Genomic DNA, 72,089 nt, shown 5'->3' with positions numbered 1-72,089 from the left:
GGGCAGCCGGCATCACCACCATCAGCAGGGACCAGCACACAGGACCACGGCAGCAAGCACCACCACGATCAGCAGAGACCAACAATCAGGTCCACAGCAGCAGGCACTAACACCATCAGCAGAGACCTTCATACAGGACCACAGGACCACAGCAACAGGCATCACCACCATCAGCCGAGATGTGCGTGCAGGAACAGGGCAGCAGGCAGCACCCCCATCAGCAGGAACCTGATACACAGGACCAAGGCAGCAGGCACTACCACTGTCAGCAGAGACCTACACACAGGACCAGGGCAGCAGGCACCACCAGCACCAGCAGAGACTAGCACACAGGTCCACGGCAGCAGGCACCACCCCCATCAGCAGGGACCTGATATACAGGACCAAGGCGGCAGGCACTACCAAAATCAGCAGTGACCCACAGGACTACGGCAGTAGGCACCACCACGATCAGCAGAGACCTCGGAGATGACAAAGCACAAACAACTCCGGGGAAGAAGTTGAATTAATAACATGCATTGATGAGACATGAATGACAGAGTATCTCAGAGTATTAGGAAAGGTAATATTTCCCCTTGCAGACTAGGCTTATAGCAGCATCATTAAACTGAATGGACGCAGCTTTAAGAATAACAACAGCAACACAGCTGAGAGCTCGTAAGCCCTAGCTGTAAGCTTTATCAAAAAGGAAAGTTTTAAGTTTACTCTTAAATATGGGGACAGTGTCTGCCTCCCGAATAACACTTGGGAGTTGGTTCCACAAGAGAGGAGCTTGGTAGCTGAAGGCTCTGCCTCCCCTTCTACTTTTGGAGACTCTAGGAACGACAAGTAGCCCTGCATTTTCTGAGCGCAGTGATCGAGTTGGGTGATACGGTACTATGAGCTCTTTAAGATACGACGGGGCCAGACCAATAAGAGCCTTATAGGTAAGGAGAAGGATTTTAAAGTCTATTCTAGATTTTACAGGTAGCCAGTGCAGAGAAGCTAATACAGGAGAAATATGTTCTCTTTGATTTGTTTTAGTTAGTACACGAGCTGCAGCATTTTGGACCAACTGGAGACTCTTAACAGACTTATTGGAGCAGCCTGATAATAAGGAGTTGCAGTAGTCCAGCCTAGAAGTAACAAATGCATGGACTAGTTTTTCTGCATCTTTCTGAGACATAATGTTCCTAATTTTTGCAATATTACGCAGGTGAAAATATGCAGTCCTTGTTGTTACTTTTATGTGAGAATCGAAGGACATATCCTGATCAAAAATAACACCCAGATTCCTTACTGTGGTGCTGGAGGACAACACAACATCATCCAGAGTAACAATGTCTTTAGCTATTGAGTTTCGGAGGCCTTTGGGGCCAAGTACAATAACTTCAGTTTTATCTGAGTTTAACATCAGAAAATTGCAGGTCATCCAGCTTTTTATTTCCTTAATGCACATTTGAAGTTTATCTACCTGATGGGTTTCATCTGGTTTGATCGATAAATATAATTGTGTATCATCAGCATAACAATGAAAATGTATGGAGTGCTTCCTTATAATATTTCCTAAGGGAAGCATATATAAGGAGAATAGAATCGGTCCAAGGACAGAGCCCTGTGGGACTCCGTGATTAACTTTAGTGTGCATGGAGGATTTGTCGTTAACATGTACAAACTGAGATCTATCTGATAAATATGACTTAAACCAGCTCAGTGCGGTTCCTTTAATGCCGATCAGATGCTCTAGTCTGTGTAGCAGGATGTGATGGTCAATAGTGTCGAAGGCAGCACTAAGATCTAGTAAGACAAGCACAGAGACAAGTCCTTTGTCTGAAGCTATTAGAAGGTCGTTGGTAATTTTTATCAGTGCTGTCTCAGTGCTATGATTCGCTCTAAATCCTGACTGGAAGTCCTCAAGTAACTCATTATTATGTAGAAAGTCGCACAACTGATTGGCAACTAATTTCTCGAGGATCTTAGAGAGAAAAGGAAGGTTAGATATAGGTCTATACTTGGCTAGTACCTAAGGATCAAGACTGGGCTTTTTAAGAAGAGGTTTAATTACAGCTACTTTAAAAGACTGTGGTACATAACCTGCTGATAAAGACATGTTAATCATATCTAATACAGGAGTGTCAACTAAAGGTAACACTTCTTTGAGTAACCTAGTTGGAATAGAGTCTAGGAGACAAGTAGAAGGCTTTGATGCTGAAATAGTAGAGTTTAATTTGTTAAGGTCGACCGGAGAAAAGCAGTCCAAGAATATATCAGGTCGTACAGTTGTTTCTAAGGTTCCTGAGTTTGAAGAAAAATTGGTGCTGGTCGAGTTGATTTTGTCTCTAATAGTTATAATTTTGTCATTAAAGAAGGTCATGAAGTTGTTACTACTGAGGGTTATAGGAATACATGGCTCAATAGAGCTGTGGCTCTCTGTCAGCCTGGCTACAGTGCTGAAAAGAAATCTAGGATTGTTCTTATTCTCCTCTATTAAAGATGAGTAATAGGCTGCTCTGGCATTACGGAGGGCCTTCCTATATGTCTTTAGACTTTCATGCCAAGCTAAGTGAGATTCCTCCAATTTAGTAGAGCGCCATTTACTTTCTAATTTTCGCGATATTTGTTTTAGTTCACGGGTTTGTGAGTTATACCACGGAGCTAACTTCCTCTGTTTTATTTTCTTCTTTTTTAACGGAGCAACAGAGTCGAGTGTTTTTCTTAGTGAGCCTGCAACACTGTCAACAAAATGGTCAATTTCAGAGAAACTAACGTTAGTGCAGGAATCTTGAATATTAGGATAAGGCATTAAAGTAAATGCAGATGGAATCGCTTCCTTAAATTTAGTTACAGCACTATCAGATAAACATCTAGTGTAGAAACTTTTGCCCAGAGGTGAGTAGTCCTGTAATATGAATTCAAAAGTTATTAAATAATGGTCTGATAAAATAGGATTCTGTGAAAAGACTATTAAGTCATTGATTTCCACACCATAAGCCAAAACAAGGTCGAGGGTGTGATTAAAACAGTGAGTAGGTTTATGTACACACTGACTAAAACCAATCGAATCTAATAGAGAGATAAACGCGGTACTAAGGCTATCATTAACAACATCCACATGAATATTAAAATCTCCTACAATGATTACTTTGTCAGTTTTAAGGACTAAATTTGATAGAAACACTGAGAATTCAGACAGAAATTCAGAGTAGGGACCGGGAGCCCGGTACACTATAACGAGTATAATCGGCTGCACAGTTTTCCAGGTTGAATGTGAAAGACTAAGAACAAGACTTTCAAATGAATTATAATTTAGTTTAGGTTTAGGGTTTATTAATAGGCCTGAGTCATAAATAGCTGCATCATCATTTATGCATCATCATCATCCTGTATGCTAAACTCATATCCAATATGTTTTCATTTGGGTTTGTTTTGAATTGGTGTGTCTTCCCCCATCTTAGAATAAAGCTCATTTGCGTAAAAAAAATTTCATTGTCTGTGAAGCTCCACACGTTCTGTCTGATGACATCACAAGTCTGCGACTTCCTTCTGTGGTTCCTGGCTCTGACAGAGCAGCTCATTCACAAATATTGACTGAACTTTTCTAGGCCATGATAATAACATGTAGAAATTCTACTTTAGGTGGTGCTCCCCTTTAACTGGCTACACTACTTAAGTAAATGTACACCGTTACATACACCCCTGATCCCAAACTAACAGCACAGATGTGGACTTCAGTTTCTCAAGTCAATGTTTTGATGTTTTGCAAATGATCTTGACAGAAAATAAAATTTACTTGAATATAAAGTATCTTGTCGATGACTCTAATGAATGTCTGTGTCCATTTTATATTTTCAGTTTATAAAGATACAATTTTTCAAATGTTACATCAGATATCACTAATGAACGTAATCAGCAGACGTGAAAAAATGAATGAGCTTGGATGCTTTGTTTTTTTGTTTGCTTACAGTATAGTCTGACAGTAAGGATTTCACTGTTTAAAAGCCACAGCAAGGGGGTTACCATGTACTTTCAACTGAACAGAAACTAATAAATAAATGAATAAGCTATATGTTCTTTTGTTTGATTACAATAATGTCACTGAATATAAATAATCATAATATCAATTCAATGTATTCTCATACTTTTAGAAAGTAGCATTATCAGATGGGTCTTAATACCTTGTGGTTTCCCTTTATAAAGACTGGAGACTTACTGCCCTATGTTGTTGTGAAAAAAGGGACTTGACTTAACTGAGGACTTGACTTGCCTAAGAAAAAATGACTTGCTTGAGACTTCGACCAAGTGTCACATGTCTGTATAACAGGATCCTAATCTACTGAACAAATAATGTCACGTATGCCTTCGGCCAAAGGAAAAGGACTAATAAGAGCAGCTGTCATCACAGCACTCATCCTACAGACACAGATGACTGCACAAGACTTGATTAGTCGACCTATGATAACCACTGAGTGTGCTTTTGCTCACACGGAGCCGAGCTGGGCCACGACATAATGATATGAAACATGATAATCAGCAACTGTGCCACATCCACTCACTCATGTTGGGGCTGAGTTCTGCATGCTGGCTAATAATAGACAAACTTCAGAAAATAGAATAGAATAGAATTACTTTAATGATCCCAGACTGGGAAATTATTTTGTTACAGCATTAGTGGGTCAGCAATGTGTGTGTGAAGCCATATCTGAGGATCGTCATGTGTGAGTAGTTCTGTTCTGTCCTGCAGAAAAACACTGAAATAATTGTTTTTTGAGCCAAGGAAAAACGATCAAAAGTCAGCACCCAACTTCAAACAGTAATGCTAAAAACCATGAACCAAGCCAGAAACGTAGATGTAATCATGGACTCAGACCTGAACTTCAACAGCCGCAGAATAGAAAATAAATACTTTATTGATCCCAAGCTGGGAAATTGCAGACAAAATTGCAAACAATTCCGAAGTCAGCCTACTATCACCTAAAGAATATATCCAGGAACAAAGGACTCATGTGTGAGCAGGACTTAGAAAAACTTGTCCATGCATTTGTCTTCAGCAGGCTCGACTACTGGAACAGTGTCTTTACAGATCTCCCTAAAAAGTCCTTTAGACAGCTGCAGTTAATCCAGAACGCTGCTGCTCAAGTTCTCACTAAGACCACAAAAGTCCATCATATCACTCCAGTACTGTCTGTCAAAGGACTAAACATGGGACAGGTCTGCTCTGTGTCCCCAGAGTCAGAACTAAACATGGGACAGGCCTGCTCCGTGTCCCCAGAGTCAGAACTAAACATGGGACAGGCCCTCTCTGTGTCCCCAGAGTCAGAACTAAACATGGGACAGGTCTGCTCCGTGTCCCCAGAGTCAGGACTAAACATGGGACAGGCCTGCTCTGTGTCCCCAGAGTCAGGAATAAACATGGGACGGGTCTGATCTGTGTCCCCAGAGTCAGGACTAAACATGGGACAGGCCTGCTCTGTGTCCCCAGAGTCAGGACTAAACATGGGACAGGCCTGCTCTGTGTCCCCAGAGTCAGAACTAAACATGGGACAGGCCTGCTCTGTGTCCCCAGAGTCAGGACTAAACATGGGACAGGTCTGCTCCGTGTCCCCAGAGTCAGGACTGAACATGGGACAGGTCTGCTCTGTGTCCCCAGAGTCGGGACTAAACATGGGACAGGTCTGCTCTGTGTCCCCAGAGTCAGGACTAAACATGGGACAGGCCTGCTCTGTGTCCCCAGAGTCAGGACTAAACATGGGACAGGTCTGCTCTGTGTCCCAAGAGTCAGGACTAAACATGGGACAGGTCTGCTCCGTGTCCCCAGAGTCAGGTCTGAACATGGGACAGGTCTGCTCCGTGTCCCCAGAGTCAGGACTGAACATGGGACAGGTCTGCTCCGTGTCCCCAGAGTCAGGACTAAACATGGGACAGGCCTGCTCTGTGTCCCCAGAGTCAGGACTAAACATGGGACAGGCCTGCTCTGTGTCCCCAGAGTCAGGACTAAACATAGGACAGGTCTGCTCTGTGTCCCCAGAGTCAGGACTAAACATGGGACAGGTCTGCTCTGTGTCCCCAGAGTCAGGACTAAACATGGGACAGGCCTGCTCTGTGTCCCCAGTCAGGACTAATCAAAACTTCCAGAAAACGGCAACTCTCAGCTCTTTTAAATCAAGACTAAAGACTTTTAGCCGCTGCTTTTCAGTAAACTGCACTGTAACAATATTTTATGTTTTAAATTACCTTTATGTGTTTTAAATCTTTTATGTTTTAGATGTTTTATATGACCTTTTGTGTGTTTTAAATCTTTTATGTTTTAGATGTTTTACATGATCTTTTATATGTTTTCCCCGATGCTTTTAATATTTTATGTAGAGCACAATAAATGTCCGTGTTGTTGAATTGTGCTGTACAAATAAACTTGCCTTGCCTACTTCATACCTAAACGTATTCCCTGATATTTGTGTGGTATCAACACTGGGCGGCAGCGACTCAGAATCTCACTTTACGATATTTTTGTACATTTTGGTTTTGCTGAATGAATTAAGAGGTACAGTGCCATATGCAGTAAAATGTCTTCATTGTTTAAGTTTGATTAGGAATATTTATCCTTCAACATGAATTGAACATGACACACCCACGTCTAACTATGACTGGGTGTAAAGTTTACCATACCTCTATATCCATAATACACGTCCTATTTTTCCATTTATAAATCTAAATCCGACCCTAACAAATTGATAAGTGAAATTAGAACTAAAGCCAGCACATCATCACTGTACTACGTTGATTTGTTGGAATTGCCTATTAAGCAAAAGTGCAAGGCAGTAGGTATACACAAAGCACCATATGAACTTACAGTAATCGTTCTATATAATGTAGTAGGATATAAATTAGATTTGCCCCTCCACAGCCTGCAACAGGGTTTCCTTCGCATTTTCCACTCAAATTCAAGCACTTTTCCAATACAGCTGGGGTTAATTATGTTTGCATATAAAATAGTGATTATTGCACTTCACATTAAATTAGTTAACAGTTGATACAAGACTGCGTGACAATTTCTGAAATGTTGTGTCATTCCCCGGGCGTGTTGACACTGTTTTGCCCTCAAGTCAACAAGTGTTAAATGCAGGCGCTGCACAAAGGCTCGGGCCTGGAGATCACCCTGAGTGCAACGCATTTTTGAAAATCCAGTTAACCTTTGACGTTTGCAGCTAAATGTCCCTTATGTCACAATTCCTCTGTGATTTTGATTGGAGAAATTCAGTGAAAATGACTGTTGGGGTCTCTACCGATTACAACCATGGCTCACTAGTAATAGACTAGAGGGAGCATCACATTAGCCCGCTAACATGATTTGAGACCGTACCTCCTTAATAGAGCCATAGGGCGCTCAGTACAGTATGTGACATGTCAATGAGGTTTAGGACTCCTTACAGCGTGCTCACAGAAGCAAAGACATTTTACATCTGAACACGTAGACTACTTATATAGTTGGAGCATTACTTAAGCAGTTCACTGGCATAATAAAGTGGTGCCTTTGACAAACACTGCCCTACATCCTACTACAAAACTAGTCCACAGTTGTATAATATACAAAATTTTATTACAAAAATGCTTTTGTTCTACATGAAGGATTTCCACATTAAAAATGGCTTCAAACATTTTTAATTAAACTACAGATAACTCTTGGTAGTAAAATGACAGTGAAGAAAAAGCACCACTAAACAGAAACCATAAGCAGTGCTTGCAGAAACAATACATTTTTAAAACGGATTTGCTGCTGTCCACTGCTTGTACATGTTACAGTCCATTGTATTTTCACAGGAAAAAGGAATATCTAGCTGCCTGTTTAGATAGCAACGAGGATCTAAGATGTAACAAACTCGAGTTCAGCAGAAAAACTGTTTAAAAATTAAAAAAAAAAGTTTTATTAGGGGACTAAGTGACAAAATAAAAACTAAATCCCTGAATTTGAAAAAGGAATACAGGTCTGGTATCCTAGAGGCAGACCGACAGGGACAGCAGGCTATAATGTTGGAATCATCCACACAAAAAAAGTTAATCTGAACAATGAATTGCAAAATTCACATCCTTTAACATATAAACTGCTTAATCGTCATCGTCATCATCATCGTCATCTTCCTCATCATCGTCATCTTCCTCGTCGTCGTCATCGTCATCATCAACTGGTTCTGGTTTCTTGGCAGCGGGCCTGCCTGGGCCACTCTTCTTACCAGCATCACTCTTTACTGAGCCACTTTTGGCTTTGTAGGCAGCAACATCCTAAAAAGAGAAATGGACGTCACTTCCTGGAACAACTGTCAATACAGTCCGTCTTTCAGTGTACAAACATTGACTTCTTTAACATGAAGTCACTTTTCTGTGGTGGCACTACACAAAAATACTGGGTAACAGGTGAATACCTTCTCATATTTCTCCTTCAGTTTGCCAGCCTTGGCCTCATAGGGAGCTTTGTCTTTGGAAGTTTGTGTAGACCACAGCTCTCCAAGCTTCTTGGCGATGTCACCGATTGAGATACCAGGATTCTCCTCCTTGATCCTGGGACGGTGATCGGAGCAGAAGACGAAGAAAGCAGAACTGGAGAGAAAATGGAATAAATGAACACCAGAAAGCACCAGAGTTCATTCCTGCATTGAAGTAGTCTCTTAATTTAATTCTAAACCCCAGGGTGGTGGAGACTTACGGGGGCCTTTTAGGTGCATTAGGGTCCTTCTTCTTCTTGCCCTTGCCCATGGCACCTTTTGGGGGGATGTAAGTTTTCATCTCTCTGTCATACCGAACCTTGTCGTTCTTAGCCATGTCCTCAAACTTCACCTTTTCCTTGGCTGACATGGTCTACAGAAGGAAGCAAAGTTCAACAAATGCCCTTTAAAGAATTGTTACTTCCAGAAGTCTTCATGTACAGGGTCTCCACAGACAGCTACATCTTGGAAGATTACCAATTGTATTGCTTATTGCAATATGGTTAGGACGATCGAGTAAATCATTCTCATTGAAATTTTTTCTTAAATCATGGTGGTTTTTGAAGGACCTGTATCAAACAAGTCTGTAGAATAACATTTGTAGGCCATAACATGTCTCGAGCACAACATTTAATTTGGTATTTTGGTACATTGTACCTTTAACAATGCCTCCAATCCATATCAATCTTGATTAACTGTTGTGCTTCAGTCCTTATGTGGGGATATCCTCTCGTTTTACCGTAAGCAATGTTCCGTTTAAGATTAAGACTGCAGGGAATGAGTAGCAACACCAAAACAGTTCTATCTCCTTCTCCATTATCTATCCATTTGATTACATGTCTCTGGTTTGCTGAGGAGGGGGCTCACTTTACTTTTACAGCCCGAGAGCTTCCGTTGACATTTAATCCTACATTGTTGCATTTAACGCTGAATCAAAAATTAAGGGTTTTATGGAATTGGACTTTTTTTTTTAATTGTATGATATTGACGAAAGCTTACCTTCCATCTCTCAGAGCATTTCTTGGAAAACTCCGCAAATCCTACAGAGGTCCCTGGGTGTTTCTTTTTGTGCTCTTCACGGCAGGTCGCAACAAAGAAAGCATAGGAGGAGGTCTTTCCTCTTGGCTTATTTGGATCCTTTGCCATAGCTGCAACTGATCTAGTAACAAAGGCAAAAAACATCACATGACACAACGACGCCGTTAAGTGCTAAAGGGGAAAAGTACACTGTAAATGTTATAGGCCCAACAGTTACTCTAGTCCGTATCTGCACAATGGCCAAACTTCCGTGAACATACACGTGTTAACTTTAAGTTTGGTAACGCTAAGTTAACAGTCGTCGTTATTGTTGAAAGTAACGTTATATAAAACAGGGCTCGCCGACGCCCGCGGGTGTTTAAAGGCTTTAATCGGATTTCTACTTGTCTGGGACAAAAAGACGCGACTCCATTTTGCATCTTCCCGCCTAAACCAAACTGCGCCAAAAGCTTACTCAATAGAAGTAATATAAGATAATTGTTTCCATCTCAAGAGTGCTGTGTTTCCTTTCACTACAGAACGAATAACCACTACGGTGAGTCCGGCCGGTGGTGTGCGCAAACTTTGACTGTGGAAGCTACAGCCGTGCAACGCTAGCAGGCTAAGCTACCAAACCAAATGGCGTTTGAACTGCATGTTGCGCACACAGCAATAGCCTCGCGGTTACGTTTCACTACATGTTTCACAATGTCGGCAGAGGCAAAAACTTCGCCGTTTTGTAATTTTAAATTGACCACAATGAGACTCTCACCCTGAACATTACAGGCAACTGCATTATCTAACGTTAATGTTAACTTACGCCGACATTCAAACGACTTAATTCGGCAATAGTTTTTGGCTGGAAACGTTAAATATGCACAAATAGTTAATTCGTCGGATATATTACGCCAAGCTACCATCAAAACAACGAAGACTTTCAATAACGAAATTAGCTAATCACAATTACAAAACCGGCGCAGACTTACCTGTTCTCACCAAGACAAATTGTAAACGACTGAATGAGGACAAAAGCTCGACTGTTTTGTCACTAACTGCAAAGCCGCTCTAACTTGACTAGAAGTACTTCGGCGACTCCTCCCCCTCATCAGCCGATAGGCCAGATTTAAGCATTTTCATTTGAATGTAGGGCACAAGAAAGACGCGCCGCTGTGATTGGTTGCATTATGCGCGAGTATGTGCCATCATGTTTGTGTGCATTGTTTGTTCGCTGATTGGTTGGACTGGGCTTTTAAACGTACGGCGCCAAAAGTCCTTTGTTTGCTTCGAAGCCTTCGAGTCAATAATATATGTTTGTCTGCTTATGTGTGGTCTGGCCGGGCTCGGGTTTAACCGTTTGTTTTCTAGACCACACTGACACAGAAACACAAATCAGGATCCCTCCTATTTCTTCTCATTCAACAAGCTCCCTTACAAAGAGGCGATGTGAGGTCAGGGCAAAACACAGACTGCTCATATGTTTTTCACTGGCACGGATGATTCCAATAAAATGAAAATAGCACTTCCGGATTTAGCTTTCCCCTTCAAAATACAACTTCAATGGCTATTTGCACCTAATAGGGGAGGGAGAAATTCCATTAATACAAATAATGATAATTATTAACGACCACGATTTAGCATGTTGACTATACATTTATTATATTATATTGAGTACATACTAAAAAAACAATGAAATAATGTCTGCCATAAATTATACGGTAAGTGACACAAACAACAAATATCAAATGTAGGCATTTTCCTATTAAAGCCCTTTATCAAACACATCTATGGATCTTTGTTTATGATCCTGCGTTGTTTTTTCATCATCGGCTGACTTCTACTTAGTAGGCTCTTCTTTCTTTGCTCTGTATTATGAATCATTTCCTGACTTTTAAGATCTTTAGGGTTGATGGTTTTTGCATTGCGATGATCTCCTGAGTGGATGCTGGATAATGGAGGAGCTTTTACTTAACTGACCATATTCCTGGTACTAATTGTAATGTGTGTGTACCATCGACAGCTGGATTTTGAATGCACTAAAAGGTGCAAGAAAAGGATGTGTTTTAATAAAATGGCAGTTTATAGATAATCTCTACAATCATCAGTGAGTGAATGACTGTGGTTGTGCATTCAGGTAGGTGCTAGCAACACACACACACACACACACATTAAATATGAATGCAATCATTAAACTACAGAAAGGCCCTAGTAGAAAAATTACATACATAACACATATTAATATTTTTGAAGATAACTTTTCAACCAGCAGATACAGAACAACAACTTAAACAAAATCATGAAAATGTCTAAATGTAATTCAGAAAGCAGCTTTGGAAGCAATCGTGGGATTGGTCACAGGTACATCATGCACCCTTAGACAAGAGCGTGCATGGACAAGCTTCCATGAATGAAAAAAAGATGTTGATCCACTCAAGAGGGGGTTTTCTCCAGCCCGGAGAACCTCCTCCAAATCCTTGTACATATGGAAGATGTAACTCGGCGACATTTATTTATCCTAGGATATATTCTAATAGAAACAAAATAATAATGAATAGTTATATTACACCGACCCACACACACACACACACACACACACACACACACACACACACACACACACACACACACACACACACACACACACACACACACACACACACACAGTTCTTGAGCCTGGAGCATGGGTGCAGATTCAAAACATGAACCTCCCAACAAACACCCTAAATGATTCGAAATTGAAGAAATGTTTTTCAGACTTCCCATTCTTCCCATTTTAGATTCCCATCTAAACAGAATTGATTGAAATGGTGAAAGGAATAATGTTTGACAAACATATTTCTGACTCCACGTTCATCTCTGCTCTGCTCCTCTACCACACAAATGAACGGGGAGTTTCTTACACAGACGCTGATGATCAGCAGGCTTTAAAAAAAGGCTTCGTATACATATCAGTGAATCATGCAGAAAGTAGTCCCCTACACTGGGAGAGGAGGAAGATGGGGAGAAGAACTGGGGCTGAGGAGACTTTACATGAAGACCCTTAAAATGATGATTTACTAATATAACAGTTCAGTAAATGATGATTTACTAATATAACAGTTCAGTAAAATGATGATTTACTAATATAACAGTTCAGTAAAATGATGATTTACTAATATAACAGTTCAGTAAATGATGATTTACTAATATAACAGTTCAGTAAAATGATGATTTACTAATATAACAGTTCAGTAAAATGATGATTTACTAATATGACAGTTCAGTAAAATGATGATTTACTAATATAACAGTTCAGTAAAATGATGATTTACTAATATAAAAGTTCAGTAAAATGATGATTTACTAATATAAAAGTTCAGTAAATGATGATTTACTAATATAACAGTTCAGTAAATGATGATTTACTAATATAACAGTTAAAATGATGATTTACTAATATAACAGTTCAGTAAAATGATGATTTACTAATATAACCGTTCAGTAAATGATGATTTACTAATATAACAGTTCAGTAAAATGATGATTTACTAATATAACAGTTCAGTAAAATGATGATTTACTAATATAACAGTTCAGTAAATGATGATTTACTAATATAACAGTTCAGTAAATGATGATTTACTAATATAACAGTTAAAATGATGATTTACTAATATAACAGTTCAGTAAATGATGATTTACTAATATAACAGTTAAAATGATGATTTACTAATATAACAGTTCAGTAAAATGATGATTCACTAATATAACAGTTAAAATGATGATTTACTAATATAACAGTTCAGTAAATGATGATTTACTAATATAACAGTTATAATAGTCCATAGCCTGGAGGATGGCTCAGCGCATGTTCTTTTTCTGTCCATAAAAACATTTGTTGGAGTTGCTCAGGGGGGATTAGGTGCAGCAAAATTTTTAAAGCTATCGATAAAAAGAAAATTAACAAAATATATCTGTATTTATTTAACATTACTTCTTAGTGGAGTTTGGGTCTCTTTTAACCATTTCCTGGTCGTTTACTTTGTCATGGTTGATCATAGGGTGTTGGTCTCATACAGTGGGAATACATGCACTTACACCTGTATATATATAATAACTACTGTCAGTTTTCTACATCGGGCTGCTATTTAAATGAACCCAGTTGGAGTGGGTGGAGGGTGATCTATCTGAGCTGGGGGTCCGACCTCGAAACCATTGTGTGTTCTCATGCATACAGTAGATGGGTTCTCTTTCTGGAGTGGCTGCAGACGAGTGGAAAATACATGTCAAAGAAAAACATCAGCAACATCTTTCTCCTTTTGTTGTGGCAAATGGTTTGCTGCAAATCCACTCCCCACTAAATTAAGCACTCCAAGTCAACCGCAACCATTAAGGTCTTACAGCACCACAAGCTATGGACTAATATGAAGCTGAACATTCTCTTTCTAAAACATAATAACAATAAGCCATAGAAATGCAAGAATGATATCTTTTACGGGACACATTTCTCATAAGCTAGAGCATTGGTTCTACATGTAGCACTTGCTTCCTGAGAGTTCTATGAGAAGATCAAGACCACTACCACTATTTGTGCTGTAGGCTACAGAGCTGGGGTTAGCTTAGCTTAGCCACAAACTAAGCCTCAGGGGGGGAAAATGCATGTAGTTGAATTCAAGTTTCTTGGAAAAGTGTTGTGGGAAAACTAAACCTTTCAGCTTCGTTGAGCAGGAATATGTGGCAGAGCAGTTAATGGATTGCATTAAATGGTATAGGTGTACCTAATGAAGGAGTACTCATCCACAGTCAGTGTATTACTGTAACTAGGTGGCAGTTGGCCCCCTGCACACCCCCAGTTTTAAGAAGAGGGCAGAACGACGGGCACAGAAGGTGAGCAATGTATGAATGTGGACAGGGACAGAGTTTACACATTTAAAACATGCGATATCAGTTTAAGACTTTCCTAACCATCAGACAGCCCTGTTAAAGCTTTAATTAGTTTGTTCATTTTTTTAGGATAGATAGACATGTTGTTGTTGTTTGTTTATGATTGATAGACATGATGGTGTTGTTTGCTTATGATTGATAGACATGTTGTTGTTGTTGTTTTATGCATTGTTGCTGTATGTTGTCCTGTTGTGTGTATGTACTGTCGGCTCTGGTGAGTTACTGCCTGTATGTGATGCACATGGGCTATTCCTATTATGTGTACCTGTTTGATGCTGACTCTTGTTTGTCCTGCATGCTTTATAGAATAGAATTATAGAATAGAATAGAATTACTTTAATGATCCCAGATTGGAAAATTCTTTTGTAACAGCAGTAGTGGCTCAGTTTATGTATTTCATGCCGTGAACTATAGCATATCTACAGGATATGTGGTTATGATTAATGTTTTACCAGAACGTGTTGTTCTTATCTAAGTTAATGTGTTGTGTTTAAACCCTTCGTGTTATTTTGTTTTTTAGAGAGACTATTGTTACATCTGGACAGGGACTGCAGAAGGAAACTAGCCTTCTGGCAAAATCAGGTATATTTACAGAAATGTTTATTAATATGCACTGACCCTGTCAAATAAATATAAATGAATAAATACATGCAAAAAAATAATTTTACCTCACCAACACAAGATTTGCTGGTGCACCACTGCCTTGACCCGTTAGTTTGTGTTATTGTGTGAATGTGGTATTTTAAAGGGTTAGGAACAAATAAAACGTACAAAATAACCGGTGGAGGGAGTGGTAGACCAGCAGCTTCTGTGTTCTGGGAGGTAAAATGGCTGTTTTCGTCACAGGAGGCCAGTGGCTTTGAAAGTGCCTTCAGTTTCCTCTGCATGAACTTCTGATGTCAAAGTTAAGCTGTGAAAATATGCTGAATACAGCATACACTTCAACTAATGTTTATTTATTTGTTTAGATGGGCCACAATATTGATTTTTATGTATATAAATGTATATTTGGTTCCTTTTCAACACTGTCCCCTATTGGGATTCTTCAGGCCCCCCCTCCTTACTCAGGACATATTGAGGAAACGAATTGGGTTCAGTTTGCTTCTGATGACATGTGTTCAAGCTTTTTCAGAAAATGACTGGACTGGCTGTGGAGCTGGCTGAGCAGGAGGCCATATGGCGCCGGCCGCACTCCAGTGCAGTAGGTGGCGGCATAGACGTTTGCGACCCATTAGAGGAAAGAAGAAGTGTCCGGTCTCTCTCTCTCTACTCTGTTAGCAGTATCCTCAGTTGTTGCCTAAATCTTACTGCTGCTGTCAAGAAAACGGCAGAAAAAGAAGGCTCCTGGGAGCAAACGGAGAAGACCGAGAGGGGCTGCGGACACACACCGGGTGAACACTGTCCACCGGGGAAACACAGAGGGACCGTGTCCACCCCCCCTAACGTTAGACTGACAGCGGAGACAGGATGACTGAAGCCGAGCTGGACGGCAGCACGCTCTGCCTCTTCGATGTTGACGGCACGCTCACGGCCGCGAGACAGGTAGTAACAAAAGCTTTCGCGGTTTAGTTTACGGCAGGAGGCGCGCGCGCGCACCCACACGAATACGCACACACACACACAAAAAAGTCTGCTAAGGCTACGTTTTGTTAGCGCGACTTCCGGCTCCACGTAGTTATTGTGGTTCTTGCCATTCCGTAGAAACTTGTACTGTGAAATAGGTTCCACCCTTGAACATGAGCTGATATGTGGTCAGAGTAATACCAACCACCACGTGAGAGCTTATATGTTTGTGTGTGCTGGACACACTGTTTTTTGTGACATTGGCTGCCACCGGGAGGAGCAAAGTTTTTTTTTTCTTCCAAACTTTATTTAGAACAATTCAGTACATTACAACTTCTCGTAGGAATATTGAACTTTCAATCCTCAAAAACATTACAAACTTATTCAAAACGGCAAGGCTCCATTGACAATAAAACAAGGTACATACATAAATACATATAAATAGAATACATAGTACTTATAAAATAAAGTCAAAACAGTTTAGTTTCAATTAGTGGACACAGCGGGGCAGTGCTTAAAAATGTCATATCATTTCTGTGCGTTCCTTTCATTTCTCAATTTTAGAGATTTTACATGTATTTTGAAATCATTTAGGAAAAAAAAATGTAATTGGGGGAGGATTTCAGAGTTTTACTTTTTGGATGAAATGTTTGACCTGACAGAGAATAACATTACAACAGAGTTTATTGTTTTTGTTGTGCAGTATCTACTGAATTAGTATTATACTGAATGTGACATTGTCTCTAGAGATAGAAGCTGGAAATGATGAGATATTTAGTTTGATCCATTTGTGGATGTTCAGCCAAAATGTCTGTATCACCCTACATGAGAAAATCTGTGGTCCGTCTCAACATCACTTTCACAAAGTGAGCACATATCATCGTCAATATTAAAGAGTAAAGTCATTCTTTGGAAGGATAACTGTGGTTCATAATCTTGAAGTGTCTTCCTATCATTTCGGGGGGGGGGGGGGGGGGTGTATTATGTACATAGTTGCATAATCACATGTGCACAAATCATTTTCTATGAATCACAAATTATGAAACACTATTTTTATCACTTCATTTTCTAATGATCTGGGGCCGTAGTCCCAAAACATTTGATGTTTTTTTAGCTAAGAGTTCTCCTAAGCATTACTTAAAGTTCTTCGTTCAGCCTCTCAGACCAACTTTTCCTAAACTAAGACCAGAGGGAGGGGTTGACCTCGTTGCTATGGATGACATCATGTTCATCCCTTCTATGCCCACAGTGATTGGCTGAGAGGGATTGAGTCCCTAAGAGTGAATTTATGATAGAAACACTTCAATGGGGAAGTGAATGAACTGCAGCACTATGTGGGGTCTGGATAGAACATTTATCGTCTGGAGCAAAATCCTCCTGAGCGACAGCTGAGAGACGCCAAGATGATCTGCGTTTACAGCTGCTTTTTTCCCGTGGTTAAATAGCGGAGAGTTGTACCAACTTTAATCTGCGGTGATATTGGTTGGTAGTGACGTCATCCCTGACCAACTCTACCACGTTCATAATGGCATCTCCATTAAGGCCATACCGTTTTAAAGCTCACTATCATTGAATCTCTACAAAATGTTGACAGCTGCAGCCATGTTAGGTCTTTCCTGATTTACTGATTGATTTAGGAGTCCTCGTTCTTATAGATTTAGGAGCTACTTTTAACGCTAAAATGCTTAATGAAATACTCTGATCTTAAAAGGTTAGGAGGCCTTAAATTAGGAGTGAAAGTTACTCCTAAATCAGCAAGTTAAGAGCTACTCTTAGCTTTAAGATGTTTTGTGAATATGGCCCCGGCCCCAGACCATTGTAGTTATTCACAATAAAATTTAACCCACTCAATATTTTGTTTTGCTGCTTCAATAAGATGGTTTCATGAACTGATTGAAAATCCTGGGTCAACAGGACCCCCTGAGAACCATATTTGTGAAAAGTTTTCATGATTGACTTTTCCCTGTGACCTTAAACTTTTACCACCAAATTCAAATCGGTCCATCTTTGAGTCTTTAAGTGGGTGGTTGAGCCAAGGGTGGTTCCCTTGAGGCTTTCCTGAGATATTGCGAGGCAAAAAAAGGTTCTGAGGTTACAGTGAACTTGACCTTTGGCCAGTGGAGGTTAGAAATATGACCACATGGAATTTGAGTGATGGGACATGTCCTGTGCAGCAATAAAAAGCCTGCAAACAAGGACAAACATGTGAATACATAATTCTGAGCCCCTTTATTTTCACAAAGCTTTACATTTAAATCAAATATGCTTGCATTGCAAAGCCATGTTCCAGGCAAATTTCCTAAATCACATACCTCATTTATTTCAAAGAGCACTGGCCATCTTTCCCCAGTACCATGGGTGTGTCACGTATGCAAACATCTTTTCCATCCTCATCCTCCCCACCTCTCTGTTATTCCTCTTTTTAGCATCTGAAAGAAGGTCCACGCTCAGTTTCTCAAGGCTCATTTCAGATTCTCCAGTAGGATAAGAGGGGCAGAAGTTCAAATCAGACAGCCTTGTTTTTTTGCCCTCTGGAGAATTTACCATCTCCTCACGGCGCAGATTTATCTCAGGATCATTTACCTTTTGCTCCTCACTCTCTGAATTAGTTTTAGCTAAAAATGTGGACCTAATAAATCAGAAAATATGTATATTCCTACAATGTTAGCACACAGTACGTGAAAAGTTCTAGATGAATACTCAGTTGACATCAACGCTGTCATACCAAGGAATTTTAAATGACCTAAAAATCAAGTTTAAATAAGTCAAATGTGAATGACCACCTCCAGAAGGAAAAGTACACTTAGAAACAGATGATTATATTATGACCAAAAATAGCAGCGTCTTAAGAAAAAAGGAAACTTAACAGTTTACATGAATCCTGACAGCCGAAATACATGTAGATTGATGACTACTGAATGTAAGTATTATTGCTCTAATTGCTGTGTTTTATACCATCCAGTCAGTAAATGATATAATGTCAGCCGGGATCGGCTCCAGCCCCCGTGACCCCAACTGGGATAAGTGGTTAGAGATAATGGATGTCAGTAAATGTAACGTGTGAATGTGTGTGTTTTCAGCGTGTGACTCCATGCATGGCAGAGTTCCTTGAGAAGCTGAGGACTCGGGTTCCAGTCGGAGTGGTAGGAGGGTCGGACCTCATTAAGATCAAAGAGCAGCTGGGAGATGATGGTGAGCCAGTCCTCTGTAGCTCTGTGAGCCTGTTCGGACCTGCTGTTAATGGCCCATCACAGGTGTTCAGCTCTGTCTGTCTGTTCTCACCTGGCAGCCGCATGTGTCTGCACAGTGACCGCTTTATATGGGAATCACCACCTACATCCTTTCTGTTCAGGAAAGAGATAACCTCCATATTTGAATGAAAAAAGTTTTGTGTGAATTTCCGTTGTTACTCTTATCTCACATAAATCATAACAGAAAGGTGAGATGACTCATGAAAGAGCGATTTCCTACCTTCAGCTTTTCTCTCTCACAAACAGCAGTGTTTGTGTGTAATGTGTTCTGAGTTTCAGATAAATAATGATGTTTACCTGCTGTGATCTGTGCAGCAGAGCAGACAGAAATCCACCTTTAAAAGTGTCTGTGTTCATCTCACTGCTGTGGTTTATCGTCATGATAAGTTCCTGCATATGAAGCCCATTTCCTGATTTCACTGCTTCACAATGAAAGCATCTGAATGCTAAAACACTGGGGGTCTTTTATTGTGAAGAATTTATAGGAAATAAATATGTTTATCCAGGTCACAGCTGCTCCGACTTGTCAATATCAACGGATGATGTTACAATGAAATTACAGGAATATCAGCAGCAATATATCCATATATTCATGAATTCAGGTCCATTTTATTGACCTTAAAATTATTATCATTATAAATGATTATTATTATCCACCTGGGTGGCCTTTGTAAGGCAACAGAGAACGAGCTCCAGAGAGCTGGATAGGTGCAGACGGACACATGGCCAACAGTCTGGTTATAACACCCAGGACTCATGAGTCACTCTCTGTGGTTTCTGTGACACAAGAAATACTTTCAAAATAATAAAGTTTAAAAATACAAGCAGCCAAAAATACACAGAGAGCTACAGGCTCAGATGTTGTGGACACATCACAGTCTGTGAATGAGGACACACTTCCTCTCAGGCAGGGGAGCGTCAGTTGAGTAGGCGGTCCCTGATGTGGACAGAGTCACATCCCTGTTCTCACTACTATCAGAATGTGGACACATGAGGCCTGAACCACCTCTGAATGAGGTTTTTGAGATCCGATCTTTATGCGTCCTGAGTGTTTTCACCTGTACCTGTAGCTGAACACTTGTGATTGGATCACTCACACCGTATGTTAATACCAGGTGGTAACAGGGTGTGTAATACAGCAGTTCTATATTTAGCTCAAGAATGTCATCAGATTGACTGAGTGTTTTTCTCTCTGTTAATGTGCAGTGATCCACAAAGTGGACTATGTGTTTGCAGAGAATGGTCTTGTGGCCTATAAGAATGGAGAGCTAATCTCTGTCCAGGTAAGACGTATGTGAATGCTTTTAAGCCCTGAGTCAAAGTCTATGTTTGCAGATGAAGATGATCCTAGTTCTGGTCTTGTGGCCTCAGGAGGTTTACTTAGTCTGCTTGCTGTTTGTCAGTCCATCCAGGCTCACATGGGAGAAGAGCTCCTCCAAGATTTCATTAACTTCTGTCTCAACTACATGGCTAAGATCAAACTGCCCAAGAAGAGGTACAGACATATCAGAGAGTCATGATGTCATTATTTATATTTCTCTCTTTTTCGGGTTATCACTTGTTAATCTGATGTACTGGGCACCGAAGGGTGCCTTGAACAGGGTTCCTACGCAGTCTGGAAGAGTCTGGAATTTAGGTTGAGTCATTTCCATGTCTGGATCAGTTTGGAAAAAGGGAAAAGAGTTGGAAAAATGTTTCCAGACTATTATCTCACTTTCTAAAATAAAATATCTTAATAAATACAAATCAAAACAAGTTTACTACCAACACACTAACACAGCAACACAGCCGACCTGTGGATGATATGAAGCTAATCAAGCTGCTGTAGAATGGGCTAAGGTTACCATGGTTACAATTAGCTGTGCAATTCTCATTTATTGATTTTTTTCCAGACGTGTCATCTACATTTTATTTATAATTTATTATTATTTGATTTATTTACAGTATGTTTACTCTCTACTGTTCCTGTCTGTAGAGTTACAGGTTCACAGTTATTCATTTAATGATCCATCTCTACTGTTCCTGTCTGTAGAGTTACAGGTTCACTTATTCATTTAATGATCCATCTCTACTGTTCCTGTCTGTAGAGTTACAGGTTCACTTATTCATTTAATGATCCATCTCTACTGTTCCTGTCTGTAGAGTTACAGGTTCACTTATTCATTTAATGATCCATCTCTACTGTTCCTGTCTGTAGAGTTACAGGTTCACAGTTATTCATTTAATGATCCATCTCTACTGTTCCTGTCTGTAGAGTTACAGGTTCACTTATTCATTTAATGATCCATCTCTACTGTTCCTGTCTGTAGAGTTACAGGTTCACACTTATTCATTTAATTATCCAGCTCTACTGTTGTAGAGAAAATGTCTTGTAATTACTTTGCAACATAATGGCAGAGATAGTCAGTTTAACATGCGTGATAAAAGTTGGATTTCAGACAAATTTATTTACATAATAAGCATCTAAAACTTTTGGTTCAGATGTTTAATATTGACTGAAAAATCTTCAGAGAAGCCTGGAAAGTTGAGTCGGGAAAAGTCTGGAATTTAGAAATGGAAAATGTGTAGGAATCCTTTTTGAAGCTGTGAAATGTCAATAGTAGTAATGATCTATTCTAGTTTACTTCTGGAGACTGAATTGTAATGTTTTATAGGGGGACATTTGTTGAATTCCGTAATGGCATGTTGAACATCTCCCCGATTGGACGCAGCTGTACACAGGAAGAAAGGAACGAGTTCTACAAGCTGGATCAGGTAGTCACATTCACACTCAAGGCATTTTTTAGGACAAAAAGATAAAGGATCCCCTGACTGTGTGCACTGTGAAAGGGGCTGCAGGCAACTCTGAATACTTGTTTTGACGTGTTCTTCAATCCAGGCTAGTGTGTAAGGGAGAGCAGTGGCAGCTCCAAAGCTCCAAAGAGTCTTCTGCTATTGATTAGTTGTTCCACTCCGCTGACACTTTAGGACGCAATGTGTACATGTTTTCAATGGCTTTTGGTTGCTCTTAGTGGTTTTATTATTTTATAACCTTTTATTTTTTTTTAATTGATCTTATTGATATAAAGGTTTTTATCTATGTTTTAGTGTTTTGCAATTTCCATATATGCTTGTCTTTGTTGTTTTGTTATTTACTCAATATTGTTGCTATTCACTTTAGCTTCTGCAGCACCTTTTAAATGTGTATATATATTTTTTTTTATTATAAAATTGATTTAAAAGGAACAACACACATTGATTAACAAGAGCAACGAAGTCACACATGTAAATGTGGCAGATTTAGCCATGCAGGCTCATTTTCATCTGCAGTCCCTGGCAGGTTGATGACATTTAGGAAAACATTAAAAAACATGCAGGAAACTGCAACACAAAAAAATTGAGACAAGAACACATACTGTAAGCATAACAAATAAAACAACACAAGTGTAAGTTAAAACATAACCCATATGCATGGAAGCAATTGATAAAGCAGCACACAGACAAAATAGAAATGTGTTACATATAGCACATTGATATGCACGAGAATTTAATCACAACAGAAGCACCATGCTCAGATAAGGAGCATGTACAGTATGAGCTCAGATAAGGAGCATGTACAGTATGAGCACAGATAAGGAGCATATACAGTATGAGCACAGATAAGGAGCATGTACAGTATGAGCTCAGATAAGGAGCATGTACAGTATGAGCACAGATAAGGAGCATGTAGAGTATGAGCACAGATAAGGAGCATATACAGTATGAGCACAGATAAGGAGCATATACAGTATGAGCACAGATAAGGAGCATATACAGTATGAGCACAGATAAGGAACATATACAGTATGAGCACAGATAAGGAACATATACAGTATGAGCACAGATAAGGAGCATATACAGTATGAGCACAGATAAGGAACATATACAGTATGAGCACAGATAAGGAGCATATACAGTATGAGCACAGATAAGGAACATATACAGCATGAGCACAGATAAGGAACATGTACAGTACACGCACAGATAAGGAACATATACAGTATGAGCACAGATAAGGAACATGTACAGTACACGCACAGATAAGGAGCATGTACAGTACACGCACAGATAAGGAGCATATACAGTATGAGCATAGATAAGGAACATGTACAGTATGAGCACAGATAAGGAACATGTACAGTATGAGCACAGATAAGGAACATGTACAGTATGAGCACAGATAAGGAGCATGTACAGTATGAGCACAGATAAGGAACATATACAGTATGAGCACAGATAAGGAACATATACAGTATGAGCACAGATAAGGAACATGTACAGTATGAGCACAGATAAGGGACATGTACAGTATGAGCACATAAGGAGCATGTACAGTATGAGCACAGATAAGGAGCATGTACAGTATGAGCACAGATAAGGAGCATGTACAGTATGAGCACAGATAAGGAGCATGTACAGTATGAGCACAGATAAGGAACATGTACAGTATGAGCACAGATAAGGAACATGTACAGTATGAGCACAGATTAGGAACATATACAGTATGAGCACAGATAAGGAACATATACAGTATGAGCACAGATAAGGAACATATACAGTATGAGCACAGATAAGGAACATATACAGTATGAGCACAGATAAGGAACATATACAGTATGAGCACAGATAAGGAACATATACAGTATGAGCACAGATAAGGAACATGTACAGTATGAGCACAGATAAGGAGCATATACAGTATGAGCACAGATAAGGAACATGTACAGTATGAGCACAGATAAGGAACATATACAGTATGAGCACAGATTAGGAACATGTACAGTATGAGCACAGATTAGGAACATGTACAGTATGAGCACAGATAAGGAACATATACAGTATGAGCACAGATTAGGAACATGTACAGTATGAGCACAGATAAGGAGCATGTACAGTATGAGCACATAAGGAACATGTACAGTATGAGCACAGATAAGGAGCATATACAGTATGAGCACAGATAAGGAACATGTACAGTATGAGCACAGATAAGGAGCATGTACAGTATGAGCACAGATAAGGAGCATGTACAGTATGAGCACAGATAAGGAACATGTACAGTATGAGCACATATAAGGAACATGTACAGTATGAGCACAGATAAGGAACATGTACAGTATGAGCACAGATAAGGAGCATGTACAGTATGAGCACAGATAAGGAACATATACAGTATGAGCACAGATAAGGAGCATATACAGTATGAGCACAGATAAGGAACATATACAGTATGAGCACAGATAAGGAGCATATACAGTATGAGCACAGATAAGGAACATATACAGTATGAGCACAGATAAGGAACATGTACAGTATGAGCACAGATAAGGAACATGTACAGTATGAGCACAGATTAAGAACATATACAGTATGAGCACAGATAAGGAACATATACAGTATGAGCACAGATAAGGAACATATACAGTATGAGCACAGATAAGGAACATATACAGTATGAGCACAGATAAGGAGCATGTACAGTATGAGCACAGATAAGGAACATATACAGTATGAGCACAGATTAGGAGCATATACAGTATGAGCACAGATTAAGAACATATACAGTATGAGCACAGATAAGGAGCATGTACAGTATGAGCACAGATAAGGAGCATGTACAGTATGAGCACATAAGGAACATATACAGTATGAGCACAGATAAGGAACATATACAGTATGAGCACAGATAAGGAGCATGTACAGTATGAGCACAGATAAGGAGCATGTACAGTATGAGCACAGATAAGGAACATATACAGTATGAGCACAGATTAGGAGCATATACAGTATGAGCACAGATTAGGAGCATATACAGTATGAGCACAGATTAGGAGCATAAGTGCAAAGACTACAAGTAAACACAAAGTACAAACTACATTCTTTTTTATTTGATTTTGTCTGAGAAAACATACCTGTCACATTGTTTTCAGCATGCTCCTCAGCCCCGGGTTAAACTTTGCCTGTCTTTGCAGTGTGTATCTGTCCCTCACAGGATAGCAAGATTGTGATAGAATGCACATGGAAAATGGTATTTTACGATTCAACTTGTCCTGCGATAAGCTGGTGTCAGGACTGTGATTTTTATTTCCTGTTTTGCTCCATTCAGAAAGAGAAAATCCGAGAGAAGTTTGTGTCCGTATTAAAGGAAGAGTTCAAAGGAAAAGGGTTGTCATTTTCAATCGGTGAGTCCACTGCATTCATGACAATACAGTATTTGCATTTACACTGAATCTGTGTTTGAAGGAAACAGCTCCATATACACAGTGTATACTGTCTCATAAGTGCTGTGGGCAGGCAGTATGAGACGTGAGCTCAGTTGTGTTTCACTGTGATGTAAATCCTTCCCATCTTCTCCGGCTGCCTCTTACCTTTGTTTCTCTGCAGGAGGGCAGATCAGCTTTGATGTGTTTCCTGATGGTTGGGATAAGAGATTCTGTCTGGGCTTTGTTAAGAAGGACAACTACTCAACCATTCACTTCTTTGGAGACAAGACTAAACCTGTGAGTATGCTAACTACCGTGGATGGCTGCAGAACACACACTTCTTTCACAGGTAGAATATCAATAGAACTGTCGGGTGAGAGCAGACAGACAGTTCATCCAGACTACACACTTGGACTGTTAGCTTCAGGTCTACTCACCCTCACCATGTGTACAAAGCACGATTCACAGCTAAAGGCTAGTTCATTTGACCAGTGTGAGTACAACTTCCCGGCCGCGGCCTGGTTGAGAGAGGTGGGCTTTAGCAGAGCACAGATGCACATGTATGGGTACGAGCAAGCACACGTGCACGAGCATGAGCGTTGACGACGGTCCAGGGGCCTCACTTATAAAACTCTGCATAGAATCCTTCCTAAAACATTGCGTTTGTACAAAACCATGAATGCCCCTAATTATTTGTAAACTTTAACCTCCAATAAAATAAAAACTAACCTGGTCCAACTAAATCTGATCCTAATCTAAAACTGATCCTGATTGGATCAACCAGGAAGTAAAGGCATAGTCACTGCATAGTCGGGAGGGGGAGTTCTAACCCACGGAGCATGTGCAGATGCGAAAACCCAATAGTAAGCCGGGATGGCTGTTTACATGAATGTATAATCAGTTAGTGTCAGTGAAGCAGATCTCTAGGTCTGTTAACTGTGTTATGCGAACTCCAATTTTACCCGGGGTACGGTGTTTACATGGTGTTTGAGAAACCGGAGTATGACCTTAACCTGAATATAATCTGTTTTTTAAACTGCATGTAAACGCACTGAATGATCCAGTTCATCCATAACAATCTGATGGATTACACTCTGTGTGTGTGTGTGTGTGTGTGTGTGTGTGTGTGTGTGTGTGTGTGTGTGTGTGTGTGTGTGTGTGTGTGTGTGTGTGTGTGTGTGTGTGTGTGTGTGTGTGTGTGTGTGTGTGTGTGTGTGTGTGTGTGTGTGTGTGTGTGTGTGTGTGTGTGTGTGTGTGTGTGTGTGTGTGTGTGTGTGTGTGTGTGTGTGTGTGTGTGTGTGTGTGTGTGTGTGTGTGTGTGTGTTAGGGGGGAAACGACTATGAGATCTACTGCGACCCTCGGACCGTCGGCCATGAAGTCTCCAGTCCAGAGGAAACCCAAAAACTTTGTGAGCAGCTCTTCTTCTCATGAGAGTGAGGCAGAAGCATTTACTGTCGGCTCACATGGTTTTCACAAGAGACGCTTCTGCTGGACGTCTTATTCCACTGACAGGATCTTATCTGAGGGTTTATTACAACAAGAATTCTTGAATGCAGTGTAAGCCGGTGTCTTTGGTGTCATGGAGTGGGACGCAGACTCCCTGACAAATGAGACCATGGGTTTCTGTGTATTTTTGACTGGGTTTTGAAGAGCTTTCAGGTCTTTAAAGCTGAAGTCAGTAACTTTTGATGAAAAATACGTTGTTGTTTGTTGATATCTGTTTGAAAAAGTCAAGTCTTTACCTCTCTGTCTGCTCCTGATGTCATCTGCTAGATTCCACCGAGCCTGAAGAAAAACAACCAGTCAGAGCCGAGGAGTCTCTGACGCAGATTCAGTGTCTGCTCTCTGTGTCAGAGACTCCTCTTAACTGAGGTTCCGTCCACATGCAGACGCCTTTTCCTGTAACCGCACAACTTTAGTATCGTTTTGTCCGACCATCCACACCAGGAGAGAGACGGACCCAGAGACTGTTTACTGAACTGGACTCTGAGCCACATGCATGGGAATGAATGAGGCCCAGCACAGATTTCTCCCTTTTCCCTGATGCTCTGAATAAGGAGCTAAACTGCTCTAGGCTCTGTTTCTAAATCCAGTTCTAAGAAGCTGTGAAAAGTCTCTAAATGTAGTGAGAGAGTGGCGCCTGTGAGTGCTTTGGGATGGGGAAGGGGCTCCCAGCAGTACCCTCTGCTCGTTGAGGACACTAACTGCAGAGTGATTGGTGCATCAGAGTCCAAAACAGCACAAAAGTCTCCACTAAGACCAGAAACAGGGACAGGTTTGGATTCTCCACAGCGTCTCCCCGTCTCTTCTTCTCTGTTGTTGGTGTATTTCTGTGGCAATTACAGCGCCACATCCAGGCCTGGCATGTGTACTACAGTGTTTGGAGTCGCTGCACCTGGTTTCCTGTGGACGCAGAGATTTAGAAAGAAAAAAAAGGTTGTTTTCGATGGTGTGGACGAACCCTTAATCACCAACTCCATGTTTCCATTTGCAGACAGAGACTAATGGCGTGTCATTTTTCAGCACATGTAATTCTGACAGATCGACTATGTGACCATGAAAACAAAACTCGGTTAGAGGCCTTTGTTTATGGCCTGACATTCTTTAAATGTATTGTTCTATCGACTGCATATCAATGGAACCTGACTGTGAATGTGAGCCACTGATATGCGGCGTACTGCAGTCACTGTTAATGTAACACACAGACCTGAATAGTGGTGGCTGAAGCTCTGGTTCTTCCTCTGGACATTGCAGGTTTATTTGTTCAGCCATGTCTTACCCAATAATGTAATCAGAGAGATATCTGGTAATCAAAGAAAATGAATTTTAGCTGCAGCATGATTATAAGGCTCATTCATTTAGTTAGGTGTGTGTTTCAGCTCATCTGTATAGAGAATCATCATGTATCTGTCAAATTTGTGACCTGCTGCAGCTGCTCTAATGCTAATGCTATGAAACACCTGCCTCTGCTGCGGAGCGCTCAGGTGGAAAGCCTCCACCGTCCTCCGCAGCCGACGGCGTTGCATCTGCAGCCGCTAATTGAGGCTTGCTTGTTGTTGACTTTGAAGGATTCGAGAAGAGGAAGTGAAGAGCCCCTCTCTGTTGTCATTCTTCCCCATTTTCTTTTCTTTGTGTTAAATAAAAAAGTCACAGTGTGGTCTTGGTCTTTATCCAGTCTAAACGGAAAGTTTATTGCAATAGCTCTTGTCACGAACTGGCACTTGAAATCAAATTGAAATGTTTTGCTGCACCTGAAAGCCTGATGTGACGTCACAGAAAAGCTCCTAGCATACAGACAACTGGAAATACTTTGTTCCTGCACATTAAATTTAAAAATATTGGAATAAAGTTTGAAGATCACATTTTCAAATAATTGTTAAACATTAGTTAAAGAATCTTTATTTAAAGCTATATTTTTTTTGAGGGGTACAGAATGAAAGTATTGCTTTTCAATAAAAGAATATATATTAATTCAAATAAAAAATATATAATTTTGACAGGTTTGACCATGAGGTCAGGGTGCAGCTACTGTAGGCTGGCACTGGGTGAAATGGAGTTTGCCAATCCTGCAGCTGCTTGGGAGCCTCAGTGAAGGAGGCGTTCTTTGTCCCAGCAGCTGATTGAGCGGAGACGGGCAACAACCAGAGTCACTATAGGCCGAGCATTCACTCCATGGACTTAGAGAAAGGAGAGGAACGCCATTCAAATACACGCCCACATGGCTATGTTTCTCCTTGATCGCTAACATTTTCATCTTTACTTAGCTGGAACGGCTAATGCTAACGGCTAATGGTAACTGTCAGTCAAACTCCTCTAATCCTTGTTTTTAATGGTGTGATTTTCTGGAGGGGACGGGTTCAAACAGGCTCAAACAGACTCAGGTCTCCTGGAGCTACTGGACCGGGTCTGACCAACCTGGCAACAAGACTACTGGAATTATTTTTTGTTGTTGAGACTACGATCTTGAGACACTAGATGAAGCTGTTCTGCTCATTCTTCTTATTCAGCCTTTAATGTTTAAAATGTATTATAAAACATAGTCTTTTCCTAGATGTTATAGAATAAGAAGTTGACAGCAGTGGAACCATCACCGTTTAGTCTACTAATATGTTATTATGGCCCCTATGGTACCTCAGGAATGACAAATGCAACGTCTCCATCACACCCTGAGCAGAAAAGCCTTGCGCCACCTCACAGTTCAAGACATTTGGCAGCAGGTAAAAGATCCTTTTTTTCACTCACTATTCATCAACAAGGGTGTCTCATAAAGAGAAACTGTGATGAACCATAAACAGTGATGTAAAGTGTTCCAACATTGTAGCAACTGAAAAGCACCTTTCAATGTGTTTCATGCCTGTTGAATCAGACCTTTGACAGTGCATTTATTGATCAATCTTTTACATCAATGGTACTAAACACATACACAGCACAACATACAGGGGAATATTCCAGCTGAGAAGGGGGGTCCCGGTGTGCTCATACACACAGCATCATGGTGACATCTACCATCACACACTGGCTCACCATCTTTCACCTGCACATGTCTGCACGTTGGCACCCCCCCCCCCCCCCCCCCCCCAGGGGGGCCAAAGAACACTCACTTTTTTTTTCATCTTTAGTGCAGTGGTATGAGCCAAACTGCTCCACAGATTTAAACAGGTAAAGGGGGACCAATCTTTTCTTGATGTGTCTGTACGATATGAGATATGTCTGTGTAACATCTGTGGTTATAAATGAGGATACACTTCAGTTTCACACAATAAAGGAGTACATGGAGACAGTCATGTTCATCTGGTGCAGCAGTACACAGTCAGGCTTTACAGCCGGCTCCAGTGAGTCAACGTAGATTCCATACGAGCACACACTCGCACAGAGATCCCTCCGTACACACACTGCACTGTGTGTAATGGAGAGTTCTCGCTGTTGGTGATCCATCTAAATGGGAATGTAAAAAAGTTATAGATCACCTGAAGGGACAGGCACTCTAAATTCTGAAGCTCCTAAAGCACACGCAGCAGTCTAACAGGGTTGATGGATAATGACCTTTGAAACAGCAGTAATCTGACACGTCTGTCTCATCAGAAGAATTCTGTTGCTCTGAAGATACACATTACGTCATATCAGGTCCTTATAGTTGCTGACAGTACACGGAAAATAATTAAATCAATGGCTTTAAATAAACATCACTATTTTTGTTCACATTTAGTTCTTGTTGCTTTGTGTCCCTGGTAATTACCAATGCTTCCAACTGGTTCAAGACATGTAGACATCTGTAAATCTGACAGATTCTCTTCATGTTCTACTTTTCCTTCATCCCCATCATGGCAGGGAGAGAAAACACGCGTGTTCCTCTGTTTGGAGGCTCCTCTATTTTATTTGATTACAATGCTTATCTTTGAATTCTCTGGTATATATATACTGCCCCCTAGTGGCAGACCTTTGTTTTGTGGTGCAAAATAGTTTTGGGGTGATATCATTTAAAGGGAAATTCTGGTGTGAAATCATCCCAGGGTCTTTTTCAGCAAATACACTCATTAAATAAGCCATCAAGAAAATTTCTTTCTGTAACAATTATTAACGGAGAAATCCAGGAGAGTCGCTAACAGCCAAATGTGGCTAACAGTGATTAGCTCGGGGCAGCACGGTGAAGGCATTCAAAGGAATTTTTAACCACTAATACTGCTGAAAATAACAGCAAACCTCTACAGTAGCATGAGAAGAGTCCCTACACAGAAAACAAGGAACCAATGGGCTCCTTCCTTTGGGATTGACTTTGGTAATCCACTTGAATGGATTTTACTATGAGAGGAGCTGGTACAGGGGCCAGTAGGTAAGTCTTTAAAACACTCTTTAAATAAACTCTGGGTTCACTAACTATGTAGTTGGTGCTTTTTTTCTGTGTAGGGACTCTTCTCATGCTGCTGCAGAGGTGTTATTGTGTTATTTTGAGCAGTACTAGTGGTTAAAAAATACCTTTGAATGTCTTCACCGTGCTGCCCCGAGCTAATCACTGTTGGCCACATCCGGCTGTTAGCGACTCTCCGGGATTTCTCCGTTAATAGTTTTTAAATGAAAAAAAAACTGTCTCGATGGATTATTTGATGTAAGTAAGTGCCGTAAAAGACCGTGGGATAATTTTATACCGGGATTTCACTTTAAGACCAGAGTGCAATCGAAGACAAGGTTTCCTCTAAGTTGAGCTCAGGGAAGAAAGTGAGTGTTTTAGCCTGTCGTCTCATTGACCTGCCAGTGTTTAGACTGCACACAGAACATCTGAGGTTTTCCAGATCAGCAGCTCTCTAACTTGACCTGTGTTCTTCTGGTCAGTTATAAAGCGTGAAATGTGATGATGGTTCACATCACCAGACACATCAATCTGTTGTCCTCTACATGAACAAATAAGATCCCAGAGAAAGAGTTTACATGACTCAGACAATAGTACAGTATGTTATGTCAAGGACTCTTTCAGACAGCAGGTCCACACATTATCTGCTTCTTCAAGTGTGTCTAAAGCTCAAAGGTCTAATGGCCCTACAAAGAAAAAGCTGTATCATAATGCTATTGTACAGTGAAGAAGGAAGGGGAGACTGTGAATGAGTCATTTAGTCAATAAAGTTAAGCTTTGTCTCTGTGTTTGTTCTACTCTCTGAAAGTGTCAGTGTTTCATCAGCCTGTTTCCCTGGCCTCACCGGGCCTGTGTCCTACACAGTGTAGGAGATCATATTGTATCATTGATCCATCTCACAGTAGTAATAGTGCATTCCTTAAAGAAAGTACAGATGAGGGGCATTGAGACCAGCTAACAACCACATACACATATAAACAAACAGCCTTCCTGGCCTTCTGCAACAACAAAAACAGAAATAAAAAAAAAGGTCAGATGAAATGTCTTTCAGTGAAGTGAACAGCAGCCAGTGAGTTTTCTCCCTAATTCACTGAGCATCCCTTTAGACTGAGAAGGAATGAGACGATCTACAGTTTCAGTCAGTGGCCAACTTTAACTCGTCCCCTCCAGGTGTTTGAATAAGCATAAAGAGCAGTCACCACGTTCCAGCCAGGAGGCAGTGTTCCCTTTTTCCAGTTAGGCGGTTGTAAAGACAGTCTCGTCCGAGTCCGGGTCCTTGCCGTAGTCCCCGCCGCTGGACGAGCGGCTGCTGAGGTCGCCCACGCCCGACTCCAGGTCGCTGCAGGTGGAGAGGTCGTCAGGGTTGTGGCTCTTGAGCTGGGTGTGCAGCCCTAGAGGCAGGGTGAGAACTGAGTCCTTGGTCTTCTGGTGTGCTGGTTCGGAGGAGAGTGCGTAACCGTTGTCCTGTGCAGGGCTGGTGACTGGGTCTGTGGAAGTGGTGGGCGGGTCCAGCCCACAGGGTGTCTGCCACAGGCAACTAGTCCTCCTCCTCGGAACCGTGACCTTCTCCCACGTGATTGGCTTCCCTGTCAGGGCTGCTATCCTCTGCAGGAACAAGAGAACAAGACATACTCTTCTTTAATTAAAGCTGTCTCCCATTCATATCTCAGCAATGTTAAAGCCCCCTCTCACTGTGTATATTCTATATATCTATATATATTTAGAGTGGGTTATATGTGAGAGATGAAATTAAATCATAAATTAATATTGAAATGTTACAAAAAACAGTGTGTGTCCTGCACACACAAACATATAAACTCTCATAGGTGCAGCATGTGGAAACTTGTTTGTAGTGGATGTTAGACTTTGGTTTAAAACTTACGGAAGCCCTTTAGGCTCATACATTACAAACATTTTATTTCCTCTGTTTTCCTGTGACAACAAGATCATTTTAATCCATTTTCTCATTTCCCGACTCAAGTCTCTCTTTGATGTCTACTTCAAACACATTCATTCGGCACCTATGGCTGTTGAACAGGGTTATGGTGTGTCTGTGGGGGTGTCTTTGTGTGTTGTATGCCTTGTCTGGAGCCCAGGTGGTGGTGGTGGTGGGCGATTCCTCCTGGCGGTACCTCCTGGTGATTTGTCAGCTCCTCCTCCAGCTGCTGGGAATCGTCCCTCACAGCAGACAGGAAGTCCGCAGGTGACTGGCGAGGAGGCGTTGATTTCTCCACGTGGTTATAGAGACCCTTCCACATTCTGCAGACAAGGAGGAAAGAGAATCATGTGTGTGACTGACAAGCTGGGAACAAGGATATCTGCAGTGTCAGAAAAACAAATTCAAGACCTATTTAGGTAATTTAATGCTATCTGCAGTCAAGTTTAATAGTCCATAACATACACATTTACAATCATTTGTGTGGCTTTATTTAAGAAAGCCGATAAATGCTTTAGACAGGCTCTCCTATGACTGAGTTAAGCATTTTTGGACATATTATATTTTGACTTTTTTTTTTTACTTCTTCGACATACTATACTATGACTTTTTTCTTTTTTTGGACATTCTTTTCTATGACTTTTCCTGATTTTATTTACAGGGCTCCTACGCAGTCTGGAAGAGTCTGGAATTTAGGTTGAGTCATTTCCACGTCTGGATCAGTTTGGAAAAAGGGAAAAGAGTTGGAAAAATGTTTCCAGACTATTATCTCACTTTCTAAAATAAAATATCTTAATAAATATAAATCAAAACAAGTTTACTAGCAACACACTAACACAGCAACACAGCCGACCTGTGGATGATATGAAGCTAATCAAGCTGCTGTAGAATGGGCTTAGGTTACCATGGTTACAATTAGCCGTGCAATTCTCATTTAGTGAATTTTTTCCTGACGTGTCATCTACATTTTATTTATAATTTATTATTATTTTATTTATTTACAGTATGTTTACTCTCTACTGTTCCTGTCTGTAGAGTTACAGGTTCACAGTTATTCATTTAATGATCCATCTCTACTGTTCCTGTCTGTAGAGTTACAGGTTCACTTATTCATTTGATGATCCATCTCTACTGTTCCTGTCTGTAGAGTTACAGGTTCACGTATTCATTTAATGATCCATCTCTACTGTTCCTGTCTGTAGAGTTACAGGTTCACTTATTCATTTAATGATCCATCTCTACTGTTCTTGTCTGTAGAGTTACAGGTTCAGTTATTCATTTAATGATCCATCTCTACTGTTCCTGTCTGTAGAGTTACAGGTTCACTTATTCATTTAATGATCCATCTCTACTGTTCCTGTCTGTAGAGTTACAGGTTCACTTATTCATTTAATGATCCATCTCTACTGTTCCTGTCTGTAGAGTTACAGGTTCACTTATTCATTTAATGATCCATCTCTACTGTTCCTGTCTGTAGAGTTACAGGTTCACTTATTCATTTAATGATCCATCTCTACTGTTCCTGTCTGTAGAGTTACAGGTTCACTTATTCATTTAATGATCCATCTCTACTGTTCCTGTCTGTAGAGTTACAGGTTCACTTATTCATTTAATTATCCATCTCTACTGTTCCTGTCTGTAGAGTTACAGGTTCACTGTTATTCATTTAATTATCCATCTCTACTGTTTCTGTCTGTAGAGTTACAGGTTCACTTATTCATTTAATGATCCATCTCTACTGTTCCTGTCTGTAGAGTTACAGGTTCACTTATTCATTTAATGATCCATCTCTACTGTTCCTGTCTGTAGAGTTACAGGTTCACTTATTCATTTAATGATCCATCTCTACTGTTCCTGTCTGTAGAGTTACAGGTTCACTTATTCATTTAATGATCCATCTCTACTGTTCCTGTCTGTAGAGTTACAGGTTCACTTATTCATTTAATGATCCATCTCTACTGTTCCTGTCTGTAGAGTTACAGGTTCACTTATTCATTTAATGATCCATCTCTACTGTTCCTGTCTGTAGAGTTACAGGTTCACTTATTCATTTAATGATCCATCTCTACTGTTCCTGTCTGTAGAGTTACAGGTTCACTTATTCATTTAATGATCCATCTCTACTGTTCCTGTCTGTAGAGTTACAGGTTCACTTATTCATTTAATTATCCATCTCTACTGTTCCTGTCTGTAGAGTTACAGGTTCACTGTTATTCACTTAATTATCCATCTCTACTGTTTCTGTCTGTAGAGTTACAGGTTCACTTATTCATTTAATGATCCATCTCTACTGTTCCTGTCTGTAGAGTTACAGGTTCACAGTTATTCATTTAATGATCCATCTCTACTGTTCCTGTCTGTAGAGTTACAGGTTCACTTATTCATTTAATGATCCATCTCTACTGTTCCTGTCTGTAGAGTTACAGGTTCACAGTTATTCATTTAATGATCCATCTCTACTGTTCCTGTCTGTAGAGTTACAGGTTCACAGTTATTACTTTAATTATCCATCTCTACGGTTCCTGTCTGTAGAGTTACAGGTTCACAGTTATTAATTTCACTCTTTTAACGTTTAGCTTGAATAAAATGCTGTGCATTGAACATGTCTGGGTTAGGAGTTTGGATGTTTAATATTGACTGAAAAATTCTCGGAGAATTCTGGAATTTTGAAATGGAAAATGTGTCGGAACCCTGTATTTAGATTTAGGTGTTTGCTGCAAACTCTCACTTGAAGCAGTAGGGGGTGGTGTTGGGTCTCAGGACACCCTGGCTCTGGCTCAGGTCCGCCTTGTACAGGGGGTTAGTGTACTCGGCTCTGTCCTTCCACATCTGAGGCCACACAGAATGACTGCGCTCACCAAGCCTGTAGTCACACACACGCACGCACGCACGCACGGACACACACACACACACACACACACACACACACACACACACACACACACACACACACACACACACACACACACACACACACACACACACACACACACACACACAGACGCCAGCCAACAATGCAGTCAACAACTTTATGATACTGCAGTGAGAGACTTATTTTAGGTCTGTATTTAATGGTGTGGCATAACTATGATCTTGCATTATGAACAAAATTGCAGGCTTTGAAATTTGCCGGGGCAGTGACAAGCGCGTCTCACTGAGCTCATCTCCAGTCTTCCACAGTAATGCTGGCTCTGAGCTAAAACGCATTTAGCCTTACCGGTGCCATGTAGTGCTTTATGTTCCTCTCGGCCATTCAGATTTTTTGTAGACCCGGAAGAACATGGAAGCCTCCATAGAGCCTACCCGTCCTATGTTAATACAGATAAGAATTTATTCTCTCTGGAGGATAAGTCAGATTGTTGGCAGAGGTAATTGTACACCAAATTGATTTTAGGTAATACATTACCTAAAATGCTACAGTGTCCCTTTAAGATTCTCAAGGCAATATGATTATGTGAATATTTAACCAGCCTGAACCCCAGTGAGGGGCGCTACTCCTCACAGCTCATCCTTATCTTCCTGGACAAAGTTCATTCAGGATTATGTGGATGTTACGGTACTGTGTCATAAATAAGGTAACACGGCGCTGCTGTGGAACATGAACATTTTTAGATGTGATATACTTTGAATTTCTTATGATTATTCATGTATTATTACAATTTTTCTAAGTCCTTGATAGACCAATATAGTGCATAGGAAGTTGACTGCTGAGATCAACAATAAAATATTAATGTCAACAAGTATAAAGTGGGAATAAAACTAAGTTACGTAAATATTTGACTCTATTTGATTTTAGACACACTATCTATGGCTATGTGCATGTTAAAGCAAGTTTGGGTATAAAGTGGATATCAAAAACATATATACTGCTTTCACCTCTTAAGTAGTTACTATCATAACAATAAAATGCTAAGACAAAATAACTTATTATGTTTACCATTTGGAAATGGCCACCATAAAAACTATGTATACTATGTTTATTTCTGACATAGGCGGCAAAACTGTGAACATGTCAAGATCTGGTTCTGTCAGTACCCTCCTCTCTTCCTTTTTGTGTGAGTTTGTCTCCCTCTGTCTGTGTTTCCCTGCATGTGTTCTTTCCCATTTCTCTGTCTAGGTCCGGTAGGCGTTCCCCCAAGCTGCAGCCTGTTATGCTGATTACCTCACCACCTTAAATACCTCAAGCTGACAGGCATGCAGCGCCGGACCGTCGTTGACCCTGTATTGGTAAAACTATTCCCCCCGGACTGGCATCCCCTTTCTCGTTGTGATTTTCACCCTCCCCGTCGTAAGTTTACTAATCGTGTTTGTTTTCTGTTTTCCCCCTAGTTTCCCGTCCGTCTCCTTGATCTTCCGTCGTCTTCTCGTTGCTGTTGTTCCAGTGTTTGTTTAGTTAGTTATTGTATTCTTTGTAGTGTTTTGCGTTTGTTTGTTTATATTATTAAACGTTTGATTTGTACTTTTACTTTCTGTCCGTGTCTGCACCACCTTTTGTGTTATCTCTGTACCGTTCATGACAGAACACCTCTGATTCAACATGTCAGACAATCTTGTGTGTGCGTGTGTGCGTGTGTGTGTGTGTGTGTGTGTGTGTGTCCGTACTTACCTCATATCCCTGCGTTCCTTCTGACAGTTGCCCAGGAAGGACCCATACTGACAGGAGTAGATGTGTGTGTGTATGGCGATGAGGAAGCGCTCATTGAACTCAAAGGCACATGGGAACTGCTCAGACAGCTGCCACACACACTCCAGAAACTGATCGATGACAGGAGACACCTCTTTAGGATCTCCATCCAGGTGGGCATACCTGCAGGGACACAGCTGAACTTAACTGACCATCACTCCACACATTTAGATGAGTCAACTGAACAGGCATACATGAAGATAAAAGGGTGGTAACTCTAAAGAGCTGGTCAGACACACTTCAGTGCTCTACAGATCCTCCAATAAAAACTCAGTGATTCTGTTCCTGAGTTCAAGAAGGAGGGAAACACAAGCGCCCAAAAAGAGAACGTGAAGATGCATCTTCATGTGGCAAGGTATTATATCTATCTATAATAAACTGTATCTACTCATTCATTTGTCAAAGGTTGAATATGGAGAATGAGCAGAACACCACCATCTAGTGTCTCAAGATCATAGTCGCAACAACAAAAAATAACTCCAGCAGTCCGGTTGCCAGGTTGGTCAGACCTAGTCCAGTAGCTCCAGACCAGAGTCTGTTTGAGTCTGTTTGAACCCGTCCCCTCCAGCAAATCACACCATAAAAACAAGGATTAGAGGAGTTTGACTGACAGTTAGCGTTAGCCGTTAGCGTTAGTTGTTCCTGCTAAGTAAAGTTGAAAGTGATGTTAGCATCAAGGACAAGCGTAGCCATGTGGGCGTGCGTTTTAATGGCGTTTCTCTCCTTTCTCTCAGTCCATGGAGTGAATGCTCGGCCTATAGTGACTCTGGTTTTTGCCCGTCTCCGCTCACTCAGCTGCTGGGACAAACAACGCCCCCTTCACTGAGGCTCCGAAGCAGCTGCAGGATTGGCAAACTCCTAAGTAGTTAATCCTTTAATGGTTCACTGCTGGTCTTTCAAGGAGGGGAAGCTAAGTTTGTTTATTTCTATGTAAATTCTACCCTTCGTTCATTTTTCAAGATAATGATCCATGACCTTGTCGTACCAACTAGGCGTCTTTTCCAGGGACTCGACCAGTGTCCTCTCAATGGCAGCAGAGCTAGGCTGCTTAAACGGCCTTGGCCCAGCTGGAGCTGCTGCGCCAGGCTACTGTGAAGTGTGACCGCCTGTGAGTGACGGGGCGAGAAGCTCTGAAGCTGCCGCTGCTCGTTGGGGAAAGAAACCACAGAGTGACAGAACGGAGTCCTCAAACACAACAGTAGTCGTTTTTAACAAAGACAAAGTCTCTGGGGATCGGTAAAGTCTCTGGATCAGTTCAGAACAACGGAATGGAAAACTTGGAAAATGCTCCGCTGGATGTTTATTCTTCAAGATCGCTGATTCGCTCATTTAACTGTCAATCAAAAAAGGATTCCGCCTCAGACAGCTCATCTTATCATCATGCAGAAGCCGAGCTTCCGGGCCAGCCCACTGCCCCAGAGACGCTGAGCGTCCAATGGGCGGGCCAAAGCCCAGCATTTATCCAATGAGCGTCTAGTTTGGCTGCAGTGAAACAACCCTCTCTACACTTCCCCATTGAAGTCAGTAGAAGCTGAGCGTCCGACTGTGTAAAGAACTGTGGAGCTGCGGGGATGAATGAGAAGTAAGTTGCTCTGGTTACCTGTGATAAGTAGCTGATTCTGAACAAAAGATGAAGGCTTTCTAGCCCGTCTTTAGTCAATGAAATGTACACACAGCAGTACATATTTCACCACTTTTTGGGGACATTTAAAGGGAAGTTGTAGCAATCACCACTGTTAGAGACCAAATGTCCTCCAAGTTTACCTTTCGTACATGTGCTCAGCAAAGGAGTCCATCAGGACAACACACACACACACACACACACACACACACACACACACACACACACACACACACACACACACACACACACACACACACACACACACACACACACACACACACACACACACACACACACACACACACACACACAAACAAACACACACCACCTTCCTGCTCCCCGTTTCTCTTCTCAGACAGAGATGCATATATAATCAGTGCTAGAACTTCAATGGCTTTTCAATTTCAAAATCAGTCGACACAGATTTACTTCCATACACATTCTCTTACCCATCCATACAAACCAACCAAAAGGCACATCAAATTTCTGTGTAATGATGGTAAAGTGTGTTTTGACCTGTGGGAGAACTTGTGTCCGAAGGAAACCCAGTCTTTCTCTATCAGCACCTAGAGGAGAGGAGAGAAAGAGGAGGAGGAGATATGAAAGAGGCAAAGAGGGGTCAAAGAGGGGAGGAAAAGGTGTCTGAGGGCGCACTCACACTGTCCATCCGTACCATGCCAAAGCATGTTTCACGGCTAAATTCTAGTTCGTTTGACCAGTGTGAGTGCAACCGTACCGCTCCTAGTTGCGGCACGCTTGCCGTCACCGGCCCGTTTGGAGAGGTGGGCTTTTGTAAAGCACGTTTTCACATGTACGAGCACGAGCGTGCGCACGTGTACGAGCAAGAGCACGAGGCCTACGGCGGTTCTGATGTCATTTTATGTGCGCCTGTTGGGACATAGTAAAAAGAAGGAGGGACCACGTGCAGACATTTAAAACAATGGCGGTGAAAGGTTCACGTTTGTGTGATGCGGAGGTGGAGTGTTTACTGCAGATTTGGTCGATGAAAATATTCAGAAACAGTCGGACAAGACGCACAAAAGGTCTATGGAAAGATTTGTAAACAAAGCGACGCATCTACGTCAATCAATGCATGTGACGTGTTAAGGTGTGATGACGTATAGGCAGCAAGAAGCATTCGCCGAGGCCCAGGTAGTGTGAGTACAAACGGGCCTGGGCAAGTACCCTAAAGCACGGGGCACGGTACGGATGGACAGTGTGAGTGCGCCCTGAGGCACTTGTTCTTGAGAAGCTCCAAAGACTTGATGGCTCTGAAGCACCAGGGTTGGACTCCATGCCATCCAGGTTCTTGAGGGATGCTACGGAGACCATTACCCCGTGTATCACTCATATTGTAAACAGGACTATATAACATTGTATAAACTGAAAACCATGGGTTTTAGTGAACTAGCATTTAAATGGGTGGGCTCCTATCTGGAGAATAGAATGCAAGTGGTGGACATAGGGGGTACAATGTCTCAACCACAAGGCATAGACTGTGGGGTTTCTCAAGGGAGTGTTTTGGGACCACTTTCCTGTCTTTTATATATAAATGATCCATAGTCGGCTTGTTCCCATCATCTTTTTTATATGCAGATGATTAATGTGGCTCATGGTACAATGGTGTTACAATGAATTTGAAACATAGGCTTCAGACCTCTCAAAATAAGTTAATTAAGCTTATTTTGGACCCCCCCATGAGAATCCATCTTGAATCATATCACTTAGAGAGGGTTGGAGGGTTAAAGGTTAAAGAGGATAGTGTATCTCAGATGCAGCTGAGCATGGTTCATAGGATTGTTTACAGGGAAGTGCCCAATTATTTTAGAAATGATTTCAACAGAGTAATTGAAGTTCACCCAGAGTTAAGATAAATTTGGGCAAAGAGTCTTTTCTTCATGCTGGAACAAGCCTTTGGAACAGGTTACCTGCTTCACTGAAGTCAGTCAGAAGCATCAGCAGTTTTAAACATTTTTGAAAAGATGGCTTGAATGCCAATGTTATTTTATATTTTTTTATGTTAATGTGTGACTTATGTATGTATGTAAATATATAAATTGTTTGAATGACTGATGTGTGATCTGCCGCTACGCTGCCCTCTTGTCCTGCCCCATAGGGACCGCAAAGGAAATAAGCCTTTGGGCTTTATTGTGTCATCCCTGTCTATTTATGTCATTTTAATGTAAGACTCAGAGTGCTGTTTCAAATTTTATATCATTAATAGTCAAATCAAATCAATCAATCAATCAAGGAAGGGCGAAGAGAGTAAAGAGGTTATGATCATAAACTGCTGTCCTTTCTATCAGCTGAGAGAGATAACAGAGATTCTGCTTGTTGCTGTTTATATTCCCCACACTACAAACCCTACTGATGCACTATAGCGCCATCAGTGAGCAACAGACAGCACACCAAGACGGATTGTTCATCATCGCTGGGGATTTTAACCATGCAGATCTCAAGACTGTTCTCCCCCAATTCCACCAATATGTGAACTTTTCCTACAAGAGAAAGTAATACTCTGGACCTGGTTTACACCTCACACAAAGGAGCATACAAAGCATCCCCCTCCCCCACATCGGGCCCTCTGACCACCTCAGTGTCATGCTAATGCTTGCATACAGACCAAAGGTTAAAGTCACCAAACCAGATCTGAAGCGGGTACGTGTGTGGCCACAGGGGGCCTCTGCTGCTTTGACACCACAGACTGGGAGATGTTCAAGCAAGCAGCCACCTACAACAACCTCGCAGACATTGAAGAGTATACAGACACTTTCACTTCCGACATGAGAAAATGCATTGCTGATGTAACCACCACCAAGACCATCACCATCAGACTTCCGGTTCCGGCGCTGTGTAAAGCGGCAGCCAGTAACAGTTGCTCCCTCTCCTTTCCGCACTTTTTTGCTATTTTATCTTATTTTACTGTCTTTTTATTAGTACTTTTTCCTGTAAGTCGTAGTGCTAACCTTAGCCAACTATGTTCGTGAACTTTCTTACGTGTTTTTTGTCCGTTTGTCTCATTCTTGGGACTATTTTTGCCGACCGCGTCTCCGTCTGGACGCAACAATGCGGCGGCTCCATTGTTTACACCCGTGAACAGCTGTTGTCGCTAACACCAACGGCGCTAATGCGGGAGAGGCCTGAAATCCCCAAAGAACTGAGGAGAACGTACAGGGGATGTAAGGCTGGACGTAAACAACGGGAAAAGAAGAGGAGATATAAACCATCTCTCCCTTCCATCACCATGGGGAACGTGAGGTCGCTGGCTAACAAGATGGACGAGCTGGCGGGCCTGGTGAAGACTCAGTGGATGTATCGTGTGAGCAGTGTGCTGTGTTTCACGGAGACGTGGCTCCACGAGGACATCCCGGACTCGAACGTAACTGTGGACGGCTTTCAGACTGTTCGGGCGGACAGGAGTCACCGTGAGAGTGGCAAGAGGAAAGGTGGGGGACTTGCTATTCTTATTAACAACAAGTGGTGTCATCCTGGACACGTGACTGTAAAGGAGTGTGTGTGTAGCCCGGACATTGAGCTGCTTGCCGTGAGTCTGCGGCCATACTACCTGCCGAGGGAGTTTTCACACGTGATCGTTCTGGTTGTTTACTGTTCTTTCCCCATTTCTGTTCACCCTGTACAGTTCCTCTCTGAGTCCTGCCATCTGCAGAAGTTTGCTGACGATTCTGCAATTGTTGGCTGTGTCAGTGAGGGGAAGGAGGAGGAGTACAGGGGCCTTGTGGACTCCTTTGTCGACTGGTGTGCAGCTAATCACCTGATTCTAAACGCCACCAAGACTAAGGAGCTAGTGGTGGATTTCCGCAGGAGTAAATCTGCCCCCACACCCATCTCCATCAACGGCGTGACTGTGGATGTTGTCCAGGATTACAAATATCTTGGAGTATACCTGGACAACAAACTGGACTTTTCCAAGAACACTGAGGCTGTCTACAAGAAGGGCCAGAGTCGTCTCTATTTCCTGAGGAGGCTCTGGTCATTCAATGTTTGTAACACCATGCTGAGGATGTTCTACCAGTCAGTGGTAGCCAGTGCCATCTTCTTTGCTGTTGTGTGCTGGGGCAGCAGACTGAGGGCAGCAGACGCAAAGAGGATCAGTAAGATCATCAGGAAGGCTGGCTCCGTCCTGGGGGTCAAACTGGACTCTTTGGTGGCGGTGTCTGAGAGGAGGATGCTGCCTAAACTGCACAGCATCCTGGACAATAACTCTCACCCTCTCCACCAGCTGCTGACCTCCAGCAGAAGCACATTCAGCCATAGACTCATTCTCCCACGGTGTAATACTGAACGCCGGAGGAAGTCTTTTCTTCCGGCGGCCATCAAACTTTATAATTCATCTCCCCCCAGTCAGGTAAGGAACAGTGGAGACACTGTATCCTGAAAATGTCACTTTGTCACTTTATACCATCACTGCACCACTTTATTCAGTTGTACTTTCACTTACTTCAGTAAGTAATGCTGCTATACGACACTGTCACTTTATACCACCACTACATCACTTTATTTATTTATTAATGGTTTACTGTAACTATCTGCTGATACACTTACTGTGCTTTAGGACATGCTGCTACATTTCACTGTGGTTACTGTAACTTACTTAAGTACGAAATGCTGCTACACTCCACTGTGCCATACTGTTACTTAGTTCTGGAGGACATGCTGCTACATTTTTAACATTTTTAACACTTATAACTTATCGCTCCTTCTCACTTATCTAGTTTGTACGTTTTGCACGCTGCGTATTGTTGTATATTGTATATACCTACGCTTAACCACGACGTCTGTTGCACTCTGTCACACTTGGTTCATTGCTTGATTTATCTGACGTTAGCTTTATTTTGATTTGATTTATGTTTATGCTTATTGTTACTCTGATCCTTTTCCGCCTTTGTATCGAAACTGTTGCACAATAATTTCCCTCGGGATAAATAAAGCTTCTTGAATCTTGAATTTAATTGAATCACAACCAGGGTTAACCAGAAGCCATTGCGGACAGGTGAGGTCCACGGGCTTCTGAAGGCCAGGACCGGTGCCTTCAGAGCTGGGGACACCACTGGCCTGAGAACAGCGAGGGCAAACCTGTCACGCTGCATCAGGAAAGCCTAATGAAATTACTCAAAGAAAATGCACATCAGTAACCTGAAAATGCCCTTTCTCCGGTTAAGGGAATAATGAGATTATTGAAGTTCCCCTTGTATACATGAGAGGGGGTTGAATGGTAAAATGACGGAGTAACTCTTCCTCAGGTACAGTAGGTGGAGCTCCACCAACATTCTGCTGGGCTGAATACGGCTTTATTCACTGCCACCCGTGCAGCAAAGGTGAAGGTGAAAATAAAGCAGTATTCAGAGGGGGCCTCGACGGACCAGAGACGGGCAGCAGAGGCTGGCTCTGGGGAGGTGGTATGTCACCTCTCTGTCGGGGAAGGATTCAGAGCTTGTGCGGGAGGTGGAGCGCTACCAGTTAGATCTGGTGGGGTTACCTCCACACACAGTCTCGGTTCTGGAACCATACTCCTGGATAGGAGTTGGACCCTATTCTTCTCTGGTGTTGCCCAGGGTGTGAGGCGCAGAGCGGCTCCCGAACCCCCGGCTGAGCGCTGCGGTGTTGGAGATCACCCCGGTGGACGAGAGGGTCACCTCCTTACGCCTGCAGGTGGTAGGGGGGAAAACTGTCTGACTGTTGTTTGTGCATATGCACCGAACAGCAGTTCAGAGTATTCGGCCTTCTTGGAGACCCTGAATGGAGTCCACCATGGGACTCCGGTAGGGGACTCCATAGTTCTGCTGGGAGACTTCAACGCCCACGTGAGCAATGATGGAGACACCTGGAGAGGCGTGATTGGAAGGAACGGCCTCCCTGATCTAAATCCGAGTGGTCTTCAGTTATTAGACTTCTGTGCTAGTCACGGATTGTCTATAACTAACACCATGTTCGAACATAAGGATGCTCATAAGTGTACGTGGTACCAGAGCAACCTAGGCCAAAGGTCGATGATCGATTTTGTGGTTGTATCATCTGATCTGAGGCCGTATGTTTTGGACACTCGAGTGAAGAGAGGGGCAGAGCTGTCAACTGATCACCATCTGGTGATGAGTTGGATCAGAGGGTGGGGAAGAGTCTGGACAAACCAGGTAAGCCCAAACGAGTAGTGCTGGTGAACTGGGAACGTCTGGAGGAGGCCCCTGTCCAAGAGATCTTCAACTCACACCTCCGGCGGAGCTTTTCTGGCATCCCTGTGGAGGTTGGAGGTATTGAACCGGAGTGGGCAATGTTCAAAGCTTCCATTGCTGAAGCTGCAGCGGTGAGCTGTGGCCTCAAGGTCTTGGGTGCCTCAAGGGGCGGTAACCGTCGAACACCGCGGTGTACACCGATGGTCAGGACAGTGTGAGTGCGCCCTTAGTCATGGCTCACACTGAATCCACCCTCCCTCCCACCCTGGACCCTTACCAGTTTGCATACCGAGGTAACAGATCCACGAGGATGCAATCTGTTCTGCTCTTCACCCAGCCCTCACCCACCTGGACACCAAAAAAACTCCTCATTAGAATGCTGTTCATAGACTTTAGTTCAGTATTTAACTCCATCGTACCTCAGCAGCTGATCTTCAAACAGGACCAGCTGGGGCTCAACACTCCTCTATGTAACTGGCTGCTGGACGAGCCGGCAGCAACACATAGAGTACCACCATTCTAAACACGGGGGCCCCCCAAGGTTGTGTGCTCAGCCCTCTGCTCTTTATGTCGCTGACCCATGACTGCGCTCCGTCTTTCAGCAGCAACCACATAGTGAAGTTTGCGGACAACACAACCGTGTCATATGACACACACCGCCCCACTGAGGAGGAACTATGAAGAACTCAGCTCAAATGTTTTGCTAATTCTCAATAATGTCAAAGCTTGAGCTAACCGTTTTCCTGTCCGATCACCTGCAGCACTAGTTGATGTCTGGATGTTTCGGAATAAATCCATTATTTTTGACCATTTTGATGCATTCTCCTCCAGCATCTGCTTCTTCTTTATTCTGGCTTTTTCAGCCCCTCCTTTCTCCTTTCTCTTCTTCAGGTGTAACTGAGCAAATCAACCACGCAACTCCGATTCTCCACTGTAAGAAAATCCACTACTCCAACCTTGGCCGCTTTCTCTCTGTCTGACAGCCGCTCATTCATCCCCATTCGTTCATTGGATAAACGCGGAGCGATCATTGGAGCGATACGCAGTTCCCATTTCCCATGAGGCTTTGCTCATTTAATATTTGTGGTCATAAAAGTTATGTAACATCTGAATAAAAATAATTAGATCAAGATAAAAGGCTAAAAAAAAATCTGTAGGCTGGATTAATGAGAGTGAGTGTGACACTGTAGCAACCATGAGTGAGATGTAGAGACACAACAAGTGTCATATATAGTGGTTGGACTCTACATTTCTACAGTTTATAGAGATTTCTGAGATTTTCACAGGAACATGCTTGATTCTGAAGAGTTTTAACTCAATGGGCCGGTCATGAACATCACAGGAGCAGCCCCAACCATCATTTGCTCCTTCTACAGGGGCACCATCGAGAGCATCTCGACCAGCTGCATCACTGTGTGGTACGGGAGCTGCACCACCTTCAACCGCAAGACTCTGCAGCACATAGTGAAGGCTGCCGGTCGGATTATTGGTGTCCCACTCCCCTCACTCCTGGACATTTAAGGAAACCCGCATTGTGGGTGACCCCATCCACCCCTCACACAACCACTTCAGCCTCCTGCCATCTGGGAGAAGGTACAGCAGCCTCCAAGCCTGTACTACCACACTGGACAACCACTTCATCCACCAGGCTGTAAGGAAGCTCAACACCCTCCCCTCTGTTCCATGCAACTCTGGACTTTGTACTATTGCACCGTGGGTCAGAGAGAAAGGTATTTTCAATCCCTCTGTATGTCTGGCACATATTGCCGAATTGACAATAAAGCTGACTTTGACTTTGAAAGAATGGATGGTGGATGGAATCAAAGAGAAGACCTGATGTGGTCTTAGAATAAGAGACTGTCAGTATTGTGTGTGTGTGTGCGTGTGTGTGTGTGTGTGTGTGTGTTACCATGAGTCCTCTGATGGTTCTGTAGTATGGGTCCATCAGTATACTGGCTACAGAGCAGGCCTGGGCCGTCCTGTCCCAGCCATCTGAACAGTGAACCAGCACACTGACCCCTTCATCAGCTACTGCCTGAGGAGAGAGTAACACAGAGAGAGAGAAACAGAAAGAGAGAGAGAGCGAAACCGAAATACAGAAAGAGAGAGACAGAGAAACAGAAAGAGAAAGAAAGAGAGAGAGAGAGAGAGAGAGAGAGAGAGCAGTTCCATGACAGCAGTAGCCTCAGACCACATTTGAAGCCAAAACAACTGTTCCTCCATCTTTCAACAGAACCGTATCCTGATGACATCATTCATCCAGATATCATGAGACACAATTACTAGAGATGCACTGATCCGATGACTGGATCTGATATCGGCTCTGATAATAACTAACTTATCTGGATCAGATATCGGCCCAACCTGGCGGTGAGCCCAGCACAAAAAGCTGATCATGTAAAGGCCCCTTGAGTCACTGAGAACAAATAACATCAATCCTAAAATGGCTGCTGCCGGCAATCCTCCTGGGATCACTGCAGCATTATAGAAACCTTTAATGGCAGTGAGCTTTAAAAAAAGGTATCGTCTTAATTCTGAGACGGTAAAATGATAGTAGACCTATAAGGATGCAGTCACTTCACCAACCAACAGAAACAACCCAATACCACTGAGATCAAGGTCGAGAGGTAGGAAAAGCCACATTTGTTTCCAGGCTGATATTTGCTTCTTTTTTTTTTTACAGTTATCCCAACTCTGAATTTTTCTTTAATAATGTCCCTCCTTTCCTGTAAAAATAGTTGTTTACACCTCCTACTATCATCATAGTTTTTGTAGTGTGATCATTGGGAGGGTTCTTCCATGGATGCCTGATCATTGTTATCGAGCTGTCAGCGGTGTGAGAGGTTGATCATTAGTTGCACATATTCTGGACCAGTCAGTAGTCTATATGACTCTTTGGCTCCGTTCACACTGCAGATCTAAATGCGCAAATCCAATTTTTAGTTTGTCTGTTCACATTAGTCTTTAAATGTGGCCTGTCTGTGGATTACTGTGTGAACAGCTCACCCTCCTGAGGTGACCTGCTTGTGCAGTTGATCATTGATGACATCACGCCATAACCGTGTTTACGGAAGCGAACATGGCAACGGCAACCAGTATTGTAGGATTTATGGCTTATGCTAAAAAACAGTGTGTGGCGACTTCACTATGAACTTAACTTCACTCTCCCTCCACTCCACCCTGCTTCACGGCTGTTCTCCATGTATGTTTTGATTCTGTTCCTGGCTCCCGCCTGTGGCACACTTTTTTTTTAATCAACTTTATTTGTCTTTCATTTACAACAACAACAGTGCAGTGCGGGTCAGAATGACGTCAAAGCGACCTGGCTGTTCAGATTGTGGTCGCATTCAAAGAACTCCAGTACGTATCAGATTCAGTAGCACATTTAAAAGTGGTCTGATTCTGATTTGAAAATGTCAGATTCAATGCGATTTGTACTGTTCCCACTGTCAAAAGCAAATCATACATGGGTCACATATGAGAGAAAAATATCAGATTCAGGTAATTTGGAACTGCAGTGTGAACTAAGTTTCATGGAAAGTCTTTCTATCAAGAATTCACTGATACCCAAAACAGCCCAAGACCCAACACAGCCAATCACAGACACTTGCACACTTGACGTGTGAAAGTGTCGAAAAAGACCATGGGATGATTTTGCACATACATATCTATATGCCACTTCTCCTACATCGCCTCTTATATGACATCATCCATAGCGACAGGGGACTCGTCCCAGTTCCTTAGTAAAATATGTTTTAGCAGCTTTGTGAAGAGTTTGAATTGTTAGTGAGGAACTTTAGTGCAGTTCAGGAGTCCTGCTGGCGATGCAAATACAGGCCCTGTTGTTTATCTCCAAAGCTTGAAAAGATCTTCAGTGATTCTTAGTTTGTACACAGATGATATACAGTATTCAGTATTAAAAATGATTGTGGTTTCAGTGTGGGTGTGTGTGTCTGTCTGTGTACACACCCTGGCTATGAAGAGCCCGGCATCCAGTATGGCCTTAATATGTTTAAGCCAACCAGAGTTCTCCAGACCATACAGGAAGTCAGTCATGGAGGGAGCTCTCATCTCACCCACTGCATGGAAGAAAGGGAGACACACACAGGAAAATAAGAAAATATGCTATCAGAGGAAGGGTGTGTATTTACTGAAAGCAGCTCTGTGTGATAACTCCTCTTCACTCAGCTGTTTCCTCTTCACAATCTTCTGCACCTTTGTATGTTTTACTCTGAACACACACACACACACACACGCTCCTCTTCATACCATCGATGATTTTCTGCTGGCTGCTTCTCATGACGTGAATGTTTTCGATGCCAATGAACTGGAGCTTGATGTTGGTGTAGTGGTCCTCATTCTCGTAGCCTTTACCTGCAGCCCGATTCGCCATGGCGTTCAGCTGGACCCACACATACACACACAGTACTGTATATGAGAACAGTCACCAATAAAATAGGCCATAGTGTATATCATTTGCTGTGGCTGTACTTAGATGTGTGAGTGAAAGTGCGTGTGTGGGTGGTTGTGTTACCTTGGGCCTGGTGTCCACCACATAGATGTAATCACTGCCAGGGTTGGACTTCATCACAGCCTGCAGCATCATCTCGTCCTCCTGACAGCGTCCACTGAAGCCAGAGAGAGGCTGACTACATCTGCACACTGCTGCCTGTATGACCATCAAATATCAGACTCTTTATCACATGACACATTTCATTAGTACAGATCTTGCCCTCTTTCCCTGTGGGCATCACACCGACCAGTGTGTCCTGGTGGAAGTAGGCCAAAGCAGGAAATCGTCCTCGACTCCTGAACCTCGAGCTGCCCATGATTATGGCAGGTGTGGCCGACTTTGGAACAAACAGCTCTGATGGGTAGGTATCGCACACCTGGAAGACACACACACACACACACACACACACACACACATTAAAATCTGTGAATACTGACCACACTGCATGTGAGCTAATGCAGATGAGAGTGAATGTAGAGAAAGTTGGATCAATTCAACGCTGATTCAGGTCTTTTTATGGGATTTGTTGACAATAACAAAAAAAAGAGTATTGCCAAATGTATTCATTTCTATACATGACCTGAATGGTCACTCTGCTGCTAATGATTTTCCCTATACCATTATAACTAACATGCGACAGACTTCTGAGTAATGTAATGCCTTTTTGTTCTGTGCTGTTATGTTCATAAGTATATTCTTGACTATCAACATCTGCCACTACAGCTCACTAATGAACATGTCATATTAGTTCTTAGCCAGGACCAGTAGGTACAGTCTTTGTGCTAAACTGAATGTGCAACAATTGGGCGTTACAGCAATATCATGGACATAATCCTTTTGTATAACACTAACTTTTATTAAAGTGTAATTCCGGCGTAAAATCATCCCATAGTCTTTTTCAACACTTGCACACATCCAATAAACCATCAAGACAGCTTTTTCTTGTATAAACTATCCGGGAGAGTCGCTAACAGATGGACATGGCAGTAGGTAAGTCTTGAAAACACTCTTTTAATAAACTCTGTGTTCACTAACTACGTTGTTGGTGCTTTGTTTTCTGTGTAGGGACTCTTCTCCTGCTACTGCAGAGGTTTGCTGTTATTTTGGGATATCTCCATTAATAGGTCACTCGGGGAAAAAACTGTCTCGATGGCTTATTTGACGTGTGCAAGTGTCGAAAAAGACCATGGGATGATTTTGCACATACATATCTATATGCCACTTCTCCAACATCACCTCTTATCTAAACTAAGTTAAAGAAAGAAAAGACAATGTCAAACTATTCCCACCATCACTGTCATTCCCAATTAAATATTTCAGTGAGTATGTATGTAACAACTGGAAAATGTGTTATTATGCACACTATATGCAGTCCACCAGTATCATGAATTTAATTAATTTAGTCTAGAGCAAGACTCAGCTGAACAGGTCTAGGCTGAGCCCTGTATACGGCTGCACTGTGTTTGGTCAATGTGCTGAATTGTGGCCAAATTGTTCCAGAGATATTGGAACAGATTTGGTGTCTATGGACAGTGCGAGTGCGCCCTTAGAGAAGGCAGCTGCTGATAAGCCGTCCATGCTGATGGAAGGCTTTTCCTATCTTATCAGTAACCTTGTAAATGCCCTGAATACAAAGCATATTCACTGCACATTACAAGAGAGCCCCTAGAGTATATGACAGTATGTGTGTGTCTTTATGCATGTCTAAAAATGTCTAGGGTACGTCTATGGTTAAATGCGTGTCTATGGTCAAATTCATATAGTATGTAATTGATAATACACTGAATTAACATTGATAATTGTCATTAGTGTTATTATTATGTTATTAATATAAGCAAAAAATAATAATAATAATTAAATATGTAAGAAGGGGTGAGAGTAAATAAGCTATTCCTTTTCTCACTCCTTTCTGAGCTGTAAAGAAAAAAATAGTTGGACATTTAAATTTTGCTTTATGATTTTCATTGCTCTGCAAATATTGCTTGGAATGTCTAATTGTTTGACTATTTGGATTTTTGTTGTTTTTTTAATTAATTTTTTACGTCTTTACTTGTTTAAAACAAATAAACAATTACAAATTCAAAAAAAAAAAAAGTCACAAAGAGACTGACCCTGTATTCACTGTTGGCCGCCGTAGAAACCCATAAGTTATTAGGAACTCCCATCCTCTTGTAGTCACCCACGAGCTCTATGAAGTTCCAGGACTCTTCTCTCTCCACTTTGTTCACATTGGGGTTGAAGGACAGGCAGTACAGCTCACTGTACTTCTCTGTGAGAGGAGAGGACCCAACAATTCATTTGTAATCGCTCATATCTGTGCTCGTCATACTGTTAAAGCAAAACATTTAACACACCCGTTCATGACATCCTGTTAGACAGGCAATTGTGTGCATCACGCCTGTAAAGTATACCCCCCACAACTAGGACTGGAATCAAGAAGCGCTTCTGGTTGTCTCATTTGTTTACGTTATAGTGTTGCTGTGCATGAAATCACTCTACCACTCATTCAACCACTAACATACATAAACACACACACACAGACACAGACGCACACACACCTGGTCGTGACAGTCTGACCAATGAGGTGTGGACGTCCAAACAGTCTCTCTCCTGTGGAATGAGGATCTGGACGACCCGGAAGTCCTTACAGCGCAGGATCAGCTGACTTCCTGAGGGGATAGTGGGTGGCCTCTCCACACTGCTCACCATACTGTGCAACACCTGAAACAAGCAGACATACACACATATCCTATTATCCTTCATTTTCTCTATCATGTCCTTTTGTGAATAACTCACAAGGCTTTCAATGGAAAGTACACAAGTTAGTGACATCAGTAGGTGTGTTTCCACTATGGTTGACTACCCTGAATGAGGCGGCTCTATCTCGCCAAAAACGCCCCTAATTTGCTTGTGATTCGCTCAGGAGGCTGTTTGACCGAGTCCCTGAGATTTACCCGATTGCTGATTGGATGTAACTCTCAGCGGGATGTGACGTGTGGTCGTACAGACGAAGTAATGTAGACACTTTTGTTCTGTAGTGTAGAAGAACACAGCAGAGAAAATGGTCTGTGCATACACATGCAAGGCACTTTGCTGCATGCTCCCTCTCTCTCTCCCATTTACACCAACACACCGTAATGTTAGTACCGCAAGTGGGGTGACGGCCTGTCTGTCAACATCACTTTCACAGCACCTCGAATCTTTAGGTCATGGGTGTCAAACTGATCCAGTAAAGGGCCGTGTGGCTGCAGGTTTTTATTCCAACCAAGCAAGATGATTGGTTGGTTGGAATGAAAACCTGCAGCCACATGGCCCAGTGTGGATGAGTTTGACACCCATGCTTTAGGTGGAGTGTTTTCTTTCATGTTACTTGTACATAACTTGACATTGTGAATCATACGGGCCACCTTAAATCAAACTATTCTGTATTTCTCACTTTGAGAAAGAGCGGTGCATCGCTGTATCACTGATCAGCTGATCGCCAGTGATCCAAACCCTTTCAGAGTGATATGTCACCTCCAGAGTCTCTAAATCTCTCTGGGGCCTTTTTTTGTAATGGAAACACGGCAAATGAATGGCCATTTGAGAAGACGTGGACTGAAACTTTCAGAGAGGCCAAAACACGCCTAATGAGCACTTAAAAAAAACATCTGTCACATTATTGTGTAATGTGTCTTGTGAGCTAAAACTTTCAGGAAGGAATGTCAACATCAGTTCATGGGGAAGCTCCTGTGCTTTTCTACAGGAAATGGATGATGTGTGGCAGTGAACAAGAAGAAGAAGGAGAAGAAGGAGAAAAAGAAGAAGTAGACGCTTGCTCTAGCAGTCATCTTATTTTACACAAGCTAATTTTCATGTGTCTTCTTTGTCCCTGCTGATGCAGTGTGTGCCTGCTAGGTGAAATGTGAGACCCCTGGATGCCTGTTTTATCAAACCAGGTCCAGAGGAACAGGGCAGTGTCCTCCACCAACTCCTGCAATAGATATGAAACAGGGAAGGGAGGCATCTTCCCTTAACCTGACGACCTCATTGGAAATTGTTTGGGAAAGGGACAGGCACTTTTAAATCATACCTGGCAGATGATTGGATGAACCATCTGTCTATCAAACTGTGGCCAAAGTCAATCAGGAAGACAGAAAACATATATTCCATCCTGAAAAGCCTTCAGTGTCGTTCTCTTCTCACAGTGAAGAAAAAGTCTCCAGTTCTGATCAAACTGGTGCTCCCCCAACTCAACTGCCAGTAGCTTCTCAAAGGACGCTGATTGGTCGGTGGACAAATGCATTACTCAGAGCCTGACGAGATGGATTTTCGTGTGACATGTAGGGTTGCAAAATTCCATAAATTTTCAAAGTTTGAAACGTTCCATAGGAATTAACGGGAATTAACAGGAATTTATGGGAATAAATGGGAATAATCCTGGAATTTACTTAATTTAGGATTGGCCCTTAACAGGGATTTTAAATACATAGTTGGAGGATATATATTTTAGCATAATCATGACTAAAACAACCAGATTTCATGCAAATACACTGTGCATTGATTTCTAGAACCCTGGACTATTGAGGCCACTATTTTGAGCACAGAGCACAAGACTATTGAAGCCACACATTTGAGCCTGTGGAACACACACAATTTCTGAATATTTTTAGAATAGAAGTTTCTGGAAATTTACCAGAAATTGTCACATGATTGTCAAATGATCTTGTGTTATCGCAAGAATCCAGCTGTGAAAGGTAAATCTCTCCTGCCTGTGTCTGAACACGGAGCCAGTTGAGGTGGTTCAGGATCATATAGTAAGGATGCCCCCTGGGCGCCTCCCTAGGGAGGTGTTCCAGGCACGTCCAGCTGGAAGGAGGCCTCGGGGAAGGGAAGTTTGGGGTCCCCTGCTGGAGCTGCTGCCCCCATGACCCGACCCCGGATAAGAGGCTGAAGATGAGATGACGTGTGTCTGAACACTCAGTACTCACACAATCCATCATAATGAAAAGTGATGCAGTGAAACAACCCTTTCCAAAGGCTGGGCCGGTTTTGTAGATTAAATATGAACATGTCAGGTGAAGATTTCACTGTGATTATTTCATTTCTTCAACTGCTTTATCTTTTATGTTGTGATTCCTTCATGTTGAAGATCGTTTTCTTTCTAGGCTAAGTCGTAAGCAAAAGTACTTTGAATTTGAACGTCTTCAGCAGTAACTAGCACATAACTTTTCTGAACACTGCTTGTCTTGATGTTGCTATTCTTCAATAGTCAAAGAACAAAAAGATCTGATCTGCTCATATCTCTCACTTTAATTCAGCTCTTCACATAATTGTAATAAATATTTTGACATCTTGACGCAGAATCTATTCTATTTCTGTAATTAATATAATGACTGATGAGACGAGCTTGCTCTCCAGCAGATGTAACTGTCAAACAAATGCACATTTGTCTTCATATTGCCTTTAATTTTCAGTTACAAATCTGTCTGCATGTCTGGAGGATGTTGTCTAAAGAATTATCCACGTTCATTACAGCCAGTTTCTCCATCCACTACAGATGGAGCAGCAGTATTTGTCCACATTCTGCTCAACAGCCTCAAGGGGAGCTGATGTTGGTAGATGTAAAGAGTACGTATTTATTTCTATATTCTTTGTCTTGGAAGAAATATGGACCGAGAAATATTTAAAAGCAGGTTATCCATTTGCACAGGAACAGCCAATGCAGAGTTAGACAGGGGGATGAGTCAGCGAAGAAAGAAAGAGAGCCAGGATAAACTTTAGATGAGGTTATCTGAGCTCTGTGCCTCAATGGATACAGAGAAATATTATACTATTAATACAATTACCCAAATGATCCACCTTGCCTGTGACATGGATCAAGAGTCAAAGGTAGAGCAGCACCCTACTTCCAGCTTACCCATGTCTCCTTGCGTGTCTCAGGGTTGTTCTCTACAAAGATGGTGTGTGTGGCAGAAAGGTAGAGAGTCCCAATGCTGGCCTTTCTCTGTCCTGATGACCGGTCCAGGAGACGCACATTTTCCACCTATCAGAGACACACACAAAATCTCATATCAAACATGACCAATAGTTAGGAAATATGTCTTTCTCACCATGATGACAGCTCACAGTAGCCTCTGGCATGACTCAACACATTATGAGCTCTAATTAAAGTGTGTGAAAATCAAGGTCGGGGGAAAAATGTCATGATGGTCTAATGTTTAGAATCTAGATGCACCTGTACGGGATTGCTGCTTCGATATCCTGTATGTAGAGTCATGACTAAGGTTGTCAATAAAAAAGATTTAAATGTTCTATGTTTGATGAATTGTATGTATTTGAATTGCATTAGACTTCAGTGTTTATTGTTGTTATACAGTAGACAAATGATGTTCATAAATGCTGTATTTAAACACACAGTATTTATCTTTCAGTAGAGGTATATCTCCAATTATTCTTCTACATCCCTGCACCATTTTTTCCCCGATATGGATAAGAAGCTGCCCTTTATATAGGGTATTTTTCTCAATATAAACAAATTTGTGGCTAGTGAGAATGCTGAGTGGCTAGTAGCTTTTGAAAACCACTAGCCACTGTGGCAGGTGAGCAAATAAGTTAGTGTCAAGCCCCGATTATTGTATCACAGCTGTTATTACCACTACTCATCATTGATCATGTTTGCCACCATAATTATTATCATTGTCATATTCTATCACCTTAGCTGCACTTGTTTCTACTATCCTGCTGTATCAACTGTCCTAACATATAAGTCATATTCATATTACTATACATATTATTATAGTTACTGTTACTTTTGTGGTTACTTGCATCTCTGGGACTGTCTCTCTGTCTGTCTGTCTCTGTCTTTGTCTCTCTCTGTCCATCTGTGTGTCTTTTCTCTCTTTCTCTCTCCTTTTCTTCCTCCCCAACAGGTGCAGACAGATGTCCGTCCTCCACAGAGCTGGGTCTGTCTGACGTTCCTGTCTGTTAAAGGGAAGGTTTTCATCGCCTCTGTGTGAACAAGATGCCTGTTGCTGCTCATGGGGGAATTGTTGGGTCTATGAAATTGTGGTCTTTACCTACTCCATATATAAGTGTCCTGAGATAACTTTTGTTATGAATTGGCACTGTAAATAAAATTGAATTGAATTGAAATGAAAGACCAAGAGCCCGGTTATGTAGTCATGAGGATGGGGTTCATGTGTGCCTTTGCCGGGTTGGCACACCGGTTTACCAGGTTGGTGGTTACCAGCACAATTCTGCATCATGCTTGGGTAGAATATAATACATATTCATATTCCATAAGTAATAAAAAATAATCAATAAAACGTCGTTGGCGGCATGAGCACGTGAGCATCATAGGAGTCGCATGCGCCAGGTGTGTTAAGAGCTACGCCAGGGATTCAGTGGATGAGTCCATTATCGGACGCTCTATTGAAGAATAGTCACGGTCACACTATGAGTGTAGAAAACAAACTGGCCTACAATGTCCGGGCACAAGGTGTTTTCAGCCCCCGGCGCCATGACATGTAACGTTACCGCTAGCATGATGTCACTGTGGGGAGAAGACGGTTCCCACAGAGACAGTCCGCCTCACACATATGCGGTGTAACAGGCACAGGGGGGTGGAGGGGGAACCGGGACCTAGCGTGTGTCTAAAGGCTCAACGGACGGCCACAGCGGCAGAAGAGAAACAAAGATGAAGGACAGAGGTTAAGTCACTGGTGGTGGTGCTGTTACCTTGGGGGTCCGGATGTGCTCCATCACTGACAACCAAAATGGTGGAGATGGAGAAAGAGTGGCCCGCCGTGTTTTGTGGATTTCGCCGTCAGTAGTTATATTCCCTGATTTAAGTCAACGAATGAGCGGTATTCTCCGTGGCTGTTGTACCCGCGCTACCCTGGGATATTCCCATGGTTTCCGGCCCCTGTGCCCCGGCTCTGTCTTGTTGAACTAAAGGATAAGGCTTCTGTGCTACCGCTGCCCGTCCTAACGGTACCCGAGCTCCCTGTCTCCGTCTCCGTTAGATAGCGACGCTGATAACAGCGTCGTCACGTTAACGAGGATCAATGCACAACCGCCGGTTATTCTTTTCAAAATAAAACTCAGTATTTTATTGGGAGTAAGCCATGGTTCCGCTGGTTCATTATTCACATCCCAAATATCGTTTCCTCACCCCCATTGTTACACAACACCTATGCTCACTATAGCTGATTGCTCAGGATATGTTTACAGACTCCCGATGTTTATAATACTACGATGTTATATATAATTTAAAACCCCTACTTTATTTTGAAATTTGTGACCAAGTATTAAATAATGTCTTGATGCAACTTGGTCTAATAATATATCCTTGGTCGTGCTGCAACTGCGCGTGTGCGAATTGCACCCTCTCCCGCCTGTCTTTGAATGCACACGATATAAAAACCGTCACACGCACGGGCTACATAATATCATGTGTTTTTCTTCTGCTTCTGCTTCTTGTTTTTTACAGTGTTCTTCCAACGTCCTCAGCAGCAGGGGCTCTTCTCTGATCCATCTGAGCACATCTGTGTGTGTGTGTGTGTGTGTGTGTGTGTGTGTGTGTGTGTGTGTGTGTGTGTGTGACTGTGTCTGTGTGTGTATGAGTGTGTGTGTGTGTGTGAGTGTGTCTGTGTGTATGTGTGTGAGTGTGTCCCCAAAGCAATTTCAGTCAAAAGCAGCTGGACTTGGTTATTGAGTGAGAGGTGAAACGTCTTCCTAGACAAATAACCAAGTCCAGTTGCTTTTGACTAAAATTGCTTTAGGGATAACGACGACCTGGACAAATGAGAACATTCACAGGCTTGTGTGAGTGTGTGTGTGTTGCAGCAATCAGGCAGAGCAAGTGGGAGTCACATTGCAGAGGGACACACTGTCAGTAGCTGGTGTATATACGCCATGATATCACAACACATGACTGGAGGAAGCAAACTCTGAATTGATATGTCACTCTGATTCAAAGATGTGTGGTGCTTAAGCATTCAGCAGAGCATCACATACAATAACAATAATACACACTGTCCCCTTAAACACTTATTGCATGTTGTTTCAATGAAACTTCGAAAGCAAGAATAAATTGATTTGTGTGATGTTTTCATTCACTTTTGGTCCATAAAATGTTTATTTTCATTCATTTACTCATTCATTTGTATTGTATCTCATTTTATTGTGTGTTTTTAGTAATTTGATATTTTGTAAAGGGTTGTAATTTAGCACCAAGCTGAGCTGCTCTCACAGTGGAGATCAAAATTAGAGAACAACCAATAAATACCTGATTTATTTTGAAATACTGTTATTTTTATTGATCAGAATTTGATAGAATATCCACTGTGTCTATCCCACTGCTGTACTAGCATGTTTTTTTAAACCACCAAGGCACTTCAACAAAAACCTTTATTTAGTTTAGATGTAATGAGAGAACACTTTCAGATCCTCCCAGATATTGGTGTTAATATGGCACCTGGTGACAGTTGACTTAATTGTTGGACACTCCCTGTTTATCTGCAGCTCTCATGGTTACTTTGCAAGATGGAAGCTGCTCTAAGGAGACTGAAACCCTGAGACAGCAAGTTGTCCAGATGAAGGCCAAAGGGATGACCCTCTCAGCCATCAGAGAGAAGTTGGGCGTTCGCAGTCTGTGATTTCAACAATATTGAAACTTTAAAGGACACAGATTCCTTTAAGTCCCTCAAAAAGGCCGGTCGTCCACGTAAAACAAGTGCACGAGAGGACAGAATTAAGAGAAAAATAGAATAGAATAGAATTACTATAATGATCCCAGACTGGGAAATTATTTTGTAACAGCAGTAGTGGGTCAGCAAATAAAACACTTTGTACATAACATAAATAGAATCCAATATATACATAGTGTATATATACAGTGCACAGTGTGCTATAAACAATAAACAATAATAATATATACAACAAAATATGCAAAATATACTATAACAATAATACTATATACAAAATAAAAAAACAGTAGAGAGAGCAGAGTCCTCTGTCAGGCAGAGGTGAGAGAGTTATTATAAAAAGTGATGGATTGTGGCAGGAAAGATTTCCTGTATCTGTTGCTACGACAGCGAAGCTGAAGCAGCCTTCTGGAGAAGGTGCTCTGCTGTCTGACCAGTGTGAGTTGGAGAGGGTGGAGAGGATTATCCATCATGGATAACAGTTTTTTCAGTGTCCTCTCCACCACAGCCTCCAGAGTGTCCTGTTTGCAGCCAATCACAGAGCCAGCCTTCCTGATCAGTTTGTTGAGTCTGTTGGTGTCGCTGGCTCCAGTGCTGCTTCCCCAACAAACCACAGCAAAGAAAAGTACACTGGCCACCACAGACTGATAAAAGATCTCCAATATCTTGCTGCACACGTTGAAGAATCTCAGCTTCCTCAGGAAGTAAAGTCTACTCATCCCTTTCTTACAAACAGCTTCAGTGTTAGATCTCCAGTCCAGTCTGTGGTTGATGGTAACACCAAGATACTTGTAATCCTCCACCGCCTCCACATCCTTTCCCAGAATGCACAGAGGTTGGAAAGCCGTGTTCCTCTTCTTCCTGAAATCTGTCACCATCTCTCTGGTCTTGCTGATGTTCAGCCACAGGTGTTTCAGTCCAGTCCACTTCACAAAGTTGTCTACCAGTGCCCTGTACTCCTCCTCCTGTCACTCACTTATACACCCAACAACAGCTGAGTCGTCAGAAAACTTTTGCAGGTGACACAACTCAGTGTTGTACTGAAAGTCAGTGGTGCATAAGGTGAACAGGAAAGGAGACAGTACAGAAGAAGACTCTCAATGGGGAATCAGTTCAACACTGCAGCTGGAGTTGGTCTCCAGTTCAGTGCTGAACAGGGCAAGGATCTGTCTCTGCACACAGTGTCCAAACCTCTCATCAGCAGAAAGAATCAAAAGGCTAGACTTGCCTTTGCTGAGGAGCATGTTGTGTGGACAGAGGAGAACTGGTCCAGAGTGACTTCAGTGATGAGAGCATGTTCAGTTTATTTGGGTCTGATGGAAACATTATGTTGGGCGTAGAACTGGGGAAAGTCTGAACCCAAAGTGTGTAAAGAAGTCAGTTCCATTTGGAGGAGGAAGTGTCATGGTTTGGGGATGTTTTCTGCAGCAGGAGTTGGGCCTTTTGTTCAGCTACATGGCAGGTGAATGCGAATGTTTATGTGAACCTCCTTCAGCAACATGCAATACCTTCACCGCAACTGACTCCAAATCAGCTGCAGTTTTCATGAAGACAATGTCCCCTTGTCACACTGTAAAACAGGTGAATCAGTTCACTGAAGCTCAGAATATTGAAACAATGAAATGACCAGAGTCCAGATCTAAACCCCATAGAGAATCTCTGGAAAATCCTTGGTAACAAAGTAATGTGTAAGAAACCCACTCCAGTTAGTGAAGTGTGGAAGAGACTGAGTCAGAATGGACCAAGATCAAACCAGAGCAGTGTGAGAAACTAGTGAGGCCCTTTGTTGAAATCTCCTCTTCTAACACAATGGTTACTGTCTAATATTGATAACTGTCTTTTTCACTAAATAAAGGTTTTTGTTGAAGTGCCTTGGCCCCCAGACCCCCCCCCCAGACCAAAGCGCAGTGATATCTACCAGAGGAAATCAATCATGAGCGGGCAGATTGGTCTGGTCCTCACATGATCTGGACTTCTCAGGTTTTTTTTTTTTTTTAACTTTATTTGCAAATTGTAACATGCTACTTGTGTTATTCAATTATCCCATTCAGAGACATAGTCACACCTCCTGAGCGCTATTTACCATTTACATCAGATACACATATTGAACTTAGAAAATATCAAAGACAAAATAATAAGTAAATACTTAAATAAAAGATAAAAAAAAACATGACATAAAAAGAGTTTACAAACAGATAAGGTTGCACACTTAAAAATATGGAATTTAGCAAGGGGCTAAATGAACGTGTATTCCAACATAAGTTTCTGGGCAGGGACCCACTGGACCTTCTTTATACACTTATAAAGTAAAGAGAAATTATTTTTACAAGCATTCCACAGCAGATTTAGACAATCAACATTTATTTATGTGGACTTTGCTCATACGCATTACATTATCAATTAGATATTCAGTGTCTTTATTTTTTAATATTACTCCCAACTGAATATTTTTGGGAAAAGAAAATCCAGTTTTTTTTCTTCATTTGTGTTGCATATAGGTAACAATTATCCACTTCAAATTTCAACCATGCTCTACTGAATTCATTGGAGGGATAAATCTCATTTATGGTTTTAAAATCTATTGCTTTAGGTTTAGGGGGAAAGAGTTTTGTTCTAATATCCTGAATACGTGTCAGTCTTTATTTGGCCACTAGATGACACTAACTGCGGTCAAGTGAGCAGTCATTCACTTCTCCGTAGTCAAACCAGCCGGCCTTATATTTGTAGTGGGCCCGTATTCTGACTTTTATGGTAAATGCATTAAACCTGGTCACAGGAGCTGAAGGTAAACACTATCAGAATCAGAAATACTTTAATAATCCCAGGGGGAAATTATTTTCGTCACAAACTCCAGCTATACAAACAACAAAATTATACAGACTACATATATTAGAAAAACAAAAATATAAATAAATATATATATATATATATATATATATATATATATATATATATATAATCTCACCTTGTCATGCAGGTGAGATTATGCTGTATTATACATCTGTGGAAGTTTATCATAGAAAAAGCAAAACAAATGAAAAAAATAAACACAAATGGGTTGCATAATGAAATGGGAACATTTTTTGATAACATTAAGACATGTAAAGACGTTTGAAATGTTTGTAGATGATAAAAAATAAAATCAGTATCATGCTATAAACCAATAAACCAATAAATACCGAAGAAACTTCACAAAAACTGGCTGGACCGGCACTGGTTCGTGACTCAGCTGATCAGAGGACCGCCGCAATTGGACCTGCACGCCTGATGGAGAATGTGCGTTCTAAGTGTAAGGATGTAAATGTGTGCAGATGGGTCTCCTGTGACCGCAGTGTGTAATCCAGGTGGAAGCTGCGGACAGCAGGCTGCTCACAGAGCTGCTACGGTAAGAGTAGAGTCTTGTCTCAACACAACTGTGTGCATGTCGAGTGACTTCACACCGCTACGACGTCAGCTGTCCGGGTCTATCAGCGACAAGTGGTCTAGCCTGGAACATGCCTGTGTCCAGAGGTACAGTAGGTAGGTTCTATTATGGTGCAGCCTAACGTCTGCTCGGTCACTGGGGAAGGTCGGCTGCCGGTGAAATCTGACCGAACACTTTTTAGAAGTGGACAGACTCAGGGTTTTTGATAAGTCGTCATATGCTGCATGTGATAAAAGGCACACTGGGATATGTCCATGTTGCTGATGCTGCCCCCTGCCACTGGCAGCATTACTGTGGTGAGATAAGAACGAATTGGAGCAAATGTTCGCAGCAGTAATCGCAATTGTTCTTTATTGTAGCGTGCAGTAGTTTACCATATGGATGATCAACAGCACTAAACTAACTGAGTTTACCTTCCACCCATGCTTCCAGGAAACAGGGTTTAGTTGGTATGAAGCTGTTGTTCTTTAGATCAAGGCTATGAAGGTGAATCCTTCTAGCAGGTTATTACATTTTCAGCTTGTAATGACTCCCCAACAGGGTGTTGTTTTAATCCAGGGACACCCCTCCAGGCTGTCTTTGGAATATGTCAATATGTGACAGTAGACTATATGCTCCTCTCACATTATTTGATGTGTCCTCTGGCTGTGCATGTCTCTGTGTGTGCATGCAGAGACAATTGTGTGTGTGTCATTTTAACTCTTTGTTTTTATCCAGTGTGGCACTGTTGCACTTTGTTTGTTGGATTGATGATTGTTAATTGTTGCCCCATGTAATCCATGTCATCCATGTTGTTGTGTATTTCATCTTTTTTAATTATCAGCTTTGTGTTATCATTTGTGTCATTATTGTGCATTTTACTGTTGATTTTTGCTGCTGGCTGCTCTGCAAATGACCCCCAGGGACAATAAAGACCCCTTGACTTGTGTATGTGTTGGCTCTTTGGAAAGCATAGTGTGTGAGTGTGTGTGTGTGTGTGTGTGTGTGTGTGTGTGTGTGTGTGTGTGTGTGTGTGTGTGTGTGTGTGTGTGTGTGTGTGGACATACCGTATAGGCCTATATCTGATTGTATGTGGTTGTTTAGGCCAAGCACAGTGTCTGTGGCCATCTGCTGTTGCATTTCTGAACGGCACTGTGCAGTGATGCTGTTGCGACTGCTTGTGGCATTGTGTGTCCTGAGTGTCCATGCAGCAGAGGGTGCCGTAGCAGCCTAATGGGCAATTCCGCTGCAGCAGCACTCTGAGTGTTACATAACATGATGTCCTCTGCATCACCCTGCATGGCTGCCCAGGATTAAAAAAAGACTCGGTGCATCTCCTTGGCAAGGGAGAGAGTTTTCTGTGTGTGATGAGCATGCACCTCTATGCTTTATCACAGCCAGCGCTAATAAATATTATGTGTATTGGCTGATCATTAGTAGCCCAGAACAAAATAATGATAACATAGGCCTCTTTTTGACGTGATCATTGATCAATAGCCATAACTCAAACCCATTACTTAATTCTTAGTGCTGATTTGTACCATTCAGAAGCCACTTTGTGACATTGTTGTTTGCTGTTGAGCCAAAAAAGCGGTCGGGATGGAGTCAGCTATCAGGCCATCAGGTAAAAGTGGCCAGATATGCCCTTTAAACTTCTACAGCCAATCACAATAATTGCACTGTTGCTACAATAGTAGTTGACATGTAACAATAGTTTTGATTGGTCTGAGGCTGCTTAAGTGGCCCGGGCAGAGTGGGCTACGATTGCAGGTTCATAGGTCAAGGAGCTGGGGGAGGCTGTGGTACAGGAAGTAGAGCGGGTTGTCTACTGTTGTACACTGCTAGCTTTTTGTGAAATTTCCATTGTATTTGGCACAAATTTGCCGTATTGCATAAACTGATTCAAATCTGTTCAAAAAAGGTTTTTTGGTCTAAATGCTTTGTTATATATGTTCTCCTTTAGCGCTATGTTTTCACATAGGGAAATACTTTGGTTGCACTGTTCAGTAACTTGCAAAATAGTAAAAACAAAACAAACAAACAAAAAATTGTAAAAAAAACCCTGATAAAATCTTTTCTGTTAAAAAATCGTGATATAATATTTTTGCCATATCGCACACACATAGGTCCAAGGACAGAACCCTGTGGGATTCCGTGACTGACTTTAGTGTGCATGGAGGATTTGTCAATAACATGTACAAAATGAGATCTATCTCATAAATAAGACTTAAACCAGCTTAATGCAGTTCCTTTAATGCCAATGAGATGCTCCAGTCTCTGTAGCAGGATGCGACGGTCAATAGTGTCAAAGGCAGCACTAAAATCTAGTAAAACAAACACACCAAAGACAATAGTTAGGGTCAATTTACTGTGAAATTGAATAAAAACTTGAGACCATCTTGGGATGGGGTCACAGCCACAATGCCGTATCGGTCCGGGGCATAAAGTGGGGGGCAGTAGCCCCTTCCTTACTTTTGACTCCATTGCTCGGATCACACCTGTTTTCAAACTCTGCCTTCATTTCAATATCACCTGCACACCTCTAAAGGTTTGACAGACAGAAAATACTCAACACCTCAAAAGGTGAAAACATTACCAGCATTGCTGTTGCAGCTGAAATGACTGTTGGCCCATTTAATTATTTAAGTGACCCATGGCAATTAATTGAATTATGATTAGATCTTATACATATATATATATATATATATATATATATATATATATATATATATATAAATCACTTACAACAATGTGTTCCATTTTAGCACAAAACTATTTCTTGGTGTCTTGATGTGATCAGTTTCTGCCCATTACAAACTACAGTCCACTCTTGCAGTTGTTTTTACCTTGAGAGGCTGATGCATGTCTTGAATGACGTATAATGTAACGCAGGCCTTCACAGGTTAGCCTGGGAGTTTGGTGCTCGTGGATATGAGTAACTTTAAAGAAAGACATTAAGAACTGCTACAAGTTCTGGATGAAATGCTCCAGTCGAGAAGTGTGAAAAATACAAATCTTTAAATCAGACTTACATAACTAGATGTTCTTAATGAAAGAACCTTGAAAATGGGATCTGTAATCATATGACTGCACCTGCCACCAAATCATATGATTACTTAAAGAATGACACTTACTAAAAAAGACAACACTACCAAATTCTGCAATGAGAGAACTGTTGGGAGAACATTGTCACTAAAGGTGTCATTAACCCGATCTGCAGGTTACTGAACAAAGTAGTCGCCTCTTCTTCTCTCAGTAAAATAATTCAAAATGGGTTTTTTGGCCTACAATCAAAAATTGCATTTTTGTGTCACATACAGGGTCCGAAATAAACTTTTTCAAGGCCGCAGGTGAATGATGTCTTTAGCATTTTACACAGTAGTAGCTCATCTCAACATCATTGTAAAGTAGCCACTCTCTTGAAACACCGTTATCTCCAAACCGCCATTTCTCACTAAATGTCCTTCTGCTTCTTTGTCCTCCGTCTCTTCGGTGGTGGGCTTTTGTTTTGAAGGCTGGCTGACTCCAGGGGCATAGTCATCATTTTAGAAGTGAGGGGGACAAATTGTTCAGAGGTCTATTGGGTGATTTATCATCCTCTCGCATTCAGTTGCACCTCTCCTTAGCAGCTAAAGAACCACTCAAACACAAACAGCACCAGGAAACCGACTTTAGCTCTTAAAAAATAATATACTATCAAAGTCAAATCTAAACTCTAAAGCTGCCAAACTCTGCTTGAGTTGACATTGAATGACCCTGGGGCATCTATAGTACAGGATGAGTAGCCACATAATTAAGCACCAAAAGTTCTGTAAAACATCATTCCTGTTTAGCTCAGCGCCCCGAGTAGTTGGGGGTTCGGTGCCTTGCTCAACAGCACCTCGGCAGTGCCCAGGAGATGAACTGGCACCTCTCCAGCCACCAGTCCACGCTCCATTCATGGTCTACACAGAGACTCGAACCGCAACCCTACGGTTCCCAAACGAGTCACCTATGGACTGAGCTACTGCCGCCCCAAATGGCTGGTTGTCCTGTTGGTCGTGTCTCCTTCTGCAAGTTTCCACAAGAGTTTACCCGAGAAAGGAAAACAAATTTGATTGGTCGTTATCTAGCGGGCGGGATATTCAATGTTTGGTGATCGTGAGCAGGCTGCATTAGTCAAGCGTAAAAAAAACGACCCCACTTTCATCCCAGATTTACTCGAAAATAGAATTTTGCAAAGAGTTTGGGCTTCATCGTATGATAGATGAGTTACTACACTCATTTTAAGACCCAGAGTGGAATCAAATTCATTTTTCTTTTCTGTCCAGCTTTAAGAATAGTAGTGGTGACATAGATGTGGAAATTAATCACAAAGTCCGTTTTAGGTTATTGATATTTTTTCTTAGCAAGTTCTATTTTTTCTCACCCGTGACCCTGCAGAATCATCCCTGTTGGCCTCTGGCCCACTGTCTCCTCTCTCACAGGTATTATCTCGTTATCACAAGAAAACTGAGGAAATAAGATGTGTGTTATGTTTGACCATTTAGGGCTTCCGTGTGAATTTAACCAAAAAATAACTTTTATGCCATCACTATTTTCTCTCAGCCAGTGTTAACAGAGATATTATAAGGACTTAAGTCATTTTCTCCTCTGTGACTGCTGCTGGCCTCTGGCCTCTGGCCCACTTTCTCCTCCCCCCCCCTGCTATTGTGTAAAGATTTTTTTTAAATGTTCAAAAAATAGTGAGCACATGTTCTGTGCAGAAATTAAAGAGGAGTGGGTTTATAACTAGCTAGCTTAGCTAACTAAATTAAAATCTGTCTTCTTTTAGCCAAAGTCCTAGGTAATAATTTACAATAAAGAATGTCTCTGATTTAGTTAAACATGATCTACATGTAAATTACTCAACTGTGTTTGTTTGCCGCCTTAGCTCCGCCTACTAATGACGCACGTTTAGAGGCGGTTTGGAAAAACGCGTTTAAAAAGAATTAAGTGGTTGTAATCGCTGTAAAAAGTGCGGGGAATGTCCCCCGTGTACACACAAACACATGCTGTTTCCCAAATGGAACACTGCAGTGAGTGTACTGACATTTTTGCACTGTGTCCTCTGTACTGACACGATCAGTTCACTCAATTCCCCCAGTGAGTGCTGTCTCAAATCACACAATGCCGCCCTGCACCGGAAATGACATCATATTTCTTCTTCTGTTCATCTTCCAAAAGCTTTCTATCAACTCTTCTGGTTCAGCACACCACCAAAAATCCTCTGATCCTCTTTTTGCATTTATAAAGTGAGTCTAGATGTTGCCGCTCCGTTGCACTGTTGTTTCGCCCCTCAAACTGGCTTTTTTTAAGTGCAAGATTTGGAAAACAGCACCGACACTGACGCACGCGGCGTGCCACTGTTAATGATAGGGGCAGAGCTGCAGGGGTCATCCCTATGTTCCCCGGTCACATAAGCCTCTGCCTTTGCTGATTTAATTCAGCATTTTGTTAGGATTAGAGGTTACGGTTAGGGTCAGGGTTAGGGCGTAGTGTTAGGGTCTACATAGGCATATTTGGCACTGATTTTGGAAAAAATAACAGACCGGTAAACATAGGACCCTTTCTGTGACAAGCAGGGAACATCGGCATCTTTTCTTAAGAAATCATCCTATAGGACCAGGGGAACACAGGTATGCTCCCGAGCTGCATATCAACATGTGCCTGTTCTCCGGCTCACTCAGTGGAGTAACAAAGGAGGATCTTGTGTGTGCATATGTGTGAAATACACAGTGATTTAAAAAAAAAGAAGAAAAGAACGGCCTGCAACTTCGACTCAGTTCCCATCGTGTTAAAGAGCCAGTCAATAGAAAGTCACAACTCTAGTATATGTGCTAGCTGAAATAGTAATAATTGCATCAGTCATACTGCCTTCTACTCTTTGACTTGATTTGCCGACAGCATACTTTCTCAGATGCTGCTTTGTTTTGCAGCTCACACATTTCGAATCCTGGCTTCGAGCATTCATTTCAATGTGGTTCCTGAAGAATCGATTTTTCTTGAAGTATTGCTGCCTCTTCACTTACTGTACTGCAGTTGCCTCAGTTGGCAGCAGACATAAATGCATCAGGTGCCAAGTTTTTGCAAATCTAATCCAGCCCCTCCTTGTTCAGGGCTGTGATATTGCACTCAGATGGGCTCTGCATGTTCATGTGTCTGGAAGAGTCTGTGAGAATTTCATGGTTGGCATGTTTGTGTGTGAATGTGTATGAGGAAGCCAAAGGCCCTCCCGTGCCCAGACTTGTTGTTGGATAAATATCGTCACTGCTGTGATTGATGGAGCTATTATTCACAAGAAAAGATGAACAGAGTAGAGATGGGGTTTTCGGCTCTTTGAAGGGAGCCAGATCTTGTGGTTCCATTGCTTTTAAAGAGCCATTCAAAGGGCTCATTTTAATATGTATTGATTTTCAAGAAACCAGCCTGGGCTTTTAAAAAAAAAAAGTAATTCTTGTCAAAAAAATCACTTTTCCTAAAAATATATTTGAACCAGTCAATATCTTAAAAACATATTCCATATCTAACAGAACTGTGACACCAGTTGGACAGATTTTTGCTAAATTCTATCAAACTTTCTGTTGAACCTACCAGTACAAATGAGGGTGTAATGTTTTTAGTTTATTTAATGGGGATCAACTAAAGTCAGTAAATAACACCAGCGAACGACGTCCGGCTGGTCATACAGTTACATTAGCCAAGATAATTCAACACAAGCATTCATAACCTGAGGCCGTGTTTGCCACTCAGTGGAGTGGCAAGAGAGGAGTTTCTGTCGAGTGTAAAAAAAATAAATAAAGAACTGCTCGCAACTGCGACTCGGTTTCCATCATTCGTGTTAAAGAGTCGTGCAATAGATCCAGTTCGTTTGTGAACATCACAACTCTAGAACAGAGCAACACTACCCTCTTTAATGCTATTTACTTATCGAACCCAACCCTAAAGCCCCACAGCACTTCTAACTTTACAACTATGACTGTTAACTGTCAATCAAGGTGAATCAGGATGGTGTAAAGAGGTCAGATCTGCACTAACTCACAGAAAACCTCCTACCCTACAAAGCCTTTACAACAATCTCTATTAGTGGTGTAACTCATATATAAGTTACACATGCTGACTATTGCCTGTTTCATGCTTCTTGAGATCGGCACCGTGTGGACGCTCCCTGCACACGTCATTTTATCAAAGCTCTCCATTAGTAAAGAAACGGATGACATGAAATTTGAATCAGCCAATATGGACTTCCATGTCCTGTAGCTAGCCAACCATCACAATGTGGTCTGTGTGACCCCGTCCATTTTGGAGGTGCACGGCTCGGCGCTCAGACCCTGCCCACCCACAAGTGCTCAATCACACCACACAGACCACGCTGAGGGCAAGAAGCATGAAACATGTTATATATAAAATTCTGCAAAATGCGACTTCACTGTTTCTGCTCCCTGTTGTCAGTGTAGCTCCTTTCATCAAAAGTCCTTAAACCCTCTGTGTACTGATCCAGCAACAGCTGTCACATTGTCACTCACAGACACACCTTTGCTAACACATGTTGTTATGCAGGTTGAATTCCAACTATGACATGCTGTCACATTTTGACATGTCACAGCCTGGAACTGACAGGTGTAGTTAACGGGTGTGATGAGATATCGTCCCACGAGATCACACAATATCAAAATGTGACGATATTTCTCATCTTGGTAGAAGTTGTCTTGCAATATCAATATGTAAGTGAATAAACCGCACCAGAGTGACAGATAAGACAGGAACATTATGTAAAGACTGTAAGGTTGAAGATGAGATGAGATGAGATGATGTAAGAGGTTAGTGCCCTGTAACACAAACATGGAACACATGAGCCCTGTAGCTTCTTTAACATTGGCTTGCTCCATAGCTGCTCGTCTCATCAGTGGAAGCCTCCATGTTGTTTACACTCAACAGCCTCTTCTCGTTTAGTCACTTAAATCCACCTCTAAACCAAAGCTGATTGGTTCGGTCGCTGCTCAAACTTCTCCAGATTTTCTGTGCCACACGTTACCAGACTGATTTGAGAGTAAAACACAACGGAGCTCAGAGATCAGGATGGTCTCATGAGGCTAGAGAAAACAAGCACAAACTCACATTAACAGAACGACACACATACACCAACACCAATTCTGTTTTGTTACCATTTCACTCCTTATGTTTGAGACTTGACCACAATTTTTCTGTGTTATAGACATAACAGCTATACCATGTTATAGCAGACACGTGTAACTAGTTTGTGTCCCACTTTGAATGCACTGGCTTAAAAGAGCTCCAAGATACAGAGAGAAATGACAAGAATGGGTCTCCCCTACATGTAGTTTCAGTGAGCTACACAGTTGCTGTTGTCCACTCACATGCTCAGTAGGGTTGAAGGTTTCCACTGTTCTCTTGACTAAGCTCTAGCATGTGCTGTATAGTGACTGCTGGGATTTAACTCACCTCAACATTCTGCGTTTGTTCACGAGGCCTCACAGCTCTTCATTTTTACACATTCTCTCAAACACTCGACTCGTTCCTACATGTCAAACAGTGATCATATAGATAATCAAGGCAAACAGTTTGTGGCAGGGGGCTCAATCGGGCTCCAGACAGCATTTTAAGCGTTTGGATGAATCAGTAATATACATGACATTCAGCAGCAGAAAGCCAAAAGCCTCAAAACAATTTTTTTCACAGCAGCCCCTGTTCAAAATGGTGTCCAGCGGCCCTGCCGGTATATGACGATTGACTGAACAAAAA

The 72,089-nt window shown here is 41.9% G+C and overlaps 3 protein-coding genes across 4 annotated transcripts; 1 reads left to right on the top strand and 2 right to left on the bottom strand.

Annotated features, from left to right (window-relative positions):
* Positions 1-7,562: 7,562 nt before the first annotated feature.
* Positions 7,563-10,531, bottom strand: LOC310960743 (high mobility group protein B2-like). Its single transcript, XM_083932526.1, has 5 exons — positions 10,457-10,531; positions 9,453-9,612; positions 8,675-8,826; positions 8,394-8,568; positions 7,563-8,253 (listed from the first exon to the last, which is right to left on the bottom strand). Exons 2-5 carry the CDS (start codon positions 9,597-9,599, stop codon positions 8,080-8,082), a joined length of 648 nt encoding a protein of 215 aa, XP_083788652.1. The 5' UTR covers positions 9,600-9,612; positions 10,457-10,531; the 3' UTR covers positions 7,563-8,079.
* Positions 10,532-15,680: 5,149 nt separating this feature from the next.
* pmm2 (phosphomannomutase 2) lies at positions 15,681-28,573 on the top strand. Of its 2 annotated transcripts, none has more exons than XM_083922720.1 (8): positions 15,681-15,932; positions 19,034-19,145; positions 20,441-20,487; positions 20,608-20,699; positions 21,859-21,958; positions 25,329-25,404; positions 25,607-25,722; positions 26,753-28,573. In XM_083922720.1, exons 1-8 carry the CDS (start codon positions 15,858-15,860, stop codon positions 26,855-26,857), a joined length of 723 nt encoding a protein of 240 aa, XP_083778846.1. In that variant the 5' UTR covers positions 15,681-15,857; the 3' UTR covers positions 26,858-28,573. The 2 variants fall into 2 exon arrangements, with proteins under 2 accessions (XP_083778846.1, XP_083778845.1); XM_083922719.1 differs by having other exon boundaries at positions 20,411-20,487.
* A 2,779-nt stretch (positions 28,574-31,352) lies between these two features.
* Positions 31,353-58,164, bottom strand: mtmr7b (myotubularin related protein 7b). Its single transcript, XM_083922387.1, has 14 exons — positions 57,936-58,164; positions 56,116-56,241; positions 52,775-52,937; positions 52,328-52,485; positions 50,464-50,592; positions 50,238-50,372; positions 49,973-50,105; positions 49,673-49,782; positions 47,613-47,738; positions 40,032-40,081; positions 37,814-38,014; positions 35,936-36,070; positions 33,404-33,530; positions 31,353-32,876 (listed from the first exon to the last, which is right to left on the bottom strand). The coding sequence occupies exons 1-14, from the start codon at positions 57,957-57,959 to the stop codon at positions 32,508-32,510; spliced, it is 1,986 nt and encodes a 661-aa protein (XP_083778513.1). The 5' UTR covers positions 57,960-58,164; the 3' UTR covers positions 31,353-32,507.
* Positions 58,165-72,089: the final 13,925 nt, after the last annotated feature.

Source organism: Echiichthys vipera (genome assembly GCF_963691815.1).
Source record: "Echiichthys vipera genome assembly, chromosome: 2".
Taxonomy (NCBI): domain Eukaryota; kingdom Metazoa; phylum Chordata; class Actinopteri; order Perciformes; family Trachinidae; genus Echiichthys; species Echiichthys vipera.
This window is presented reverse-complemented; position numbering and strand designations above follow the sequence as displayed.

Bases quoted from the DNA above. Each gene is read 5' to 3' on its own strand.
- LOC310960743 (XM_083932526.1), bottom strand. From the start codon at position 9,599: ATGGCAAAGGATCCAAATAAGCCAAGAGGAAAGACCTCCTCCTATGCT. The intron at 8,827-9,452 runs GTAAGCTTTCGT...TTCCTTCTGTAG, and splicing joins AATGCTCTGAGAGATGGAAG to ACCATGTCAGCCAAGGAAAA. The intron at 8,254-8,393 runs GTATTCACCTGT...TTCTCTTTTTAG, and splicing joins TGAAGGAGAAATATGAGAAG to GATGTTGCTGCCTACAAAGC.
- pmm2 (XM_083922719.1), top strand. From the start codon at position 15,858: ATGACTGAAGCCGAGCTGGACGGCAGCACGCTCTGCCTCTTCGATGTT. The intron at 20,488-20,607 runs GTAAGACGTATG...GCTGTTTGTCAG, and splicing joins GAGAGCTAATCTCTGTCCAG to TCCATCCAGGCTCACATGGG. The intron at 21,959-25,328 runs GTAGTCACATTC...TGCTCCATTCAG, and splicing joins AGTTCTACAAGCTGGATCAG to AAAGAGAAAATCCGAGAGAA.
- mtmr7b (XM_083922387.1), bottom strand. From the start codon at position 57,959: ATGGAGCACATCCGGACCCCCAAG. The intron at 52,486-52,774 runs GTGTGTGTGCGT...CTCCTCTCACAG, and splicing joins GGTCAGACTGTCACGACCAG to AGAAGTACAGTGAGCTGTAC. The intron at 40,082-47,612 runs GTAACACACACA...CCTCTCCTCTAG, and splicing joins GAACCATCAGAGGACTCATG to GTGCTGATAGAGAAAGACTG.